The following is a 72,089-nucleotide window of genomic DNA, read 5'->3' on the forward strand; positions in this document are numbered from 1 at the left end:
GGTGCAAGGGGTTAAGCACCACACTATGAAGTAATCTGCAGCCTCTGCAGCATTGAGTTCCGATCCCTGGCCAGCCAGGGAGCAACCCACATGGTGCAGCAGACCTCTCCTGTCTTGCCCGCTGCTCCCCTCACCAGTGTATTACAGTACATCTGCCTGTTCTGCTCCCCACTCTGTCTCTGGTGAATCCTCTCACCCCCCGCATCTCTGTCCTGTACCCCAGCTCTTACATGCATAAATAAAGAAATCTTTTTTTTTTTTTTGAAAAAAGAAATGAACTTGAAGTAGACTCTTCAACCAGTATAGAGGTTTGGGGAATGTTAGGGCGCACCCAGTGGGATGCTCAAAGTCTTTATCCTTTTTCCAAGGAATTGAGATGCTATGCACAGCATCCAGGAAGATTGTCACTGCTGAACTTACAGAGAAACTACAATAGATCACACATTTGTTGAGATCGCCTCTGTCTGGGTCTTCCAGGATCTTTAGGAAGGCCTTGCTTAGTGGACAAAGCTGGATCAGCTTGGATCATATTGGTTTGTATCGAATCCAAGCTAAGGACTTGGTAACTTTTTTCAGTCTTTTGAATCAATGCTGCAAAAAAGAGCCTGCTTCTGAGACTTTGCTAATAAAATATAAATACAAACAACATCCTCTTTTGGATTACAAAGCCTGTATTCCCAACCCCTTCCAGTAGATCCGAAGGGCTGTTCCTTCTGGAAATTCTGCCCTTCTAATGGAACTCTGCCCTCTGTATGTTCTTTTGCAGAGCTTGCTGGGCTGAAATGCGGACCTTCCTTTTCCTTTCCACAGGAGAAAGATACACATCCCTTAGGAAGAACAGTACAACTTTGCCATCTTTATCCTTTGCCCCTCCTGATTATCTCCAGAACATCTGGCTTAATGTAACAGCAATTTTCATCCTCATTGGCTGGCTGCAGAAAATCCTTCATTATTTAGAGTTCAGCAAGTGCCGCAGTGTTATTGAAGCGGTAATTGAATTTGGTGAACTCTGTGGTCAAGACCACATAGCGATGCCAGCATGAACCATGCAGTGTGGTTAAGATGAATTCATTGCCAACAGTAATGAGTCTTCAAACTAAGCTCAATAGCACACAGCCAAAAGGACATACTCTCTGATGATTTGACCTTGACATTGAGCATTTTGAAGTGAACCCTACTGGGAAGCATGGTTATGTGTACCTACAGGGGAGACACTAGTTGAGAAATCTAATACTGATTAGAAATATCCATTGGAAACCTTATTGATCATCTCATCAAGTCCAGAGAGGTATGTGACAAATTATTTCCTCGTGTGGTTAGAGGTGCCCTGGCCATCTGGTTGAATTGCATCTTTCTGTGGCAGAAGAAAAGAAAAACATATCCCCCAGAAATGTTCAATGAAGTGTGCCTTATCACTAAATAGCAATTAAATGCTGTCAGAATTTCACATTCACAGAAATGATATCAACAACCTCACTCTTTTGCAATGCTGTTTCTAAAAGAGAATATTTATGGTTTGGGAAAATAGCACAAAAGTGAAAAACATTGGAATTGTTTTGGTTGCTGAAAATATCCTTGGCCTCATACATGAAGGAAAGCGCTTTGGCTCTGAGCTCAGGCAGACCCGAGTTTGAATCCCAGCCTTTGCACTGACTATGTCCTTAATAGGCCATTAGTTTCTTTGGGTCTCCTTGCTTTCCCTTTAAAATGAGGTCAGTGATAATCTACCTTTGAACTTAACACACATACAATAAAGGGCAGCACTTGGCTCTACTAGATACTTACTAAATAGTGACTGTCACTTGCAGGCCTTCTCTGCCTGGCACAGCCAAGTGCTTATTATCTTACAATAAATATGTTAATACTTAGGGAGACCAAATCATGCCTGTTTGCCTGGCAATGTCCTGATTTTACAACTGAAACTCCTATATCCCAAGGACAAACTGCATTCCAGACACAGGAAAGGGGCTGGTCACTCTCTGGATATTATGGGCGCATCTTACAGTTGTGGAAACTGTAATTCAGAGGGTAGGTGTGAATTACCCAACATCCACAGCTGGGAAAGGGTAGGTATGGATTTCAAGCCCATCTTGAACAGCTTCCAAACCTGCGATCTTTCTATAACCCTCAGCTCTGATCAATAAATACTGCTTTCCTTTCTGTATTACTAGAACATTCTGGATTTAGCAAATATTTTTGCAGATAGGATCACATTTTTCAACTGTCTTTCATTATAATTTCAGGAATGTGTGTGTGTGTGAGAGAGAGAGAGAGAGGGAGAGAGAGAGAGAGAGAGAGAGAGTAGGGGAATTGCTTTCCCAGTGATAATGAAAATGACATTAAAAGTCTGATATTTATTTCAAAGAATGTTCTGTCTTTTGCCAATGTATTATAAGGATTATTCATTCAGTCACTCAACATGTGTACAGTGAGGTCCTACTGTGTGCTAGTACTGGGCAGCCACAAAGAAGGCTAAATGTTTGTGGTCAAGCTAGTCAATGTCATGGGGTTTTAAGAACAGTTCTCAAATACTGTGAGAATTATGACAGGGAGGCAAGCCCTGTGAGGTTGAGCCCAGTCCATTGTTCAACCCCTATCGCTTCCCATGCACTCTTCCTGCCATGTAGACCTTCACTAAAAAAGCTCCACCCTTATTCCAGATCCTGACTTTTTTTTTTTTTGCTAGTTTTTACCTATGCTTAGAAAATTCTTTCTCTTAATCTGAGCCATTCAGGTGGAATAACACCTCTTCAGAAAGAACTTCCCGAACCATCTCTGAGTTAGCCACCCAGAACTCTCATGACAGCACCGTTAGGATGACCTTCATAAGGTTCGTCACTGTCGACATTTCTTTCTTGATTTTTACTGCTGTTTGTCTGTTTTGCCAACAGCTGTAAATTCTAGGGAGAAGTGACTTATTTTATTGTTTGTCTTACCTGAGGCTATATTCTCAGAAGCTAAAACAAAAGTAGTCAGTATTTTTTGAATGAACTAAATGAATGAACGAATTTGAGACGCTGGATGCAAAAGTCCCATTGCCAGAAGGAGTAGAGGCATGAAGGAGCTGTGCTTATGGGAATATCCAAAAGCCCTTATCTTTCCCCCTCTTGGCTATAAAGGAAGTATATTCTAAGTTAAAATAAAGCTAGTAAAGACACCACAAAATGGGGGAAAATAGGGCTTACTTGATAGGTTCCCTAAAAATATTTTGTTGCACAGTCTTTTCTAGTTCTCTTTATCACATGTTCATAGATGCTTTTGGGGTAAATATTTTGACAATTTTATTTTTAAGATTGTTTTGTTCTTCATCATAAAAGAGGCACTAGAATTTTTCTAGCCAAATCTGTGTTTTTGGACTGTGAGGTTTCCATTTTTGTCATGATGAGCAACATTAGGCTGAACAGCCTGGCTGTTCACGTGTGGGTATTGCAACAGGACTTTGGTTTGAGTTCTAGATCTCTATTTCTTTTAACCATTTATTTTTAAATCTTTGAAGTCTTTTCCTCTGTAAAATGGGGAAGACTGTACTTTGTAGGGCTACTGTGAAAATTAAATAAAATAAAGTGCTCAACATAAAGTGTGGGATAATTGTTAGCGATCCTTGATAATTCCCTTTGAATAAAAACTTAGAAGACAAGTTTGTTTTCCAAGCTGTCTCAAAGGATACAGAGAAACTAGCTTAAGAGATGGGTGGCAGGAGGCTGCACATAAGGGAAGTGAAGTTGGGAATACAAGAATAGGAAATTTTTTAAAAAGATTTATTTATTTATGCATACAAGAGCTGGGGTACAGGCCAGAGTTGCGATGCGAGGGTGAGAGGATTCACCAGAGACAGAGTTGGGGAACAGAACAGGAGGATCTACTTGAAATACACTTGCAGGGGCAGGATGGGCACTGAGCAGGTTTTCTAGGATCCAAGCAGACCCGGCGGGTAAAGGAGGAGTCCTAGAGCCCTCAGTGGCTTTCTCAGCTTTACATGCATCGCAGCAACTGACGTACATGGCAGTCAGGAGTGTGTGGGGTGTGTGTGTGTGTGTGTGGGGCCAGTAGGCAGGCAGCCCTCCAAGCCCCCAGCAAGTCTTCACTCTGGGTTTCTCTGGCTTCTTTCCCCCCTTCTGCCCTGCCTCTCTCCTGCTGCTTCTTCTCTTAGTGACTATCCTATATGCCTCCCATGGCTCACAGAAGTAAACAGGTTAGCTTGCAGCAATGTCACAACTGCAGGTGTCCCATCAGGCAGGGCAATCTTAATGGTGGGAGGGCAGAAAAGCCTGAAAAACCATTTACCCTACAACACTGCTGAGGGGAGCAGCGGTGAGTCTGGAGAGGTCTGCTGAGCCATGTGGGCTAGTTCCCTGGCCAGGTGGGGATCAGGATGGAACTTGTGCCCTGCTGCAGTGGCTGCGGACAGCCTCACAGTGCTGCGACTTAACCCTTTGTGCCACCAGGGAGGATCTGTAAAATTTTTATTTAGTGAAAGAACTTATACCCTCACTGCATCCACCAGAAACTAAAACACAAAGCTCCTATTAACTCAGAAACTCACCCTGCCCAGCTGGCAGCCCTGCCCAGGGCCCTGCCCTGCATAGCACTGGGAATAGCCTTTTCTGGCCACACTGCAAGATCAGGCTTATCAAAATAATGCTAGAAATTTAAGCCTGGTAATTGGGAGGATGGTGTGTCCTTTATTAGATAAGGAAGTTAGAGAGGTGAGTTTCATTTAGTTCAACAGCAAGTTCAATTCTGAATAACTAGAGGAGTTTAGCAAGTTGCCCAGAAAAAAAAATATCATGGAGGGTACTATGTTTAGTGAAGTAAGTCAGATAGTAAAAGAAAAACATGGTGTAGTTTCACTCATATGCGATATAAAGAGAAAATAAACAAATGAGCAAGCTAAATAAAGCAAACACAACTGTTTAGATTGCATGACTAAACAAATGGTTACCTGAAGGGGAGGGGATGTAGGGTGGAAAAATCAAATAATAGAGCAATGGTATGGTAAGATAGACATGGCCATGTTGATTTATAATGATGCAGACCAGAAACTTCCCTAATGTTATAATGCAATGATACTTAAAAAAATTATGAAAAAATATCAGGGCTTGAGGTATTTGTTTTAGTTAACAGTGAGGAGAATATTTGAGATCTGGGCAGTAGAGATCACCTAACTTAGTAGTAAGACCTGCCTTTTGCTTCCCTTCTGCTAAGACGTTTTAAGCTCATCTAAAAATAGTCACTGATGACTTTCAATTGATGCTGTCATTGTGTGTCTGATTTAATTCACAATTTTTAAATTTATTTCTATTAATATATTTGATAAACAAGTGACAAGCACATGAATAACAAAGTCACACATTGATAAAGATAATGTTTATTTAGTTATATCTAACAAGTAGAGGAAGTAAAAAGAATATTTTATATAATTTACATTTATATAAATACTTCAAAGGAGAAAAGCTGAACACATATGGTGACATGAGAAAAACGTAAACATTTAAGTTTGCACCTTATCTTGTAGCCTGACAGATACATGTGTACATATATATCTTGTGGATGAGTTTGCATAATTATGGCCCAAGGATGAGTTTTGGACATGTCTACAGTAATTCTAAGCTCCTCTAAAAGTTGTGGTATCTTGTCACCACAGCCACGTCAATTTTGTTCTTTTTCAAAATTCCACTATAAACCCATTTGAAAGTCATCCAAGGTTGTCATCAGGTGCTTTGTGCCTCAGTTTCCTTATAAGAAGAAGAGTGGCTCTCTGCTGACGTGCTCTGCTTCTTCTGATTGAAAAATGAGGGGCCCCTAGTGGACTCAAGCAGGCAATGTAGGAGGCTGGTCAGGCCCCATCATCTCTGTGTTAGGGGGAGTTTTCTGTTAGCTGCTTTCTACTGGAAGAAAGGAGTTCATTTATCTGAAACGGAGCATGTTATGGCAGCGTTCATTTAATTCACAATCATCGTATACTGTAGATACAGCACGTTTCCTACTGTACAATTAAACAGGAAACCAATAGTCTCTGGATTTGAAGATGAAGAGCTCTATGTTTCCTCAAACCCTGGACTTGGAATTTAAGGGTTGAGCTATTTCATAAGAGAGCTCAGCAGAGAGCCCTCCAGTCAAATCTCAAAATACTTGCATGATGGCATGTTTTGAATGATCATGGACTTCACTATGTCATTCCTTCCAGTGACATTTTCTTAAAATTGCACTAATGGATGACAAAATGAGTGCAATGTAATGCAGTCTACAACATACAATTTCTATCTGATTTTTTTAATGCATAGCCATCTTATTTTGTAGCAAATGTCCCAGACAAGTTAGTCATTCCAAAGACAAATCCTGAGCTTACTTTGATTCCAAGTTTACAGTTAATCTTATCTTTCATTTAAAAAAAAAAAAAAGACACATATAACTGACCTCATATGACCACAGAAAATACATAGGGCTTGGGGTGAAAGAATAATTCTTGGCAATTTTTGACTATTCATATGATGGTGGTCATGCCAAGTGACCATTTGCTTCTGTAGCTGTGCTTCTCGGAGGGGGACAGATTACATGCCCCCTCTGCTGGTGTTTGGCTTCAGGTCCTGGAGGAAGGCTTCATTGTTTTGAGGACAATTAGAGTGACAAGTGCAGGTCCGGATGGACATCACTGACTTCCTGACGAGCTCTCCTGGGGCGCACCGGAAGTCCACATCCATGGTTCTGGTGTTGTGGGGGGTGCAGCAGCGGCCGTCACTGCAGACGCCACAGAACCTGGGCTTGTAGGTTTCCAGGCTCGTGCAGTTCTCAAAGTGCAGGTGGATGGCTTTGAGTGACTTCGTGGTGCGGAGGCACTTTTTTCCTTTCTACGAAAGAAGTAAAAGAGTGATGCATGGAATGGCTACCATTCCTTGGAGCAACTTTTATTTACTGGTAGGGAGTAACCTGCTAATTGCCTCCTTATACCTATTGCTCTTTCTTCTTTGCTAAGGGGACATTCATTTCATTTGGGTAAGTGGTCAGCTAAAAGTAGTTGCTGGGCCTTCCTGGTGGTGCAAGAGGTTAAGTCTCAGCCCTATGAAACTATCTGCAGCCACTGCAGCATGAGTTTGATCCCCAGTCAGGGAGGTGGCCCACATGACACAGCAGACCTCTCATGTCTCACCCGCTGCCCCCGCCTCAGCAGTGTATTTCAGTCAGTCTGCCTGTTCTTCTCCCCACTCTGACTCTGGTGAATCCTCTCACCCCTCTGCATCTCTATCCTGCACCCCAGCTTTTGTATGCATAAAGAAATAAATCTTAAAATAAAATAATAAAAGCAGTTGCTTCCCCAGAATATCTAAGAGGTTTAATGGCCTTTTAACAAAGTTCTGACCAGTGATACACAAGCCAAGGGATTCCTGGAAATCCTTTTCCCTTCAGAGAGACAGATGCAGTTTTGTATTGGTTATGCATTCATACTCTTCCCATCTAGAATGTTGATACTGTGCCTCATCAGACACAACTATCTTGTGATAAGCATGAGGATGAAAACAGATGGGTAATAAAGAGACCTATTTTTTAATTCAAGTCAGGGTAACAAGTTTTGTTATTGTTTTTATCTAGATGCTTTCTTAGATGTTATAAAGAGGAAGGGAATACCTCTGGCATCATTGCAAATACTAATATTTCAAATATTTTTCAGACCTTAATTCACTTAACCATACTAACGACATAAACTCATAAAAAGAACAATTATTCACAGGAGTGATTGCCCAAGTTTTGTAGATCAATAAATGGAGTCGCATAGGGCCAAAGTGAGCTGGAAATAATTAGACATGGAATTTATCTTATGCAAAGTCCATTCTTTCTATTGTACTGTGACCTTGGGGAATTTGAATGGAATGTAAGATTATTTTCCATCAAAGCCAAATAAGTGGAGAATTTACTCAATATTCCATTAGTAATGGTTGATGAGGAACACCAATACAGAATTGGCCATATATTTATTTCCCACTTAGATTTCTCCACCTACTAATTTGTCATAATTCACTGCTCTTTACCGTCTTAGATACAGCTTGCAGAATGATGAGATTTGGAATTATCTGAAAGCAATGGCTCTCAAACTTCGTGTGTATCAGAATCACCTAGAGGGTGTGTTGATACATAGAATGCTGGGCCTTATACCCAGAGTTTCAGATTCAGCGAATCTGATCTGGGCCCCAGGAATCTGCCTTTTAACATGTTTATAGCTCATGCTGTTGGTCTTTGGGACCACACTTTGAGAAGCACTGTCTCACAATAAAGAACTTCTTGGTGAGAAGGAAGTAATGTTAATAGTATGCTAATATTTCCCTACTTTCTGGAATACGTGCGCATGCACACACACACATACTATAAATAAATATCATCAAATTATAAGAATAAACACAAATTTTGGTAATAGAACAGAAGAAGCAAAATTTCAGGGGCATGACATGAGCCTTACTTAAATGAAAGTTAGTGTGTCCTTGACAATATTTAAGGATTCCTTGTTTCTTCTTGTTTATTTATGGATCGATCTAGCTTTAGCTCTCCAATAATGGTTATAGGTAACTTTTTTCTTGTTCATTCTGGAAACTGGCTTTACTTAGGAGAGACCCTGAGGTTCGTATCATCACAAGTGTATATCCCAACACATCATGCAGACGTCTGGAGTGACTTAGCTTCACTATGTTGGGGGAATATCTGGAAGAATCAACTCTAACCAGACAATACATTACACAGAAGTGATTTATGGGAAAATTTTATCAATAGGGTAGAAATGAAGCAGTGTGATTGAAGTCTGCCACATTCTGAGGCTAGAATAGTTATTTACACAGGAGGAGGAAAGACCTGTAAAAGAGTGCTTGAAATAACTAAAATCAGAATTAGAATCATTCTAATGCTAGTTTTCAAGGTCTTTGTGGAATCATAATAGTCACTATAAATTGTACTCATTAGAAGTCATGACTTTCTGTCATTGATGATAAAGACCTAATCTGCCTGGAATTCCTCAAGTTCACTATGACTAGGGCTCATATCCTTTTTCATTTGTTTGTAATATTTAATGTATATTGCCAACATCTACAAAATAGTCAGCAATATCTGTGTGTGTGTGCACATGTACAGTGTATGTGAGTATGTGTGTGTGTGTGTGAAAGTGAGAGAAAGATTGCATGATTCTTACAAGAAAACTTGCATGACTGTCTTACACATATGGAAGAATTCCCCAAAGTCAAGAGATGTGGCTTCTAGCATACACTTTTAGGGATAAGGTGTTTCAAGGTGTTCTTTCTAAATTGATGGAAGAAACATAAAGTTAGGATGGATCTCAAAAAGTCATATAGCTAAGTAGCAGTGTTTGTAACTAATGCACTAAACACTAAAGACTTTAATTTTACAAATAAATAGGAACTTTAATGATGTCTGATGTTTACAGAGCACTTTGTAAATTCATTCTGTTTAATCATATGACAACTCTGTGCTAGAGAAAGCCATTGGATCCACTATTTGGAGGCAGGATTGAGGCTTATGAGGCATTGTCCCAGATCACGCAGCTAGTTCACCTGGGGAGCCAGGACTGAAAGTCAAGCTGTCTGGCTCAGGACTTGCATGAAACAGGAGATGATCTTGCCTCATTGAGGGGATATATAAGTCATTCATTGCAAGGGACTGTTCTATTTTGGCCACAGGTTTGTACAAGGGTCCATGTAATAGCTCAACCTGGATATTACTTTGTTAGGTCTATGACTCTGGGAACAAGCCTGTGATGTCATTAGGGACCAATCAGAGCTTCTGATCTGCTTATCTTGTACTCAGTGTTACCACACCAAGTTGATATAATTCTAGCAAAAAAGGAAAGAAATGTGCTATTTTATTTGGCACACACCACCTTATGCTGGCAAGTGTACTGTTCCCACTAGGCTTTTAAAAATATTGAAAATAATTCCCAGATACTGATTCATTGATTCATCAATTGTTTATCCAGCACACGGCATATACTAGGTAGAATGTTGGGAACTGAGGAGTAAGTGAGTAAGGCAGAGTGTTGCTTTCTCCAGACAACCTAAAGAGAGGCGAAAGCTGAGGCCAGAAATGACCTCTCCCAAATCAACTATGCTTTAACAACCATGTAGCTATTCCTAGTTTTCTTCAGGAACAGAATGAGATTTGCTAGATCTTTCTCAGTTGAGGAAATTATTATATTACCCTTCCAGTCTCTTTACTGGTGGAACTATTGAGCTTCTTGGAGGGGGATTTAAAAAAGAAGGTAGGGGTTTCCCTGGTAGCACAAGGATAAGTGTCAGCACTACGAAGCTATCCACAGCCAGTGCAGCACAAGTTCAATCCTCAGCCAGGGAGCTGACCCACATGGCGCAGCAGACCTCTCCTGTCTCCTCTGCTGCTCCCCTCAGCAGTGTATTTCAACTGGCCTGTTCTGCTCCTCACACTGTCTCTGGTGAATCCTCTCCTCTCCCCTCCCCACACCTCTGGCCTATACACTCCAGCTCTTGTATGCAAAAATAAATAAAATAAATCTTAAAAAAAAGAGGTAAACTCACTCCCTGCAGGAATCTCTCTGCCTTTTCCCTGAATGTCCAGGTAGAGCTTACCTCTGGGCCTGGCAGTATCACAGTGACCCTCCACAGCACAGGCCCCAGGAAGCAGGGGCCCTCCTCTGTGAGGGAAGGCACCTCCAGGCTCTCCTACCTTATCTCGTGGTGGTCTGTGCTCTTGCCCGCAGGGCCGCACCATGCACAGCCGGGTCTGCTTGGCCATCTCACACTGCTGGTTCTTGTTGGTCACCCGCGTGGACACCCCCATGCCGCAGCTCCGGGAGCACGCGCTCCACTCTGTGGTCTGTTCAATGCAGTTGACACTCGAATCAGAGACGGCCACTCCTACAGTGGCTTCTGACCTGTAGGCTATGGAGGTTGACATAAAGACAGTATTACTGAATAAAATACGGGGATTACGAAGTGATGCTTTGCAAGCATCATGAAAAAGAGGGGCTCATTCAATTCTGTATCTACTAAACTCAGGTGCTTTCAGGAGAGAGGATTGGATCAGGTAGCACACTGCAGGCTCTTAAGAAATGTTACTGTCGGGCCTCCCTGGTGCGCAGGCAGTTGAGCGCAGTGCTGTGAGCTGTCCGTGGCCTCTGCAGTGTGAGTTCAATCCCGGCGGCTTGGGAGATACCCACATGGTGGGGCAGACCTCTTCTGTCTCGCCCGCTGCTCCCCTCAGCAGAGTATTTCAGTCAGTCTGCTGCCTATTCTGTTCCCTGCTCTGTCTCTGGTGAATCCTCTCACCCTCCCGCACATCTGGCTTATTACCTGGTTCTTGTATGCATGAATAAATAAATGTTTAAAAAAAATGTAACTGTCCAACCTGTCTTTAAGAAGCTTAGTGGATGTCAGAATATAGAACAGTTTAGCATCAACAACCATTCCAGAAACCAAAAGTTTCAGGATGTGATTTTGCACAGAAATGGGATCATGATAAAATTCTAAGGGATGAGTAAGTAGGGCTAACATAAGGATGATGATGAAAGCAATACTGTGCCTCCAGGAGGCGGGACTGGGTGTTTGGGTTAAGGGATATAGGCCCTTTGCTTAGGAAAAATTCTGTATCGACACTTAAAATGCAGGATGTGGAGCTCATCTCTGCCACATGGCAGTTTTTCCTAGCTGTAAGGCATGGCTTATAATATTCTGGCATCTGAAAAATCATGAAGCTTAGCATATTGCTGTTATAAATAATCTGACTGATAATGGCTTCAATATTCTCTACTGGCTGTTAAGTTTTGTTCCCATCTCCCCCCTCAGAAAAAAACTCCAACAATTTTTTTCTTATATAAAATAAAACAAAACCAAAAACAAAGATCCTCCCTATAGTGTCTGGAAAGGTGACAATTTCCCATGGCACTTGCTCACAGGTAAAGTAAGCCTCTTTAGAAAGACTGGGCTCGAGACCACACAGGTAGATAACAGCATCCAGCAAAAAATGGCTTTTTTAACTTTTCATCTTTGTCAAGCTACTAAGGGTCCAGTGAAACACACTAAATATAAAAAGGGCCATGTAACAAGACAAAAGCAGCCCTAGTGCTGAAAAGAGCCTGGCAAGGTCTCGTAAGGAAAAACCGTGCAGACGTCTCTAAGTTGGCTGGGATTCAAACTCGTGATGTGTCTGATCTCAGTGGGGAATGTGGAATCCACCACCGAATGGCCAGAAACTGAGACAAGCGTCTCATGGCAAATCCGAACAGACACACCTGCTTCCTGCCTGGCTTTCTCCTGTTCCACGGTCACCTTCGAGTTTCTCACCTGGAAGAGTCAGGAAGTCCTGTAATGTGTCATTCGTGTCACAGACCCACTTTTCACAGCACTCGCCGGGCACCTTGACTTTTCTGGGGGCCGGGCACTCGGGACCTGGCATCAGCACATCCTCGTCACAGCGGGGCACGCAGGCTACCTGGCCGTCTTGGCAGGTGCACTGGAACTGGCAGTTGGGCTGGAAGGTCTCTCCGCTTCGGTAAATGACCCCAGCGAACACACAGTTGTCTCCTTCTATGGCTAGAATGTTGGGGAAGCGGGGAGAGAGGGACGGGGCGGGGGAGAGAGAAATAAGAACACCATACATGGAGAGGCTCTATAAGATTTGCAGCAGGTGCTCGAAGTCCTGTCATTTTTTTTTTCTAGTCGAGGCAATTGGGTTTCTTCTCCTTCTCAAGAGAGCGGTGTCCTCAGGGAGGACTCCAGCTGGAGAAGAAAACTTTGAGACCACCCAGTCCTGTCACTCAGGGCATAGCTGTCGAGTGACACTTCTGACGCTTCACAGCTGTTGTTCCCAATGATTAAGCCATTTTGCCAGAACCTTAAGTTCTTCTACTCAGCACTTTAGAATTAAAAAGAAAAACAAGGAAACTTCTTATTCTTCAAATAGATTGACTGGTCAAATGGGGAGGGCGTTAGAATTCCCCGGCGTGCCAACAGGAAATCATCGCTAGCTCAGAGAAGAAAGTAAAGCTATTCCAAGCCCTCTTATCCAGCCAAGCAGGGACAGCCTCCAGCAAGTGGTGCGCTAGGTGGGAAATTGACCCCTGATTCATTGCGTTTCACCAGCTTGAACTGGCTGGTTGCCTGCATTTCATTTTACTCACAGCCCAGACAGGGCTTACATAGTCACCCCAGGAGACCAATTGCATTGGCGGTAATTGGACAATTACAGGTGTGCAAACAGACCTGCTGGGTTGCAATTGGGGGTACTGTGAGCTTGCGAGGAGGCAAAACTTCCATCATCCCCACCTGTGCCCCCTAGAAATGTCCAAAAGAAATGACTTCACCAGCCTTAACTCTGCTGTCTCCCTGTCCATCCACATTCTTATCTAGGGAGGCAAGTGATGGAAGTTTCTCACCTGCGGGTGGGAGCACCTTCCCTCTCTGGCTGTTTGGAGCTCCCCAAAACCTCAGGCAACCCTGATGGTGCCTGAGGCACAGTAAGCGCTCCATAAACATCACCTACATCATCATCTCATCACCCTCTGGGAAGAGGGAGGAAAAGGAGAAGCTGGGGATGCTCCAGCTAGCTGCAGGCGAGGTCACGGGGAGAGGGGCAGGATTACCCATGCAGATGCCAGTTTGGTTGCTGGGGTCGGCGCTGTGGTCACAGAAGAGGCCGCTGCTCTCCTGGCACGGACGCATCTCTGAGCAGCTCTCGCCGCGCAGGCGAGCGCACACCAGACAGCAGGAGCAGCGGTCCCTCACCACGCTCACCCCCGGGTCGCAGCGCGGTGCCTCCGGGCAGGAGCTGGGGCACGGAATGGGACAATGCCCGGTCCCAGCGACCTGGAGACCGACGAGACAAGAAAAAGAAACCCTTCACCAGAGACTGTCGAAGGTGGAACAACCCGGGAAACAAAGGAACCGGGGCACCTGGGGGCCTTACCTGTCCCAGGAGGTGGAGGAGCAGGAAGGCCAGGCAAAGGCACTGCTTGGGCAGACAGAGACTCATGGTCTTTGCACTCTGCATGCTCAGGCGTTTTCCTCCCGTTTTTTTTTTTTTTTTTTTTTTTTAAACGGGACTTACTCCTCTGTAAAGATTGGCAACTGTCGCCTGCCTCGCTCCAGGCTTGCTCCGCGCTCCCGCCCAGAGGCACCGGCGCAGGTTTTATAGCGCGCTCCAGGGACGCGCACAAGCCGGTTGGCTGCAGCGCAGGGAGGAGGGGGGATCGCCTGGGTGGGGAACGGAATGAGCCCCGGGGTTGCCATAGCAATTGGCCTGGGGTGCAGCTCTCCTTAGGGCGCGGCGCAGGGGCCTGCGTGTGCCTGTGTGTGGCGACCGGCTTTTCCCAGGGCGCCGGGAGGGGCTGGGTGGAGCGCGGAGGCCAGGACTCGGGGCGTTCTGAGCGCGTGGGAAGGAAACGCCCGTTTCCTCCTGGAAGCTGCTTTGCCTTCCCCCAGGAGGAAGACACCGCCACTCCTCACGGATTCTCCGCCCTGGCCCTTCCAAGTCGGGCTGCGAACACCGGGGCTCTCCTAACGGGATGCCTGCAGTTTGGGGCCATCTGTGGGGGCTTGGCTGGAAGCCCAGGGATGCGGTCATAAGGGAAGCACATGCAAGTTTGTCACCGTTTAGGGCACTCTCTGAATGTGTGTAGAGAGGCGGAGGGGAGCGAGGGAAAAACCTAGAGAGAAAAGGGGGGTCCACTGGGGGAGGCTGTGGAAAAAATCGCCGTGCTGGGATGGAGGATGCGATGTGCCGAATGCAGAGTAAGTTCACTAATCGTTTCAAATTCTACTGATTCTTCAGCTCCAGATGTCACAGGTTTAGTAGAAATAAAAATAATACAATTTTCAGCACAGGAGCCCGAGGTGCGTATAAACCTGCTTCCAGGAAGAGCAAAGTCTTGAAACACCTGTTGTATCTGGCCTGACGTCATGCAAGACCTGCCAGCATCCAAGCACCTTTGGGAGGTTATTAGGTGGGGTCTCAGGGAAGGAAGGAAACAGCAAGGCAGGTATTTGCATTTCTTGGCTCACCCCGCAGCAAATCAAACCCCTCTCCTTCCTGGCATCTGCTTTCAAAAACCGCTTGTCATCTCTCATGAGGACAAGAACTGGACTGTTCCAGAGGTGACACTGCTTGATGGATTTAAAAGCAATTCTCCCTCTCCTGCACTCCAGCACTGTTGCTGCCTCCCTCTGGGATAACTAGACCCAGTTCCTTGGAGGATAGTTATGTTGGAAGGAGACTTTATAAGAAAAATTATATGGGCCTGTGATGTAACTCTAGACCTTAAAAAGAAACAAATTGCCTTGACCTCATCCACTTCCAGTATGAAAAAAATCAAAGGCAACTGGTGGAAGGGACCAGGCCTGCCCTGGCTCCCCCACCCCCACCCTGCCCTCCATGAGGTCATTTCAAAGTCCCTTCAGGACTGTTCTCTGAGCAGCTTGGAATGGCTTGCATGGACTTCCAAGCTTTTAGTAATTCTGATTTCCTTGAGCAAAACCGGACTGAGCAGTATTCAAAGTTGTGTGAGAGACTTGAACAGCTTGTGCCATATCTTGCACATTCACCTAGATATGAGAAAATGGGTTGTCTGGCCTAGTGAGCCTTCCATCAGAATAAACTTAAGCCTATATTTAAAAGTATAGGTTCCTGGGTCCCACCCTTGATGGACTCAGTGGGATTTTCTGGTGAGTGCTCTTGTTAGACAGCATTGATGTACTTTGAAATCAGAGCTGGCTTTGGGAAGCTGAGATGTAGAGCTAGCAGCACAGCTAATGGGGAGGTAAGAATATTGGCCATGGTTTTTCTAGGTGTGAATAGATTAAACAAGGAGAAAATGGCAGCATGGCTGTCAGACAAACTCTTAAATGTAACTTTAAGACAAAGTTGAGACTGAAGAAATCATGGCTGATGTGAGTTGCTACTAAGACTTCTTGATCTCAAGTTATAGAAACCAAGCCGGAACTAGTTTTGGCAAGAGGACTTCAAGGAAAGGATGTTGTGTTTTCTTTTTTATTTAAAGATTTATTTATTTATGCATACTAGAGCTAGGGTGTAAGCCAGAGGTGCAGGGGGTGAGAGGTTTCGCCAGAGACAGAGCAGGGAGCAGAACAGGCAGATTGACTGAAATACACTGGGGAGCAGTGGGCAAGATAGGAGAGGTCTGCTGTGCCATGTGGGTAGCTCCCTGGCCAGCCAGAGATCGAACTTGTGCTTCAGTGGCTGCTGATAGCTTCATAGTGCTGTGCTTAGCCCCTTGCACCACCAGGGAGGCCCTGCTGTGGTTTTTCATGTAGCAACAGAAGGGGAATGTCTCTGTGAGGTCTCAGAGGCAACTAGGAGCAGGACCAGGGAGCCACCAGGTTTCCATTTCTCTATCTTCATAGTTTTCCTGGGTGCCAGGTTTAGCGTGACCCACCAAAGACCAGCTTCTTCCAGGCAAGGGACGTGCCATCCTTAATTTCTCCCTAACTATGTATATACATTCTCTATGACCTTATCACCACAGAGAAAATGCCCCATTCCCTTGTGTTCAATTTGGAAAGTTCTAAGCAAGGAGTTGGATGATGAGCTCATCCTGGGCCAGTTGAAGGAGATAAGAAAGGTGACATATGGGGATTAGCACATCGTGGTAGCGGGGAGGAAGGACCTGCTGTAAGTGTTCCTGTGTAAGAATCTCCATAGTCAGCAATTGAAATTTGAGAGTGAAGCCATCTGATGATGGTTGGATCAGGTTATGTACTTTGCTGATTCCAGGACATCGCTTGAATTCTCATGATGGGGTAGATTTGGTCCTTTGTGTAGGCCCGCTACCCTTTGCTTTTCTATTCTCTTAACTCATTGAATTACTATGATACATGTTTCCAACTCATTGAATTATTATGATATGTGTTTCCATGTCAGTCTTCTTTTTTTTTTTTTAATTAAAGATTTATTTATTTATTTATGCAAGCACTGGGTACAGTCAGAAGCGCGGGAGGGTAAGAGAATTCACCAGAGCCAGAGCGGGGAGCAGAGCAGGCAGAAGGACCGAAGTACACTGCTGAGGGGAGCAGCGGGCGGCAGGAGAGGTCTGCGCGCCATGTGGGACCCTCCTCCGGTGGCCGGGGAGCAGCCGGGGATTGAACCGGCGCTGCAGCGGCTGCGGGCAGCATCGCAACCCAGAGCTCAACCACTGCGTCACCGGGGAGGCCCTCCATGTCAGTCTTCTTGTCAGGATCTTTGAGGACAGGAGCAAGTCATGTTCTCCATGGCACTCCCAGTGCCTACTTCAGAGATGGACAATTGGGGCCTTTTGAGATTTTTTTTAAAGATTTATTTTTTATTTATACAAGTGCTGGGGTACAGGTCAGGGAGGGTGAGAGGATTCACCGGAGACAGAGTGGGGAACAGAACAGCAGACTGATGAAACACACTGCTGAGGGGAGCAGCGGGCGAGACAGGAGAGGTCTGCTAGCCATGTGGGTTGCTCTGAGACCGATGGGGATCGAACTGGCACTGCAGAGGCTGTGGACAGCTTCACAGTGCAACGCTCAACCACCTGTGCCACCAGGGAGAGGCCTTTTGGGATATTGCAAACCTCACTTTCAGTTTGTCATTTGTTCTTGCTCTGCTTAAGATGAGTGAGCAGGAGCTGGAGGCTGTCTGTTCTTCCATATCAGTAGAAGCTTAATTGGTCCTCTCACACATGACCCATCTGTTTCCGACATGTCCCTTCTCGTTGACTTTCCTGGCACTGAATGTTAGAAGGTTAGACTAGAGATGGTGATCTTCTCTTGTTTTAAATAAGCCTCCAGTCAGTAAAGTCTCTGGGGGAAGCCAGGGGATACTGTGTTCGAGAATTTTCATAACTATTGGTCTTGGTTGCCAACCATGATGGTGATTCCATTAATACAGTGGAATGAAGTGCAAGTACTGTTGTTAGTTTCCCCCTTTTTATTTCCTCTCTTCTCTTTCCCTCACTACAGATGTGCACCAGAAACTAATTTTTACTTCTCTGTCTCAGAGATGCTATGAATTGATTTATTTGTATTTTTATTACTTATCAATCAATACTCCTACCAAGAACACATTAAAAGAACAGTCTGCATTTTAGAAGGGTAAATTTTGTAAAGGTCTGTTGTTTAATATTTTTTATTGTTATAAGAGATTAAAAATATATTGGCACTTACTTCTACAGTTGGCAAGAGGAATATAAAACTCAGAGCCCCATATTAAAAATGAAACAGTGACTATGATGTTATCACTTCCAGAACAACTCCATCTCTCTCCGCTCCTCCTTTGTAGACTCATAGACATTCATTGCTTCGTTGTTCAGTCATTGTTTAACCAAGCCACATGTACTTCGCTTTCGTAATGTTCCTCATAAATCAACCTCACAGCTCCTTAATAATGTTTTTGCTCTTGTCTGAATTTCCTTCATCTGTCCCTCTTCTGGGGCATGTGGGAGCTGGTAGAACACAAGGTAATTTCCAGGATATGTTAGGCAGGCCAGCCCTACATGATGTGCTGTTATGTGGCTAATTTCAATCACACCCGCTTGCTTTTCTGACACATCTCTTGACTTCTTGCTTTTCCAGAAACCATGAGGAGCAGAGAAGAAATGGTGTTGGGAGGTGAAACATTAATCTAGAATGTTTTGTGCTATTCCCATTGGACACATCTTCCTATTGCCCACATTTTAAAAAATTATTTTTAATGCTTGATTAAAGAGAATAAAGATTCAGGAGGTTAAATTAAAAGACATTCATTTAGAAATTCAGCAGAAATGTGAGATGTAAATTAATTTCCCCCACTACTAAATGACTTCCTTAGAGGAAAACAAGCTCTTTAGGCATCGAATAATGTTTTGTGAACTGGAGTGGCGTCTATCAAACTAACATACATTCCCTATTGCCACCCCCAATTCCACGCCCCACCCTCAGATCAGGACTCACATCATACCCAGGGGAACAAAGTGGCTGAGAAGTTCTTGTTGTGAGTTCTCTTTGACTTGGAACCACTAGGAAGAGTGAAACCAGTTTTGTTCCACAGACCAGAATTCTTTAGACCAAGATTTGGTGGCAGAGACAAAAGCACATGTATACCGACTGATCCATAGTGGCCAAGGGCCTCTCGGGGGCGCTCCACACCTGCTGATGGTGGTTGAGCCAGAAGTCCTGGTGGTCAAGTGAACAAAGGAGAAGGGAGTTAGATGGCTACAGACATGGTCCCAAGAAACTTCGAATGATTGTTCCCGAAGAAAGAAAAATATTTAGATTATTTTTTGAGAAAGTCTTTTTACAAATGGTACCACAGAGCCTAAATAAACTTGTGTAGCTGCTTCCACTCAATTTCTGAATTCTCAGTAGCAAATAATGAAGACTTTCAGGAGAAGCCTGACCACTGGGATGTATAGGACAGGGTGGGTGATCATAAAATGCAGTTTGTTTATTGATGACTGTTTTACACTGTATAGCAGGAGTCAAAGATGAAAAAGATGTGATTTTATAAGCTAGTAGCAAAATAAAGTAAAAAATAATTACCACATAAGGCAGAACATGATCATTCCTATAAATACAAAACAAAAAAGCATGAATTCAATTTCTTAGTTGTGAGAACATGGGTGGAGTGGAGGCTAGGAAGGGAGTGTAGGAAAAGCTATCATTTCATCTTCATTGTTTGTCTTTTCATTAAGCCACACATTGCCTTGAAGACCAACATTGCCTTGAATTGGATAAAACGGGTAAGATTTTGAAACCTGATGTGGGTTGAACAGAGACAGTGGAGCAACGGCAGAGGATGGGAAAGGCATGGGACTGGTTCAGGAAATGAACAGTGGCTAAATTTCTCTGGAGCAGAGGAAGGTAATGGGAAATAGCTGCAGCAGCCAACTCTTGGAAAATTCTCAATGTCAAACTACAGAGTTAAATTTTTTCTGTCTATATATCCATCTGTCCGTATCTCTGCCTGTCCATCCGTCCTTCTATCCATCCATCCACCTACCTGCCTATCTATGAGGAATTGCATAATCAGGGTTTTATTTAGAAACATTGTTCTTCAGGAATGTTTGCTTGGTCATAGGAGGAGGTGACCTGATGTAAGCATTACAGTTTTGTTGGCAGCCGTTTAAGGAGGGAGAGTTACCTCTCAAATAAGTGGAGAGGAAATGTACATGCAGAGGCGGTTGAAGGTGAGAGGTTTGCCCTCAGTGGCGCTCTAACAGACTGTGGACGGTCAGAGTGCTTTGGATTCGAATGGTTTTTGTTTTTAATTTTTTTAAAGATTTATTTATTTATGCATACAAGAGCTGGGATACAGGCCAGAGATTCAGGGGGTGAGAGGATTCACCAGAGACAGAGTGGGGGACAGAACAGGCAGAAATACACTGCTGAGGGGAGCAGCGGGCAAGACAGGAGAGGCCTCGCCATATGGGTTGCTCCCTGGCTGGCCGGGGATCGAACTCATGCTGCAGAGGCTGTGGATTGCTTTGTAGTGTGTTCTTAACCCCTTGAGCCACCAGGGAGGCCCCTGATACCAGGTTTTAAGCTGAGATAACTGTAGACTGTGACTGTGTTTTGGTGAAAGGCAAATAGCTTCCATGATAAAATGCTCACAGACTCCCAGGGTTCACGTTTTTGGAACTTAGACTATGTGCTTGGCCAGTCTGTGCCTCAGTTTCTTTCTCTGTCTGAAAGATAGAAATGATTAACATTTGTCCTTTCTGTCTAGGATTGTTGTTATGGTTGTTATGTGAAATTAGTTGATACATGGAAAGTCCTGCTGTTCTTCTCAGTGGGATTCTGAGAGAATTTAATCTTAATGCTCTAAGACATCCATTGCAATGAATTAATTTCTCTTTTCTCCATTGTGAATAATACTTGCAACCCAAGCCGTGGAGACAAAGGCACTTCTCATAAAGAAGATAGGAGGAACTTACTGTAATATTTGGGCTTGGAGTAGGTGATTTGAGGACAATTCAAGGAATTTGGGTTCTGTTCTGGATTGGGTGCTGACAGGAAGCAGAAGAAATATTACAATTGGTTATATTAATAATCTTTATTTCAGAGGAAGGAGGGATGTGGAAAGCTCAACCCCTCTTGCGGCTGCACAGTGTGTTTTTCAACTGTCAGGCATGATTAGAGAGTGGGCTTGTCATGGAGAGTCCTTATTGGGTGTTCATAAGCTGTGAAATTCACAGCAGGGGAAACTCACAACCTGGCTGGTAGCAATAGCTCCCTGCGGTCAAGGTGGCTTTTTTCTTTCTTCCTGCTTCTGGCTCATAGCTTTGATTTTTTCTTTGAGATTAATAGGAGTAGAATTATCAAAGCAAAAGTTTAAGTAATTTATAGTTTTAGATGATCAGTTTGCTTTCCAGGAATGTATGATAGTGGGATAAATTTCCAGAAAGCCAGTACTTTGAATTGGCATGTTTTTTTAGGGTGACCCAAAGCTCTTATGCTTTTACTGGTTCTTTCTACTCACATTCTCTTTCATTTGGTTTTACTGCTGAATTTGATGGTCACAGGAGATCATTCATTGCCTTTCCTTCACACATATTCCTTCTGTCCCCCAGGAGCTCACCTCTCTCTTCTAGTTGACTGAAATCAATGATTTCACCCAACATTGGGACCCACTTTCATCCTTGTTGCCAAGTTCTGTCTGTTTTGTTCTCCTCACCTATTATTAATTGTGAATTGGTTAAGTTCCTTCCTTCCAGTCATCTCTCCCGCAGGCTACTTGGACAAGATGCCCAAGCTTCTCTTTCCCTTTGTCTTTCAAAACTCTCAAGTACGGAGCTGAATTTTCAGAAGAATCCCTTCTTGCTGGTCCTAGCCTGTGAACGCGAGGTCATTTGTCAGTCAACTGGGACAGTGGCTTTCAAATATTTTTGACCATGATGCTCAGTAAAAAATGTTGGCATTTTGCACCATGGGAAAATATGTGTGTGTGTATGTGTGTATGTGTGTGTGTATGCATGTTCACATATACATATATCAACCCCCACATTTCTAGAATTCTATACCATACACATGTAACTTCAAAATTGGAACAAGAGTTTCATAAAGCAAACACCTTTACTGCAAACCTCGTATTTAGATAGTTGCTGTTCTAGTCTCTTTCATTTTAAAGATACTTGATGTGATCTGCTAAGTTAATATTTTAACTTCTTGGTGATAGAGGAGTGTCTTCTTGGTTAGGAGTCAGTAGGTGCTAATGTAATAATTCCGTGCCTGCCTGCCTATCCTCACTCTCTTAGAATTTCTTCCTTTCTCTTGTACCGAGAAATTTCAGCTCGTTTGGTGTAGCCCAGCTGAGTACAGGTGTTCATTACTCAATCCCAGTGCCCAAGCTAGAACAGTCCAGAATCTCTGGTAAATTCATTCATAGCCATAAATTCAGCGTGATGTAAAATGATGTTTCCTGTCTCCTTATTTGGATACTGTTAGTCACCATCCTCATAAATGTAGTTCTGCTTCTTTGCCCAAAGCTTGGCAGTTATGTTACTAACTGTAAATCTATACTTCCTTCTTCTGTAGTCTTTCCTCCAAATTTGCTGAGATCTGACTCTGAGGAGTGGGGGTGGAGCAAGGAGGGGATCTGGACACCTGGGCAAGGTTAGACTCTCAGGTGAAAGAGGAGGCCTGCTTTTAAGTAAGGGAGAAAAGCCCTGTACCAGACCAGAAGGAGGAGCGCCTTCAGCTCATAAGGCTTTCTCGGAGGAGATGGTAGTCCCTGAAGATCCTGAGTCTTCCTATTTCCAATTCTAATTGATCAGTATCCTGCACTCTCTTTATCTCTCTGTGAAGCCTCTGATAGGACTTTTCCACTGTGAAAAGTTGAGTTTTATTTTGGTAATCTCAGATATGCATCTAAAAGAGGTGATTCTTTTTGGTCTAACTGTGAAGAGGTAGCCCTACTCATCCTCTGTGATCTCCTCTTACAAAATGCAACTCTCCCCCAAATAGATTGGTTCAGTGGTGAAATAGACAAATAGGTATTGTATATATTCTAATTAATTTTCTAGCTTGTCTTTTGTGTTGCACAGGATTTTTAAAAATTATGTCAACAAATTTATAGATATTCCCTTTCTGTTTTTACATTCAGGTAATCATTGAAATTATTCTTTTTGGTTTAAACCTTCTAACTAAAAATCTTGTGACTTTTTGATGTTAATTTTTATGAAGTAAAATTGTGCTTATTCTAAAATGTCAACAAGTGATACATAAAATATAAGGAAAAAGGTTTCAGCTCTACTTCTCTCCAATATTAATTTTCTTTTTAAAACAGTTTTTAAAATAATTTAAAGGAAATGTAAACTACAATAATATTACAAAATCTAAAGCAACTGAATTTTTTGCTCCAGTGTTTACTGTCTGTTTACTAATGGATACATTTTTCAACACATTATTTTTATTGTGGTAACTTTTGCTTTTTTAAAAAAAAAACATTTATTTTTATTTATTATGCATACAAGAATGGGGGTATAGGCCAGAGGTGTTTGTGTGTGGTGGCGGGGAGGTGGTGAGAGTATTCACCAGAGACTGAGTGGGGAGCAGAACAGGCAAATCTACTGAAATACACTGCTGAGGGGAGCAGACCAGGAGACAGGAGAGGCCTGCTGTACCGTATGGGTCAACTCCCTGGCCTAGGATTGAACTCATGCTGCAGAGGCTGCTGATAGCTTCATACTGCTGTGCTTAACCTCATGCACCACCAGGGAGGCCCTTGGGACGTCTCTTTGGCACATTGGATGTGCCAATTGGATTTCTATTTTGTAAATCCCAGGCATTACTTTTCCTTAGTTTACTCCCTTGCTTTAATTTACTCTCTCTAGTTTTGCCTTTTCCAGAGTATCTCTACTACTACATTTCTTATAAAGAGTGCAAAGAAAATAAACTTTTTCTTGTCGACTATATATTTAAAGGTCCTTTTCATTTTGATTGGTAATTTGGCTAGGTATATGATACTACATCTGCATTTTTGGAGGCATATCTCTGTTGTTATCCAGCTTCCTATGTTGCTCTTCAGAAATTCAGAGACATTTTGTGTCATAATCTTTTGTACCTGGTATGTAGTCTTTTCTCTCTGAGTTTCAGAAACTTAAACTTTACATCATTAAATTTCATGAAGTTATGGTTTGTTTGCTCTATCTATCTATCTATCTATCTATCTAGCTAGCTAGCTAGCTAGCTAGCTAGCTAGCTAGCTATCATCAGTACTATTATATGCCTTGTTCCAGTTGATATACTTTGGGCATTTGGAATTCACTTAGAGATATTTTCTTGTATTATTTGATAATTTCCTTTCTTTCGCCTTCTCTGTTCGCTCTTTCTGGAAATCTTGTAGACTGAATATATGAAATGCCCTAAACCAGTGATCCAATTTTTAAGATACTTTTCAGTCCATTTTCACTTTAGTGTATTTTTGCAAAATCCATGCATTAAACTCATATGCCAAATACTTATTTTATAAAAGTCAGATTTATTGATTATAATTTACATACAATACACACATTTCTGACAAAAGTTTTATAATCATTACTGTCATTTACAGAACAACTCAATTACACTCAGTGTTTCATTCACTTTCAGCCTTAGAAAATGTGGGCGTGGGGGGGGGGCTTCCTGGTGGTGCAAGGGGTTAAGAAGCAACCTATGAAGCAATCCACAGCCACTGCAACATGAGTTTAATCCCTGGCCAGGGAGCTACCCACATGGCGCTGCTCCCTTCAGCAGTGTATTTTAGTCAATCTGCCTGTTCTGCTCCACTCTGTCTCTGGTGAATCCTCTCACCCCCACACCTTTGGCCTGTACCCCAGTTCTTGTATGTGTAAATAATCTTTAAAAAAAGAAAATGTACCTGTGGAGAATAAAATAATAATAATAAATAATAAATAAAAAAACTAGCAGGCAACTATAAATCAGAGACATTCTGCAAGGGAGGGGAGGCAATGATGAATGCAATAAACTGATTTTCAATTGTTGAATCAGCTTTCATTTATCCAATCATGATATATATTATGGTAGATTCAATTTGCCGGTTTTTGTTGAGGATTTCCACAGTAAAATTCAAGAGAGATAAGGCTGGTATCTTTTATCTCTGGTTTAATTATTTTTATGGTTTTGGTGTCATGAAAAATCTGAAATCATAAAATGGACTTTGGAAGTGTTTACTCCATCTCTGTTTTCTGGAAGAGTTTGTATAGTATTGTTATTATTTCTTCCATCTGTGTTCAGTAGGATTTAGCAGGGGCGCCATCTGGACTTGGAATTTTCTTTGTGGAAAGATTTTAAACTATAAATTCAGTCTTTTTTTTTTAATTAGATGTAGAGATGTCTAACTTATTTATTTCTTCTTAGGTGAGTTTTGGAAGCTTGTGTCTTTCAAGGAATTTGGCAATTTTATGTAATAGAATAGTCCCTATTCTATTAATGTCTCTCAGATTTGTGGTCATATCGCTTTTTTTCATTTCTGTTCCCTTCTTTGTTGATCATTCTGGCTACAAGTTTATCAATTTAATTAGTATTTTTAAAAAAACTAACCTTTGGATTCTTTGATTTTCTCCATTCTTTTTGTTTTATTTTGTTTTTGACTTTATTGTTTTTTGTTCCTTATTATTCTCCCCACTAATTTTGGGTTTCATTTGGTCTTCAACTTATAGTTTCCTTTTTTTTTTAAAGAGTTATTTATTTTTTTTTTTTATTTTTTTTTTTAATCTTTTTTTTTTTTAATAGAGGCATGTTTATTTATTTATTTGTTTGTTTGTTTTTGTTTATACATGCACTGGGTACAGTCAGAAGCGCGGGAGGGTGAGAGAATTCACCAGAGCCAGAGCGGGGAGCAGAGCAGGCAGAAGGACCGAAGTACACTGCTGAGGGGAGCAGCGGGTGGCAGGAGAGGTCTGCGCGCCATGTGGGACCCTCCTCCGGTGACTGGGGAGCAGCCGTGGATCGAACCGGCGCCGCAGAGGTCGCCGGCAGCTTCGCAACCCAGCGCTCAACCACTGCGCCACCGGGGAGGCCCGAAGAGTTATTTATTTTTATACAAGAACCGGGGTACAGGCCAGATGTACAGGAGGGTGAGAGGATCCACCAGACACAGAGCGGGGAACAGAACAGGCAGACTGATGAAATACACTGCTGAGGGGAGCAGCAGGCAAAACAGGAGAGGTCTGCGCACCATGTGGGGCCCTCGGCGGCTGGCCAGGATCGAACTCGCGCTGCAGAGGCTGCGGACAGCTTCACAGTGCGGTGCTCAACCGACTGCACCAACAGGGAGGCCCCAACTTATAGTTTTCTAAGGAAGTTTAAGTCTTTTATTTAAAATGTTTCTTGTTTTCTAAAATAACCATTTAATGCTATGTATTTTCCTCTAAGCACTAGTTTAGCTGAATCCCACACATTTTGATTGGTTGTGCTTTCATTTTGATTCAGTTCAAAATATCTTCTAATTTTTCATGTGACTTCTGCTTTGACCTATGAGTTATTTAGAAGTGTGCTGTTTAATTTTGAAATGTTTGGGGATTTTCCAGATAGCGTTCTGTTATTTATTTGTAGCTTAATTCTATTATGGTCACAGAACATACTTTGTATAATTTCAATTCTTCCAAAATTGGCAAGATTTGCTTAAAGGCTCAAAATATGATCTATCTTGATGAATATTTTGTGTGTACTTCAAAAAAGTGTTTACTCATTTCAAAAATGGAAATAATTATTGAATTGCCTCAAGGGATTTTTATGAGGATTAAATGAGGTAATACTTATAACTGTTTAAGAGAGTTTGACTTACGGGAAGCACTCAAAAAATGTTAACTACTTTTATTGTTTTAGTTGCTTTCTTCCCCACCCAAGAACACAGTATTATTTAATTCTTCTTCAAGCTCTTTCGTGAGATTAACACTTTTCTCATAGAAATATTCCTTTTACTTGTTAAAATTGCTCTGCTAAAAGAATTCTACTTGTTGGGATAATTGTGATGTCTTCCTCTTCTCTCTGACTGTCATGATAATTTCTGCAGCATCTTACCAATAAAGGTCTTGTTAACTATTGGTTTGAAGAAAACTTTCAAAATCATTAATGTTTTAGTTTTATTGAATGTTTTTTGACATTCTATTATGTAAATATGCAGAAATTAATATTTTTTCTTTGAACTTCTTGTATCTTATATAATAGATTTCTTAATATTAAGTCATCCTTGTGTTTTTGAAAAGGTCAAGTTTATTATGGTGTATATTGCTAAGTTAATTTATTTGTTTTACTTAGGATATGTGTGTTTATATTCATAAATAAAATGGGTTTATAGTTTTCCTTTTTAATATTTGCAGGATTTGAGGTTAGCTTATAAAAATAAATTGTAGAAGTCTTCTCTTTCACTTGTATTAAAGGTTTATTTTGCCTGGGGATTTCTACAAAGTGTGAAAGAGGTTACTGTGATTCTTATAAATGTTTCATAGCATTTGAAAAAGTTTTCTTTGTATGATTATAATATTGTACATATGTATATGCACTTACTAACAATATTAATTTATATTATTAGACTCTTTTGATCAATAATCCTTCATGTATTTACTTATGTCAAAGGAATATATTGATATGTTTTATAAAAATTCATGTATTTGTATCCTTTCTGTGTTTGCGACTTTTCTAACATATTAAGAATTCATTGTTGGGGCCTCCCTGGTGGCTCAAGGGGTTAAGCACAGCACTATGGAACAATCCGTGGCCTCTGAAGCACAAGTTCAATCCCCAGCCAGGGAGCAGCCCACATGATGCAGCAGACCTTTCCTGTTGATCCTCCTGCTCTCCTCAGCAGTGTGTTTCAGTCAGTCTGCCTGTTTTGTTCCCCATGCTATCTCTGGTGAATCCTCTTACCACTCCCCCCCGCACCTCTGGCCTGTACCCCAGCTCTTATATGCATACATAAATAAATCTTTTAAAAAAATCTTTAAAAAAAAAGAATTCATAGTTTTTTGGGGCTCCCTGGTGGTGCAAGGGGTTAAGACACAGCACTATGAAGCTATTTGCAGCCACTGCAGCACAAGTTTGATCCCCAGCCAGGGAGGTGACTCATATGGCACAACAGACCTCTCCTGACTCTCCCGCTGCTCCCCTCAGCAGTGTATTTCAGTAGATCTGCCTGTTCTGTTCCCCACTCTGTCTCTGGTGAATCCTCTCACTCCCTGCATCTCTGGCCTGTACCCCAGTTCTTGTATGTATAAATAAATAAATCTTAAAAAAAAATCCGTTGTTTTTAAATGGAAATATATTTTATGTTAATTGTTTATGACCAAATGAATATTGCTTTTCCCTAATGAGGTTGGAAATAAATCTTTTTCTACTCCTAAATTTTGTTTATGGAATTATAATAATATATGTATAATAAGAGTAAACCTTGACCTTTGCATTAATATAATCATATTTAAAATATTTAAACGTGTTTAATGATACTTCTATGAAGACTAATTCTTTTATGCCTTTATGCCTATTGTTTTTTGCATTCTTTACTTCTATTCATCTTAGTTTTGCAAGAGGGATAGGTGAGCTGTGTATTTACTGAGGGGCCTTTGCACACTAAGAAATCCTTTGCAGTTGAAGTACAAATTGACTGGACACAGAACTCTTGGGTAACAAAATTTTCATTTTAGATAATAGTATAAGTAGAACTGTTTCAAATTTAACTATATACTAACTCATTTCATTTTTTTGTGAGATAGTACTTACTATTATTCCCATTTTGAAGATGGTATAACTGAAGCAAAAAACTTAGGTAAACCCAAGCAGTTTGTTTCAAAGCCTATATATATAACCACTATACTACATGGTCTATTAGATAGTCAATTGCAGATTGTTGTCTCTTAGAAATTTATAGATGCTAATTCATTGTCATGTATCTTTTAGAGAAGATATTACTGAGACAAGTCATATTTTTCTTCATTGGAAGGCAAAGAGTTTTCTTCTTTTTTCTTCTTAGATGCACTATTAAAATATTGGGCTCTGTGCTTTGAATTGTGTATCAATGTTTCTTTTCCTTCAGACTTCATATCGAAGAAGCATTCTAGTATTTCATTCATCTTATGGTATCTACAATACTGTCTCATTTTGAGATTCCTTTGTAAATAGGTAGCTAATCCAGTACTTCACTCATACCTTCATCTGGCAATTATTTATTAATTTTCTACCATGTGCCAAACTCTGTAAATACAACTATGGTGAAAAAATAGTCACCAAGCTATTAAACTTACAGTCTAATTAAGGGAAGACAGATTTTTGAAAAATGAAAACTATTGTAAGTTTAGGTATCATTTAAGGAAACATCTGAAGGATGAGTGAACTTAACCTGTGGAAAGAGTGGGAGGATACGTCAGGGAGAGAGAACACAACGACAAAAGATCCAAGCAGGGTCTGCTTGGTGAGTTCCAGGGTCTGTTGAAGGGCAATGAGCAATGGGACTATTGTTGTAAAATGAGGCTGTTGTGTAATTAGGAGCTAGATAACATTGCACCTATGTAGTTTATGTTAAATTTTTGCTTATTAGCAAAGGGAAGCCATTAAAACCTTGTTAAGTAGTGGAATTAAATGATCTACAAATGATCCAACAGGAGACTTGACTGGAGCAGGAGGGCATGTAGAAAAACCAGTTAGGAGGTCATCGTGTTTCAACTAAAAGATGATGATGACTTGAACCAGACTTGGCAGTGGAGATGAGGGAAGGAGAAATTTTTTCAGAAACAATTATAAAGTAAATGCTTTATATTTATAATTTTTGGTAGAAGTAACAGAAATCAACCCAAACTAGCAGAACTAATTATAAAATTACAGGGATGCCTCCAAGGAAATGAAGGCATGTAACAGATTTAGAGAGTGCCTGGAACCAAGAAATGGAAAGTCTTAGGAAATTTGTGCAGTAACTTATTTGTATTCTTTCATTTGTGTTTCTAAACTTTCATTGTCTTCTATGCATGCTGGCTTCTATGCATCTATTCCCTGTACATAAGGTGGTAGATAGTAATGGGGACTCTCTTACATTTGTACAACTCTTCCATTAAAAAGAAAGCATGAAAAACTGAGTTTTTAATTTTTTACTTTCTGTTTTAAGCTCTTAATGTATCTTAAGTATATGAACCAGGTTGGTCCAATTTGAGTTTTTTCAAGAAGATTCAGGGGAGAGTTTTATGACAAAATAAGATTCTAAAGACCACCACGTTGCATGGCCTTAGAGTTAACAGTACATATAAGGAGGTTTCTGTCTAATGGTTTTTACTTTCTCATGAAGAAGTACATGGGGTAGCTTGCTGAGAATAGAAAAGGTGGTCGGGTCAAATTTGAGAAGACTGGTATAGTCTTTTTGCAGAAGGAAAGAAACTGATAGAAAGACTTGGCATAATTCTAGGTAGACTGGAGAGCCCAGTTGTGATTAACAACCTTAAATTTATAGTGATAATATCTGCAAATTGACATGATGGTAACAATGGTTCAGGGACATTATGTATTAGCTATTAGATAATGACAATAAAGGATAGGCCATACATATTAAAGATGAGTAGGTTTGTGAAGAGACTGATGGATAGAAAGAAAATATGGAAAGAATGGCATGCAAGGAGACCCTGAGGCAGGAGAGGTTTGGTGGGCTTTGAGGCACCTTGAGAAGTCTAGATGGGGCACTCTATTTACAAACTGGAGTCACCATTGGTTTTTCTTTTTCTTTTTCTTTTTTTTTAAAGATTTATTTATTTATTTACAAGCACCGGGTATGGTCAGAAGCGCGGGAGGGTGAGAGAATTCACCAGAGCCAGATCGGGGAGCAGAGCAGGCAGAAGGACCGAAGGACACTGCTGAGGGGAGCAGCGGGCGGCAGGAAAGGTCTGCGCGCCATGTGGGACCCTCGCCCAGTGGCCGGGGATCGAACCGGTGCTGCAGAGGCTTCAGGCAGCTTCACAGCACAGCACTCAACCGCTGCGCCACCAGGGGAGGCCCATCCATTGGTTTTTCTTTAACTCAGCACTCAGCACAGTGCTTCCAGTGCCCAATCCAAAGCTATGCATAGTAAGTGCTCAATAAATACTTCCCGAATGAATCTAGCCTTGTGCATGTCCTATCTAGCAATTGTCCTTTAAATTTTCTGTCCTCTAGATGGCACCCTTCCATAGTTAACAGAGATAATGCAGGCTTTCATCCTTTTTTTAAATTGGAAAAATTACTTACGTATCTATTTCCTTATCTATTAAATCATAGGTCTAGTAATAACACCCATCTTGTAGGTAGCTGTGAGGTTTCAATTGAGTAAAACATGCAAATTGCTCAGCTTTTGACTTAGAGGCAATTCATACCTATTACCTAATTAATTATTACTGTTATTGTTGTTGTAGGTATTGTTGCAGCCTGTGAGATTACCTACATTCATGTAATTGTTTTGACCGGAAACCTTTTCAGCTTGTACTGGACATTTATTTTTCAGAGGATACCAAAACACCCTTCTTTAACATTTTAATTGCTGCCATTTCTTCTTTGAGAAACTAACCCTTCCAATTCTGAATCCATGTGTTTGGAGTGGAATGCGTAGCAACCCTGGATACTTACACCCATACCTTAATTTTATCCCCTAATCGTAGAAGCAGGGGACAGGGAGTCTAACCAGAACTAACGCAATGAGCAATAATTTATCTCTCTTTTGTGGAATGTAGGACAGGAGACCATCATTTTTCCTCACAGTAACATGAATTGTGGTGGTGAGTTTGTACCTATGGGAAGCATTTCTGCTACAAGGAGAACTGTGAGGGTCCTCAGGAGGAGGTTGGGAATGAAAAAAAGATCAGAACAGACAGGCTTAAGAACAAAGTTCTGGGTAACAGCTTTCGAGTCCCTGGAGCCAATCCTGCCTGAAACTAATTATCTCATTTTTTTTTAATATGAGCTAATATTAAATGTTGCATTTAATATTTAAAAGTTTGTCAGGAATTTGTTACTTGCAATATAAATCTTAACTTATACACAGTTTTTATTGAGAATGCATTTTGCCCATCTTGTATGTTAAATGTGTTCACAAATAGAATTTTTTTTCAGTAACCTTATTTAGAAATTTTACTAGTAGAATAATCATAATGCTATGCCATTAAGGAGTACCTATGTTCATTCCTTCCATTATAAATCAAACTCTAGGATTTTTGGAAAATTAGTGGCTTTTTTAATAACACTGTGAGTCTCATGACTATCACATGTTATTTTTTTTACATAAAATTAGTTTTTATTCCATGACTTGTTTCATTTTTTAGTATAAAACAAGAACATTACAAAAATTTCCTATTATCCACTTATAAAGCCGACTTCAATTTTTTGTTATTTAATATCTATTATTTAATTTCTATTATATCCAAATCTTGAGAGATCATGGTTTTTATTACTCACAGAGGGAACATTTGAAGTGGAAGGAATTTTGGAGTCAGACAAAATGGTTTCCAATCTCAGCTCTGCTACTTGCTAGTTCAGTGAACTTGGACTAGTTCTTTAATTCCAAGCTTGTTTTTAGGTTTTTGCAAATTGAGACATATAAATTCAGGAGATGTAGTGAGGACTACAATGGCAGCCTATGTTAAACTCCTAGTGCACATGAAGATACCAAGAGTCTTTTTCCTTTTTTCCCAAGAGTATGTTTAGATATTTCTCCAAGAAGTTTAGTGTAAAGGGGGGCCAATAGATATATCATTCTCTGAATTAAAAATATTAAATGTTTTTATTTATTTACTAAGCACTCAGTGAAATGGAGTTAATGTATTTTTAGATGAGATCTTGTTCAATGCTAATTTGATGTCAGGTTTATGAATTACTTTAAGTAGAATATTTATTGCTGATTATACCTATATTTCTTAGTTCTCTCTACATTTAGAGTCATGAAGAGTTTAGAAAGTCATTGAATCCTCCTTATCATTATGTCCATACATACATTTATTTGCTTATTTTTCCAGTTCCACTGGAGAATTTTGGCTTCATGTTTTTTCATTTTTTGACTTTATATTATTCTGTACTGCTCTGTGTAGCCATAATAAAGAAATTGAAAAAATATGTGTGTAATCATGCTGTAAACTGTAACCCATCCACTTAATATGAACTGAGAGCAAAGTAGCTCTCCCTTTGTTTTATTTTATTATGGAACCATTCTCAACTCTTGCATCCCAAATCTAAAGGAAGAGTTTTGTTCTTTGCAGTGTTTTTTGTATGAATGTCTTGACTGGGTTTCATGAGAAATAAATTTTGCTTTTCCCCTGGATCTCAGTTCTAACTCTGACAATCAGAAAGCATTTTTAAAATACCCCAAATATATGTCTTGCCCAATGGCCTGATGACCATGACCTTTTCATGCCAGTTGGATCTTTTCTCAGTTCCCAGCCAGAGAGTGAGCCCGAGTAGCTAAGGAACTTCTTAAACAGAAGGATAAACATATCCAAGTCTGAGTTTGTCTGAACGCGTGTATAAGTACACCAATGACTCTATTGTCCTTTTTTTAATGTTCAAGTTGAATGCATAGGGGACAAATAAACTCCTGAAAGTGAAGGCAGAAGTGGAAGAACAAGGCTCTATATATGGTTTGAGATTCCTTTTCTTACATTTCTTCTTACATTTCTTCTTACATTTCCTCTTCTTACTATTATTACATAATAGTACCCACTTAGGACTAAGGGTCAAGAAAGTATGATGGTTAGATATGGGGGATCTGATGCTGCCTGGGTTTGATTCCAAAACTTATTAAGTGAAGGGTGTTGGGGAGCAAGCCTCTCTGTGTGCCCAAGACACAAAGATAAAAACAGGACTTATTTGTGGCTTCTTGTAAGGAGAGGTAAGATAAATAAAATAAAGGAACTTAGAACTGTACTTGGCATATTTTAAATGCCCCAAAATTGTTAGTTTGGTTATTATTATTGTGTTTCTGGATATTTATTTAATAATAATTTGCACAGAAATTTATATAAATTCAAAATATGCTGACTCAATAAAAGTAAATGTAATTTTAGGATTCTAGTAAATGCAGTCATGTGGAAATCAGTGAACAACTCTCATTAATTTACACAAATTAAAATTTTGTGTCAACAGTGGGTATGAGGTAATTAAAAAATTATTGCTGTAACTGATTTACAACTTTTTGTTTTAGAGGTATGGGATCATCCCCTTCAAGTATTGTTACCACAGAAATCTTTTCTTGAGAAATTTCTTCATAAGCCCAGGACAAAGCAGTTCACACACAAGGCCTCAGAGAAAAAAGTGAGAAAACATTTGCCTTCCAAACAAGGCTTCTGTCAGTCCCTTATTGGCTGTAACATATTCTTTGTTCAAATTATTCCAGTTTCTTTCTTAACTCTTTTTTTTAAAGATTTATTTATTTATACATACAAGAACTGGGATACAGGCCAGAGGTGTGGGAGGTGAGAGGATTCACCAGAGACAGAGTGGGGAACAGAAGAGGTGGATCTACTGAAATATAGTGCTGAGGGGAGCAGTAGGGAGACAGGTGAGGTCTGCTGCTCCATGTGGGTAGCTCCCTGGCTGGCCAGGGATGGAACTCGTGTTTCAGAGGCTGCAGATAGCTTCATAGTGCTATGCTTAACCCCTTGCGCCACCAGGAAGACCCACTTAACTCTTTTCTTAACCAAGATTTGTGAATCATTTCTACTTGAGGTTACAAGTTATTACCTGCAGTTTTCTCTTGGATGGAAGGAAGCTCATACATTGCCTCATTCCTCAGCAGCTGTTTTCATGGAGGCCAAAGGACCACAGGAACTGCTAGAAGCCAGCAATCCTGCTGTTCTTTTTGGATGGATGTTTCAAAAGCGCCGGCATGTTTGCTTTTCCTTCCTCCCTGAGAGTCTTTTCCACCCTCGTTTTCCTGGTTCCCATGTAACTCTCAACCTCTCCATCTCTATGCACGGCTAATCTCAAGGATGTATTTTTGCAATAATTTCAACAATGATTGCATCCCTTAGGATTTGAATCTCAGACTCCCACTGTGAGATTCTCCTTGGTTGATTTGATTCAAGCCAATAATTTCAGGTACCACCTCAATTGTCCCAATGTACACATCTCAGCTTATAGCAATTGTTTGTATTTCTGTCTCTTAGATATCATCATTCTCCAGAAATATCTGAAGGTCAATGTCACCTCAACACTTAAACTCAGTATTTTTCTTCCCACTCCCAAGTTGCTTTTATGTTAGTTCTTTTTTTTTTTTTTAAAGATTTATTTATTTATGCATACAAGAGCTGGGGTACAGGCCAGAGATGCAGGGGATGAAAGGAATCACTGGAGACAGAATGGGGGAACAGAACAGACAGATTGACTGAAGTACACTATTGAGAGGAGCAGCAGGCAAGTCAGGAGATCTCTGCTGCGCCATGTGCTTTGCTCCCTGGCGACTGGGGGATCGAACTTGTGCTGCAGTGGCTGCGGACAGCTTTATAGGTTGCGTCTTAACCCCTTTCACCACCAGGGAGGTCCATGTTAGTTGTTATTTAGATGAATGTGTCTACTGTCAACATGCTCACATTAGAAATTAGAAGCCTTTAGAGCATAGCAGACTGTTTCTTCAATATTTTCCATTATTTCCGCGGTTCCAACTTACACCAAAACTTACCACTGGTTTTCATGAGAGGAAAGAGTCATATTTTAGTAAATATCAGGTCTTTTGCACACTACTGGGTATTTACTAATGTTGAATAAATGTCTTGATTTGTGTTTTAAAATTCCAGACATTGTCATGTGTGGTCTGGACTATCCCAATAACCATTTAACTTGACTTTCATCGCTATCATTTCCTTCCTAGTCCAACTTTATCCTTCTTGTTGCCAGATCATCTACCTAAAAACTGAATTATCAAGTCCATTATCCTTTTTTTCTGTTGATTTTTGATAGCCTCAAGCACAAGGCCTCATCATCCCTCATGTGGCATCCTGGGTCTTTTTCATGCTGGTACCAGGCCTCCCTGTCAGTCACATTCTTTGCCACTCTCTTTTCTGCAGCCTCAGGCCCATTTACTTCTTATTCCTCAAATAAGCTAGGTCTTCCTTCCTCTGTTTTTGCAAATGCTGTTCCCTTTGCTAGGAAGTCCCTTTTGCATTTCCTGCCTAGCAAATTTCTCTTGAGTTTGCAAGTCACCTAGGAAGCTCTTTCCTCCATCATTCTCTCTCAGCCCTCTATCATACCTTTGTGTTTTAGTAACCCATTTCTGTCTATTTACCACACTTTGTGAGCATCTGGAAGACCCAAATTTTCATGTAGATATCTCAGGATTCTCAGAACTTCTTATGTTGTGGGTATATAGTTGTCCTTAGGGAAGATTTATTAAACTGAATTATCATTAAATTATTACTAAATTATAATATTAAAAATTATAAATTATAATTAAATTATTATTAAAGTTGAATTCTAAGATAATATATTCTATTTAATTATGGACATATTTTATACACCATGTACAAGAACATTTACAAAGTTTGTGTTTATCGTTGAGCAGAGAGAGACTTTTATATATTTCTCCAGAAAACACAGGAAACAAAATATCAACTGAGGTATTTAGGGCTTTGTTAGCCAGGCACTCTTGGCTTAAGTTAGAAAGGCAGGAAGGGAGGAAGGAGGAAGGGACAGAATAAAGGGTGATTGATAAATATGATAGCCCTGGTTCCAGAAATGAGACCTTTTCCCATGAAGTTCTGAGTTATCTCCCCATTGGTCATTCTAGAGTGGCCTAACCCTCTTTTTCCATTCATATCTTCAACTTTTCCAAACTATTGACATGACTGACTCATTATGAAGCATGCATTTTGAGTTTCCACTCTTGTTTTTTACTCTACCATTTCCTTTGTCAGAATGTCTAACTCTCTGGTCATTCTCACCTATCAAGAGAGTATCTAGCACTCAGTAGACTTTAAGATGCCACCTCCTCCAGGAAGAATTTCCTAACCCTCCTTTTGAATAAAAATGTCATTCCTCTTAACTTTCTAGCATTTTGTATCCCTTTTATGGCACTAAGCACAGCCTGCTCTATACTATGATTATTCATGTGCTTGACTCACATCACCTGTTAGAACTTAAATTCTTAAGGTCAATAAATCTCTCTCCTTTTTATCCTTCTAACCCTTCCCTAGCAATGCTGGGTACAGTTTTGGTACCCAATAAGGATTTTTAACATAAAATTGAAATGGGTTAAAGGCCTACATTTTATCATTCATAAATTTCTTAGGGCCCAAACTTTCGGACATATGTGTCTATATCTTAATCTGTGGTGAATTATATGGTTTCTGTCTTCTTTCTACCATATACTGGAAATATCTATTTTCAGATCTATTAAACAGCAGACTGTTAAAAAAAAAAGCAATAGGAATAGTTGTAAAGTTATTTAATGTAGCAATCACTAAGCTTCTTAGCCCTGACAGAACATCACTCAGAAAGAAAATAAAGCATATTGTCAGGAGCACAGACTGGTTTAGAGCTACTTAGTTTAAATCCTGGCTCTGCCCCTTACAAGCTGGGCAACCTGAGTAAGCTACTTAAACCATTTGCGCTTTCCTTTTAGTATCTATTAAATAAGTATTGTTAACAGGTTTACCTCATGGGGCTGGCATGAGAATGAAATGAGTTTATATATGTAAAGTGCTTAGAACCATATCTGGCCCGTGACTAATGCTTAATTGGTTTTAGCTACTACTGTATTATAGCATTATAGTGATGATTATTAACATTTGCATTTAGTTGTATATGTCAGTTAATCCCTGAAAATATGATCTCAACAAGATTAATATTGTGCCTTTATATTTCAGTGACCAACACAGTGCCCTCAGCAGAACCTGGAAGAAAATTCCTCCTTGCCCTAGAAGTGACCTTGACTTGCATGCTCCCTGTCATGGCTATCCAAAGAACTTTCTTTTCCTGCTCTCAACCTCATCTTTAATCCTGCTGGTTTTCATTTATTTTCTAATTCAATCATAATGAATTTTAAAATCCATTCTAACTTCCAAGAACCTCTGGAGACTTGCTTCATCAGTCTGACATCACGTTCATTTACATTTCTTATTTTTTCATTTCCCTGTATGAGGCCTAAGAATTATTCCAATAAAACACTTTAAAGATTACATTACACATACTGTGTGCTATTTATTCCTGGCTACAGGTCCAAATTAACAAGCAAGAAATTGTTTATGCCCTGATCAACTATTACAAACTGTAATGCTATATCTTTTATAATTGAAATTTGGATCTAGAGTTATTCTTTTGTAACCATCTAAACTAATAGTTTAAATGGAAAATATTTATGCTAAATCATAGCCAATTCAAGTTCAAGGGAATATTAGAAGCCATCCAGTTTGAACACTCTCCCAAGCTGGTAAATTCTTCATATACCTCCCCTCCCCGCCATGCTAAATAATCATCTGTCTTTTGCCTGGATTATCCCAGGAAGAGAGAAGGTATCATTTTTCAAATCATCATCTTTCTTGGTGGGAAATTTTAATTGGTAGGAAATTATATCTCATGTTGTATTAAGCCCATTGCTCTCAAAACCAACATAGGTTAGAGCAGAACTCCTATGAGGGCCTGCAAATATTTGAAACAGATTTTATTCCCTGTTATGTTGTAAATCAATGATGTACGATGGGGCTCAAGAATTTTTATGGAAGACACATAAATGTACTTTAATCCTATTATTTTATAGATGGAGAAATTAAAAAGAAGAAACTTGAATAATTTCCCCAATGTCACATTTTATTAATTCAACTACTATATACTCAGTATCCAACTTCATAAATTTATGAATTTAATGTACTATAATCTAAAATTTTATAATCTACAAATAAATGATGAACACATAAAATTGAAGTCCTTGGTGACCTACAGCCAATCCATTTTCTTCTCTTTATCCCTAGAGACTACCAGGAACCTATAGTTGTTATTTAACATGCAAACATATTGTATCAGTTAGTGTTCTACCAGAGAAGCAAAATCACCAATCCCTAGCAAGGGAATGATAGAGATTAGATTCTACATGCTTGTGGGAACTGTTGAAGAAGTGGAAACCTGTTGCTTCTGCCTCTGGGCCGGAAGCCGTTACAGCTCCTTGATAGGAGCTGTTGAGATCTTTGGCAGGCAGGAAAACCAGCAGCTATGGAAATGGGTAGAATGGGGACAAACTGGAGCACACGTCAGCAGTGCACTCCAGCCTTGATGATGCTAGTGCCACAGAAAACGCCGGTGCGCTTCCCTGAGGAGATGCACCTGCACCTGGCATTGACATCAGAGTAGCTCCAGGCTTGGAGAAGCTTGGAGAATAGCTGTTCCACACCAAGGAGAGCAATGGTCAGACACGACGTGCAGAAGAGAACAGCAGTGGCTCCCAGCACACACGCAGACCTGCAGAGTAAACTGACTGCTTCATCTCTTGCTTTTCTAATCATTTGAACTATTTCTTGTCACCAACCCTGATTTGGAAACATAAAGGAAGAGACATGTTGGGAAATCTAATTTCAGCTCAGCTGAATTGATGCAGTACAAGCCCACAGACTTATTTTATACTTTTATTTAACTGATATGTGACCATAAACAAAATGCGATGCAGTTTTTCATGTTTTCAAGATAAACACCAGTGATATCCTGTATTTCTTTCTCAGCAACTTTACTCCCTCCACACTGATTGTGAGAGTTTCCTATGTTGATAATTATTATGCTGACTCGTTTATGTTTTGTTTTAGTCTGCATGGCATTGCACGGGAAACTATAGCACAACGTATCAACTCATAAAGCCATTTTCTTCTAAAATTTTTTTTAGTATTGCCTGTCATATTTTACTTTTTAAATAAAATTCATGAAATTCACGTTTATGTGTACAATGAGGTGGACATATTTTTGGATGGATTAAATGTCAGTGCGATTTTTAAAATTCTATTTCTTCTTAAATTTCTCACTTCCATTTGTTTCCTTCCTAGTTCTATTTCTTATTTTAAAATATTTCTCCATGGCCCCTTTATTTCTTTGAAAGAACACTTTCTCTGCTTTTTATTTAACTTTTTGTGTTTCCTGTGGTTTGTTCTTGCTGCGTTCTTTCCCTAAGGGTTTATTTTGGCTGAATAATAATGCTACCAAGTACATCTCCAACCAAAGTCTGTCTTTTTAAAGACCATTTCTAACTGTGCCTCTAGACATTTCCACCAATGGTTACACACACCTCACACCTAGCAGTTACAAAACTGTCCATTACCTTCCGTCTACTTCTGTCTTCCCATTATGAGGAGTGTCAATGTTTCACTGATGATCTCATCATTCAACCATGGGTCCATACTTGAACCAGAGATATTCCCCAAACCAGAATCACAGGGCACTTCTTTTATCACATAACTGACTGGTTGTCAAGAAACTAGATCTCAGTCTTAAAATTGTTTACATTTCCTTTCTTTTTAACTAATGAGGCTGATCTTTTCCCTTTGTATAATGGTCAAAACCCCCCAAATAAATAGCCCCAATCATGTGCCACTTAAGCAAGAGGAGACTTCCTGTCTTAACAAAAAGTCTGTTCCAAATGATAGCATATGAGTCAACCAAAGGAAAAGTTCCTAACACATCAATAATAATGGCTCCACCAAGCTCTGCCAATTCTTTGAATGTTGTGTAGTTGTCCAGGGTCCAGCATTTAACCTCTGCAGGTCATCCAAAGCTGTGGCTCATCAGAGGAGATGACTTACAGATCTTTTCCCTCACTCAATTTACTCCAAACAATTTCTCTGTATGCTCACTTTTATGTTTTCTATAAGACTGTTGATTTGAACTAAGCTTTGTATCATGCCCATCAATTTTAGGATCAGCAATATTTTCTCCCTTTATCTCCTAACTGGAGAGTGAGTGGTGAAAAAGGAGAATTAATGCAATGCCTACGTTGTCTTGAAAGTGACATGAGAAGAAGATGAACGATTTAGTTCAGCGAGAGGCACACAAGAAGTATCCAAAAATAGTTGTAAATATTAGTATTATTACTTTTCCTAAAATCTCTTGCTGCTTCTACTTGTGTGTCTTACTAAGAACTATATACTAGTTCTTCTTTTTTAACCTATGCACTTCTTGAAGATAAGCTCTCTGGCAAATTCGGTCTTGTGATCCTTAGAAATCAGGCTTAAAGTCTACTTACACAAGGTGCTCATAACCTGGAGACTGTATTGAATCAATTTATAAGATTTTTTTTCCTGGGAGTGGTTTTAAGTAGAAAAGAGAATGTTTGAGGAAACTAGGCACAGAAGAATGAAGGGGGCACAGCCACTGGGGGAGATACTCAAATGTCAATCTTGTTGTTCGCTTGAACTCTGGATGTTGATCTCAAGATGTTCTTGACTTATTCTGTAAATGCTGTTGGTACAGCTGGCTCACAATCTGGAAAAAAATAGAGTTATATCCCTACCTAACTAACACCATATGGTAAAATGAATGCCAGATGGATTAAACATTTAAATGGAAAAATAAAGCCATCAAATGTGGGAGGAAAATAGGTAGGGATGACTATGTGAACTTGAAGCAACATTTTCTAAGCATGTCATCAAAAAGGACTTGATAAAAGATTCAAACATTAAAAATAGGGGAAAATTCCATTGTAAAATCCTAATGAAAAGAACAAATTTAATGATATTTACAAAATACATATCTAAGTGCTAATATTTTAATACATGAGATATTCCAATAAGCTAGAATAAAAATGACAAACCAATAGGCAAATGGACAAAGAGCATGAACAGCTCCTTCAAAAAAGAAGACAAGTTACCAATAAAAATATGAAAAAAATAATGTTCTACAGTTAAAAAATTGTCAATTAAAGCAAAGACATAGGATTGCTTAATTTTAAGTTGGCAAATGCTCAAAAATAAACACCAGTATTAATGAAGTTTTGGGGAAAATGTATTTCTCTAATTTTTTTGTTTCTCTATATCCCAAATGTAAGTGAAACCACGCAGTGTTTATCTTTCTTGGTTTGGCTCATTCACTTAAGATAACCCCTTCTCAATCCTTCCATACTCCCACAAATGGCATGAGTTTATCTTTTTGATCAATGAGTAGTATTCCATTGTGGTATATGTATACCACATTTCCTTTCTCCACTAATGATGATGATGATGATGCTAATAATAATAATAATAATAATAATGTCACTTCTCTATTCTGCAAGGCAAATCATATACAAGTGTCATCTTTCTGGAAAGCATTTTGGCAACATACATCAAAAGCCTTAAATATGTATTTACACTTTGTCCCAGGAATTTCCACTCAAGGAATTAAAAATTTTGTACCCAAAGCTTTAACTCTAAGAGCACTTATCAAAATGTTGTTTATAAGAGAAATTACAATTTTTGTTTTCTCAAATGACTGGTGTTTTGCTGACATTTGCATTTTAGTTCCCTTGAGGGTTCTGGTATCACTGTGAGTCATTACATGATATTTGGTTTTATATATCAGCATCATGAGTTTGATTAATGTGAGTCTTTTCCTGAGAATCTATCTGGGCAGATGAAGGAAAAACATATTTTTGAGTCTACACATTTGAGAATCCAGATACTTGAATATGGCCAATTCTCTAGGGCAGTAGATTCCACACAGAGAGGTCTTTTGGAAAATAGCCAGACTCTTCCAGATGACAAATTCCCCTGCCTATCCATCTGGATACCAAGGATAATATTTTCTTTTATTGGAACATTTACAATGTATTTAGTTTTCTATTGCTGTAATAACACTCTAGTGGCTTAAAAAAAGCACTCAATTATTAGTCCACAGTTCTGTAGGATGGAAATATGGGGAGCTTAACTTGTTTCTCTCATTGGGATCTCATAGGCAGAAGTCAAAGTTTCAACTCAACTGTTTTCTTACCTGGAGACTATGGGGAAGGATCCATATCCAAGATCATTCAGGTTATTGGGGTCTTGCAATTGTATCACTGAGGTACCTGTCCCTCATTGACTCTTAGCTGTGTCACTCACAACTTCTCAAGGTCACTCTCCAGCCCTTGAATGTATGCCTCCCCATCTCTCGGCCCACTAACAGCATCAAATCATTTCATACTTCAACTTTTTTTACTTTCTTTTCTGCCATCTGTCAGAGAAAAACTCCCTGGAAATTTTTTTTTTTTTTTTTTTAGAATCCTTGAGTTTACATATACATTCCAGAGCACATGAATAATCATTAAAAAACAGATTTAAAGACAAATGAGAAAAGTTACCATTTATGGCTATAAATATTTAACTTACAACTCTGAAATACTTTTTTTTTTTTTTTTTAAAGATTTATTTATTTATTTGTACAAGCACTGGGTACAGTCAGAAGCACGGGAGCGCAAGAGAATTCACCAGAGCCAGAGCGGGGAGCAGAACAGGCAGAAGGACCGAAGTACACTGCTGAGGGGAGCAGCGGGCAGCAGGAGAGTTCTGTGCGCCATGTGGGACCCTCCTCCGGTGGCTGGGGAGGAGCTGGGAATCGAACCGGTGCTGCAGAGGCTGCGGGCAGCTTCGCAACCCAGCGCTCAACTGCTGCGCCACTGGGGAGGCCCTCTGAAATACTTTGATATAAACTATAAGACCCTTCCATTTTTTAAAATTGAATTTAAAATTTTGTGTATTTTCGATTGAGGTACCACTGGTTTACAATATTGCTTGTGATTTAGAGGTAGGGTATCTCCCCCCCTCCCGGTATTAATACCTCACCACACCACCAAAACACCCATAGCACTCCACCATTGTCCATTGTTCCCTCTCCTTACTTTGTTTTCTTCCTCCTTTACCCTAACCGTCTGGTAGTCCCAGTTCTACAGTCAGATTTCTAAGGTTTGTTACTGGTTTGCATATGGGATGTGAGTGTGTGTGTGTGTGTGTGTGTGTGTGTAGTTGCACATTTCTGCATTTTGTCTTCTTCACTGGGGTCCCTGTCCACATCACTCACCCTAACACTCTTATCTCCCCACAGCTTGGATTGTGCTTCCACACTAAGCAGCTATCCCCTTCTAGGGAACACAGGTATGCATCTCAGTTTTCACCCAAGGTGGATCCCTCTCCTCACAACCTTTGTTCACCTGAGTTGTATTTCCTCATCATGTCTTCTGTTCCACGCAGTCAGCATTGGTCTCTGATGTTCAGGAGGTGCTCCAATTTTGCCCCAAATCTTGGGATCCTCCAAGGCCAGCCTCTCTGAACTACCCTAGATTATTGTCCCAAGTGCAAAGCAGGGAACTTCCTCTGATGTCATCTTACTCTCCTCTTACCTTGTCTGCTGTGTTTTTGCCTTGAAGATAAATGATGAGATGACAAAGGTTTGACTTAACTAATATTGCACTTGAACATATTTGAAAGTGATGCTATAATTATTTAAATGCTCAAAACGTCCTGGTTTTAAAGATTTGTGTGATTCGTGACACCGAGGGATTTCCCTTTTTATGAACACAAAATCATGCAATTGACACAATTGATAACCTCTAATTATATATGAAGTCCCACTTGCCACATCACAATGGACATGATATCTCATCATATCCATGGGCCCAGGAACTAGGGTAAAAAAATCTTAGGGGGCCCTTTTGGAATTCTATTTACTAAGACACAACATCTCCATATGAACTGCAGTAACTTCCACTCTCTGACTGATAATACAAAACAATGAGGAAAGTTTAAAATGTAAGAACTAGCCAAATTACCACAATTTGACATTGTAGAGTCAGAGGGGGAAGCAAAATAGGTGAGGACAGCAACAAACTGGAAAAGATACCTCTCATCTAGGAGGCAGATCTATCGCATTTCCAAATGATTTCATTAATATAAATAACTTGATAAATTTTTCAGTCTCTACTGCCTTACACTTTTCAAGAAAATACATCTAGAGGCTAAATCCAAATTATAGACCCCTAGTAGTTTTTGTTATATCACCAACACATGTGATCCCTTCCTCCTTCTTATAAAGACCATTATAGATTGGGTCTATTAAATAACACAGAATATTCTCCCCATCTCAAGATTTTTTTTTATTTTAATTGAGGTGACATTGGTTTACAACACTGTTAATGATTCAGAGGTATAAGATCACTTCAGAGTATGTGATCAGACCCACCCACCACCAAGGCACCTATAGTCCTCCACCATAGTGGAGTGGGTCCTTACTACTTTGCTCTCTTCCCTCCTCTAACTCTGGCAGCCTCAATTCCACAGTCTGATATCTAAGATTTGTTATTGGGTTGGATTTTTCTGATCCTTTGTTTTCTCTCTATATATTCCACATGTAAACAAGAACATCCACTATTTGTCTTTTTCCTTCTGATTTATTTCACTTAGCATGCTCCTCTGCTTTATTTATTATTATTATTCATTATAATTTATCATTTATTTTATTATTATTATTATTTATTATCCTCCTTATTTATTTCACATAGCATGATCCAGTTCTCTCTTGATGTCACAGAATGCTGGCGTTCATCTTTTATTACAACTGAGTTTATTCCATTATGTATGTAAACAACCTCTTCCTAAACTCACCTGTCCTTGGTCACTTAGATTATTTCCATAACTTGGCTATTCTAAATAGTGATGCAGTGAACATGGGAGTGCTTATTTCTCATTGAATTAGAATTTTTGCATTCTTTTGGGTTGATAATTAGGAGTGGAGCTACTGAATCATATAGTAGATTTATTTATAGTATTTATTTATAGTATTTATAGTATTTATTTATAGTATTTATAGTATTTTGAGAAACTGCCATACTATTTTCCACAGTGACTGTACCAGTCAAGAGTCTTGACTTAAATACACCCCCAAAGTTCCTTTGTCATAAAAAGTAACATGTTTGCAGGTTCTGGGGATTATGAGATTGATACCTTGGGGCCAAGATCAAGCTTACCACATTAGGTTAACATCATGAACTATTAACAAATTTCTCATACTCCTCTGCTCTGGGTAGAATGTTAGATGGCAACTTGCTGGCTTAGCTTGCTGAGCACTTAAGTAGCTTGGACATGGCAATACTATCCAAAGCCTTTTCCACTTATTTTCTGTAACTTAAACAGCAGTCAGTCTTTTAAAATTTTGGTTCTGAGCTTTTAAAAAACATCTAGTAACAGTAAATATTAATTTTTTTTTGCTTTCTCTTCTCTCATCCCTCAATTTTATGGTGTGTGGAATATTATTTTATACCCAAAACCATTTTTTGTAAGTATTAAATCTGAGGGTAGAAACAAAGGAAAACACCTCATCAGGGAATAATGAGTTTACCTTGCAGTCAGGGCAAAAAAAAAAATTCTCTGTGATCCAGACTTGCAGTAGTCTCTATCCTTCTTAATCGATTTTGCACTTCTTCACATGCAGACACAAAAATACTTGATCACAAAACAGAAGTGAGGAATCACAATGGCTTGACTGTGTGTTTTTGAGTGAATCAACATAAATTTGTTCCATGAGTATTTCAGTCATTTTTCAGAGATGATAGAAATAAGTGAGAAAATTGTCAGATCACTACTTTATTCTGTTTCACATCTCCCATCTACCATTTGGGAAGAACCTGTGTCCCCTTATTCTAATACCGTTTTAAAAATTTGAAATGTGTAACCTAATGGCCTTTATAACATTAGATTATATTCATGTATTTGTTTTACAAGTGCTGAAGGTTGACAGTTGAATTTTATGTACATATGTCATAATTTTGTGGTTCTATTCTCCTCATTCCCAGGATTTTGTCAATCTTTCACTCAACTCTGGATACCTAGCAAATATTTATTCTTTCAATAAATAGTCAGTGAAAAATCTGCCTTGTGCTCCAAATGGGCAGACTAGAAATTCATAAGCAGCATAATCATAAAATTTAAACAAGTACATGAAAACTTGGGTGTAGAACAAACTGTAAGCGTAAATACTGAAGTATGGGATAGGGATAAGTAGTGTAAATGAATTGGTAAAAACAATGTGGGAAAATGGAAAAGTTGTAAGGAGTCTAAGACCTTCAGTTAATGCTATAGTACTACTCCACTATCTTTGATACAGAGATGTTTGCAAATTAGACAAACATCCCCCCTTGGTTCAGAGAAGATGTTGCAGTCACAAAGGAACTTATCAGCCAATCCAAGGTAGCCATCTCAAGTTATTGATATTGTATTTTAATGGACAACAGTGTCCAATATAAAATTAATTCAGTCTATCTAAGTTAAACTTTCTTTTTTCTTTTTTAAAGATTTATTTATTTATGCATACACGAGCTGGGGTATAGGCCAGAGGTGCAGGGGGCGGGTGAGAGGACACACCAGAGACAGAGTGGGGAGCAGAACTGGTGGACTGACTGAAATACACTGCTGAGGCGAGCGCGGGTGAGACAGGAGAGGTCTCCTTCTCCCATGTGTGTTGCTCCCTGGCCGGGGACTGAACTCATGCCACTGCCAATAGTTTCATAGTACTAATACTTAATTCCTTATGCTACCAGGGAGGTCCATAAGTTAAACTTTCTTAATAACACATGTATTATACACACAATACAGTTTGTTTTGGGTGGGAGTAAAAAACCTCAATGTCTACAGTTCTAGAAGAATGATCCTTATGGTTCATTAACAGTCCTTTAAGTGAGCTGTACCTCGCTTTGGCCTTCAGTGGCGGCCTAGATCCACACTGTGGATAGAATCAAGAGCAAGAGATATAGTGGTTTGGGATCCTGAGTTTCTAGGTAGACACCAAATGTTCAAGTATTAGGAGAGCGTAAGGAGTACTTGGGCCATTGCACTGGGAACAAGATCACAAACTCTTATCTTTTATCAGGGGAAGCAACTTCTATGATCTGTTTTCTGGGGGTTGTTGCAAATCACTTCTTTGTAAAAGAATTTGCATGCAAGCTAGCTAAACTCTCTTGTGTTGATCTAGATAGGATTCATGTTTAACTCTGCTATCCCCACGCATCTAGCTGTGCATATTTATCAATATGCAAATTAAACAAACATCTTGGTTCAGAGAAGGTGTTGCAGCCAGAAAGGAAACTTATCAGTCATAACTCACACAGTCAGACCTGTATGGAGGACATTCTAGGCAGTTAGAAATGTGCAATTAAAGACCTAGAACTGAGATGATGAATTCAATAGAATTGCCTGGAAGAATAGTCAACTTTTGAAACAGAATAAGAAATGAAGTTTGAGATTTTACAGTTGAGTGAGGCATTAAGATTTGACCTATTTCTTCTGTCCTATTGTAAACATTTTCTTCTAAGAACTAAGAGAGGAAATCCATATTTAAAGGAGTGGGCTGCAGGGTCTGAGACAGGAAAAACTCCCAGAGCTGCTGGAAGGCTAGGACATATTGAAATCTCTTATTTCATCCTAAGAATTCATGTGAAATTTTTGTTCTGTTCATTTAAGAAAATTATTTTAACATAATCATAATGTTTCAAATTTTTCACATTCACAGTAATTGATACTTCAGGAAAATTTTAAAAACATTTTTGAGGCAGTCAGCTTAGCAGGGAAACATGCAGACTATGGCCAGATGGACTTTCAGTTAATATCACAGCATGACTGAGGCATCCAGTCATGGATGGGGGCGGGAGGGGGGTGCAGGAGGTGGAGAGCACAAGGGACTATGGTGCAGGACCCTGGGTACTTTGGTGGTGGGAGAACTGCTGTCATCACCCCTGAGGGGAGAAATCCTATACTGTCAAAAAATTAACAAGAATGTAACACAACGGCACCACATTAAAAAATTAATGAGTTAAAAGAATAGATTTGCATTTGATAGGCAAAAGTGAAATAAAATCACAGCACTTGATAGCCACGTGGCCTAGGGAAATTATTTCAACTCCCTTTACACTAGTTTCTTTATTTTTCTAAAGATTTACTTATTTATGCATACAAGAACTGAGGTACAGGCCAGAGGTGCAGGGGGCGGGGTGAGATGATTCACCAGAGACAGAGTGGGGAGCAGAACAGGCAGATCTACTGAAACACACTGCTGAGGGGAACAGTGGGTGAGAGAGGAGATGTCTGCTGCATTATGTGTGTTGCTCCCTGGCTGGGGATCGAACTCATGCTGCAGAGGCTGTGGATTGTTTCATAGTGCTGTACTTAACCTCTTGTGCCACCAGGGAGGCCCTGCACTAATTTCTTTAATTCTAGAGTGAGGATGATTATGTCACTATTTACCCAAAAGCAGCATCAGGAGAATTAAAGGAGAAAAAAAGCACTTAATGAACTAAAAACCAAGTTTTTAGTTTTGTACCAAACAAAAGCCCTGAAAAGCTCATACATTACTATTATTATCATATAGAGGGTAAGTGCAAATTGTGGCTCTGTACTAGAAAGAATGAAGGCAAGAATGAAAGCAGTATAAACTGAAATAGGAACTCTACCATATGGGGGCAAAAAACATCTCCTTTCCAAATGATCCACAGTGACCATGACTTTTCCCATAAACCTCAGTGTGCGTGGCATAGCTGGAGCAGTAGAAAGACCTGATGTGCCTCTACAGCAATCAGCCTCCTGGGGGACCACCATGCTGAGGAACTCCTTGGTATTTGCAGGAAATTTCCACTATGGGAAAGCATGAATCAACTCCAGCAGGACTTCAAGAGGTGGGATGAGAAGAGCAGGTGTTAACTTTTTAGCAAAGCTTTGCTGCTCAGCTCTCATAAAACCTGCGTAGAATTTGTGCCATGGGCCTGAGACTTTAAAAAGAGCCTGTGTGGTCTTGGACTCGATCCAAAGGTAACTGCTTCTTCAAAGACTCCCTGGTAGCATAAGGAAGAAGTCATCACTCCCCCACTTTCCCACCTTGGACCCTTCATGCTAGTCTCATGAAGCATATGGCTGGATTATTAAGTCTTTATAGCTTTAATATAGAAAATCCCATGTTGTCATCCTATTGGCCCTCTGCACATCGTTCAAAATAGTCGTGAGACCAAAGAAAGAAAACTGTGGCAATTATTGCACACAACTTAGTTGCATTTTCACTTGTCCAGCATTGCAGAGTACCAAGTCTTTTGAGGGCACAGATTAGCACTTTATCCATTTCTAGGTCTCTGACACATATCACAATGCCCGGCACATAGGGATTAATGAAAATAATTGTTAAATACGTGAATGAATGAAAGGTTGAGTGACTTCAATTTATGGCAGCTGTTCTTTAGAATGCACCCTCACATAGGTAAGGATGAATCGTGCATAATTCCAATACCATCGGGAAAGGATTAATTTAGGGAAGAGTGTTCATTCTTCTTGAATGTTTGAGTATCTATTTGATTGCTATTAGTAGCAGAAGGACAGACTTGAGGGAGCCTGAAAGGATTATTAGGCATTTTCCAGAAATATTAAGAAATTGCAATTCCTAGGGAGAAAGGTTGGCCTCAATGCTGCCTGGATCCAGCACATGCCAAGGCAGCTTGGGGGTGATCAATTCCCATGACTGTGTCAAGTATTTTCTGGCTTCAGGAATCACCTTGAGGAAGCTAGAGGCAAAAAGTGAAAAGGTACAGAATCTTCTCAGGAGTTATTTAGATTTTGAGAAAAGATTCCTTAAGATCAGAATCTTACCATCTAGAAATCCTAAGATTCTAAAGATTTCAAAGTTTCTTAGAACCCTAAGATTCCTTAGGAGGTCACATTATGAAGGAAGAAAATAAATAAGATAGAAAAGGGAGCGAAGGAGAGCTGATCAAATGGATAAATCTTATGGCACAAGGCTTTGCTTTACATGTCTAAATTTGAACTATAGAAGGTTTGAACAGGCTGGAAGCCTTGGGAAGATTTTATTTTGAATTATTCATTCTACAAATCAGGGGGTCATGCCCAAGGCATTTAAGCAACTTGTCCAGGGAATTAGTGGCAGGGCCCAGATTGTAAAGTAGGGTGCCCGATTTCTAACCCTCTCTGAGCTGGCTGCCTAAATCTGGAGCAGAAGGAGAAACCACTGCTGGGGTTATTAGGAATAGTATTTGTCATCTGGCTCATGGGAAAGCCAGACCGTTTGATGGTGGAAAAGAGGATGGAAATGCAAAATGTGAAGATGGAACTGCCTATTTTATATGGAAAACATGAACCAACTATGGCTTGAAATATTAAAAATAGGTTGGATTCATTTTAAACTATTGGACATAGACGTTAGAGCTATAAACAAAATGTTTGGAAAAATTGATGCAGCTGTCTCCTTTTTTGTTGCATTAGGTAAATTAAAAGGGCTATTCCTCTCCTCTAGGAACTTGTTTAAAGGTTGAAGATATTAACCTTAATAACAGAGAATGAAACATACAACAAAAATTACTCCCATGACCTCTTGGCCTTGCTCTCTTTGATGAAGAATCAAGAACCCAGGGCTGGAAATGGAAGAATTGAATTGTATCCTGTCTAAGCTCTGCTTAATTCAACTTACGAACAAAACTCTGGGATTCAGTTTATTTATCTCTAAAGTGAGAGGATTAGATTAGATGCAGGGTTTCTAACAGCCTTTGTTAAATTTAACATTCTAAGCTTTTAAATATTTTTTTTTTCTTGAAGTCACATTGCATTATAACATTCTGTAAGTTTCAGGTGTTCATCATTATAAGTTAACATTTGTGTATACTGCCTGGGGTTCACCACTAAAAGTCCAACTCTCTCCACCAAACACATGACCCCTTTAACCCAAATTTCCCACCCCCTCTTTCTTTTCCTCTGGTAACCACTAACTTGATCTTAAAATCTTAAAAGTTTATTTTTGCTTTGTTCATTTGTTTGGCTTTTTTTTATATACCCATATGACTGAAATCTTAACGATATTTGTCTCTCATTGACTTATTTCCTTAAGCAGAATATCTTCTAGACCCTCCATGTCATTGCAAATGGCAAGATGTCATCTTTTTATAGAGCCGAGCTGTAGTCCACTGTGTATAGATACCTATATTTTCTTTATCTGTTTACCTGTTGATGGGCACTTAGTTTAAGATATTTGCACATCATATATTCAACAAGGTATTAGCATACAATACATATATATGTATATTTCATAAAACTAGAAAAAAAATGACCTAATTAAAAAATGGGCAGAGGATCTAATTAGACACATCTCCAAGGAAGACATAAAAGGGCCAGTAGATACATGATAAAAGATGTTCAGCATCTCTTCTTATTCAAGAAATGGAAATCAATACAACAACGAGATACTGCCTCATGACAAAGAGAATGGCTGTTATATAAAAGGCAAGAAATCACAAGTACTGGAGAGGAGGTGGGGAAAAGGGCACACTTTTACACTGTTGGTGAGAATGTAAAATTGTGTAAGCACTATGGATAGCAATATGAAGGTTTCCTCAAAAAATTTAAAAATAGAAATTCCATGAGATCAAGTTTTCCCACTTCTGAGTATTTATCCCGCAAATTCAAAAATCTTAATTTGAAGAGATATATGCATGCCCCTATTCATCGCAGCATTATATACAATAGCCTTTTAAAAAAATGAATGCACCTGTTTGTTTACTGACTGTCAGCTAAGAATCAGGCTGTGGAAGGTGTTGTGAATACAGTGATGAATAACATGGATACGATTCCCACAGTCATGGAACTTAGAGAGCAAGCAGTTCACAAGGAGCAAGTGGATAACAACTGTATTTAAAATAAGTAGATAACTAGTAATAGCTGGATTAGAGAGCAAATGTCAGGGATGGAAAGCTCCTTTGGGTTGTGTCCATGGAAGCAGGACTCAAGACTCAATATAAACATTGAAGTCACCATAGGAAGAATGTCCCTGGCAGAGAAAGCAGACTATGCAAAGACCTTGAGTTCAGAAAGAGCTTGCTATAATTGAGGACCTTGAAGAAGGTGACTGTGGCTGGGAGGTAGTGATGAAGGGGGTGTAGCCTTGAAATGGGAGAGAGAGCAGTCTTGTGGGATCTTTCAAGTTTGGATTTTATCCTAAGCATAATCGGAAGTCAAAGGGAACTTTAATACAGATGATTTAATTCATGTATCACAATGATTACTTTACTTTCTTGTGCAAAGAAAATGGAGAGGGACAGAGGTGCAGAGGAGAACTGGGAACAGGTCACTGCAGTAATTTAGTTAAGTGAAGCAGTGGCTTGAATGGAAGTCACATAGTGGACATGAAAATGAGGGTGTAGACTTAAGATATATTTTAGAGATTGTATGGACAGGACTTATTGATCATTATTACCATGTGGCCAGTGAGTGGGAAAAGAGAAATCAGGTCACAGATGATTTGACCATCAGTAGATGGTGGTCCCATTTGCTGGGGAAGCCTGGAGTAATGGCGGATTCAGAATGCAACCAAACAGCAGTTCTCTCTGGTCTACTCAACATTGAAATGTCTCTTAGACTTGGGCAGGAATTTGCCAAATAGATAACTGGTATATGAGTGTGGAACAGAAGAATTGTATAGTTATGGAATTGTCAGAGTATAGATTATAGTTTGTGAGGCTACTTAGGGAGAGAATAAAAATAAGGTAGAATGCCCAAGGATAGTAGAGTCATTGAATTGTCTGCTGCAGAGGCTTAGAAGGAATGACTGGCGAGCTGGGTGGAGTAAAATCACATCAGCAAGAAGAGAATATTTCAAGGATAGAGCAGACAGTTGTGTTAAAACTGCTGAGTAGTTGAATAAAATGTAGACTGATAAGTGTTACTAGGTTTGGAAATGTAGAGATAATTGGTGACATAGACCAGAGAGGATGCTTTTATAGCTCTGAGATGCACATTATGTTACAATGAGTTGGAAAATAATCAAGAGACAAACTTGTGGGATAAATGTGTAGAAAAGTTTTATGATATTTTGATGTGACCATTAACAGCAGAATAATGTCGTTAGACTTGTGGAATCAAGAGATGCTAAAATTTTTTTAAAAAGACGTAGAACAGTAGAACATACAAAAAAAAAAACTGATTATCAATAGTCTTAAGTAACAAGAGATAAGTAATGCAGAGAAGGGATTGCCAAATTATGGTCCAGGGGATCCATCTGGACTATTTTTGTAGACTAATGACAGCTTTTGAGCTTAGAATAGAATTTACATTTGCAAATATTTAGAAAAATAAAATAGAGTAATATTTTGTGACATGTGGAAATGAGACAAAATTCAAATTTTAGTGTCTCCAAAGAAGCTTTCATTAGGAACATAAAAAGCTGTTGGTAATTATGATTGAAGAAATAAACTGTATTGGGAAGAAATTTTTTATATGGAAAAACATTTTTCCTCATTCAAAGAGAATAACTGACAATTTCAAGCTCTCCTTTCTCTCTTCCAACTCTTAAGATTTTTAAATATTTTCAAACCACAAAACTCAAGTGTGTAAAAAGTGTAAGCATTAGAAACACCCATTAGCTTATTTATTGTCTGTAACTGCTGTCATGCACTGAGGTCAAGACTGAGTGTATGGCCAGAAAAGTCTAACAGACCTCTCAGGAGGAAGTGTATTGACCCTTGATGTAGTTCAAAGGATTGATGAGAAGATCTTGAGTAAGGAATGAGGCTGGGTCCCAGAGAATTTACTCAGTTGAACCAGATGTTTACCGTGATTGTATGTCCATGAAATGTCTTGAGTTTGGTGACTGTGAGAGAACATCATCCTTCTCTGCTACCTCTGGTTTTTCAATCAAGGAGTTGGCATTATGTAGGCGTGGAGTTACTCTGAAAGTCCGACCTCAGTCCTTCCTTTTTTCTTAATTAAATTTATGGATTTTTTTTTCTTACATCTTTGTTCATTTTGGGGCAGTGTTTGGTTTCTCCCCTCAGGTGTAGTCCCTGTAGTTGTCCCACCACCACAGCACGTGCGATCCATCACCACAGTCTCTGGTGCTCTTCTCTCCCCTGTTTTGAATTCTCTCCTTCCCCCTCCCTTGCTATATGCCTCAGATCTATTGGGAGATGTCTTCTTTTTCTCAAGAAAGAAATGTCACATTGAATAGTGATCTAGCTATAAAAAACATGACTTTCAAATTAGAAAATGAAATATAATAATGCAATATCTTTAAGCCTAGAGCTATTTTTTGTTCTGGGGAAGGAAAGAGAGACCCAGAGAAAGTAAATAACAGCTTGGAGCAGAAGAGACCTCAGAAAACTGATACCTACTCAGAATTATTAGGGGGTGGCAGGAGGAAGAGCCTTTATTCTATTGAGCTGTTATATTCCAGTCTGTTGAACACTTGCTACCGTATCTCAGCTTATTCAAATAAAATACAAATGAAAAGGGAAAACAGAGCCAAAAGAAAGTAGGAGAGTTAGGGCCTCCGTGGTGGCACAGCAGGTTGAGCGCAGTGCTGTGAAGCTGTCCGCAGCCTCTGCAGCATGGGTTTGATTCCCAGCCAGCCAGGGAGTTTCCCACATGGCGCAGCAGACCTCTCCTGTCGTGCCCGCTGCTCCCCTCAGCAGTGTATTTCGGTTGTCTGCCTATTCTGCTCCCTGCTCTGTCTCTGGTGAATCCTCTAACCCTCCCATGCCTCTGGCCTGTACCCCAACTCTTGTATAAAAATGAACAAATCTTACAAAAAAAAAAAAAGAAATTAGGAGAGTTACATTAACATCAGACAAAAAAACATAATGGATAGATAACAGTGGGCACACTACAACTATTTACATTCTAGAGAGAATTCTGGCTATGATGTGGTTTGAATGGGAACAAACCCAGAACAATATCTAGAGTAGAAAGATCAAATAAGAAACCATAGTAGCAATTCAAGAAATAAATGATGGTGGACTGACCTGGAATGATAGAAGAGGAGTTAACCAATTTAAGCTATTTTAAAATAGAATTTGATGTTATGCAGACTGAGAAAGGGGAAGACACAAACATAATATGTGCTTCTGGCTGGTTGATGGTGATGCATCGATGTTTGAAGCATAGGAAAGAGGGCCGGTTTGTGCATTGAATGGATGGATTTGATGAGCTTGGTTTTTGGTGTGTTGTTAAAAGGAACTTGGAGAAAATTTGGATATCCAGGTCTGGAGCTCAAGGGAGAAAAGCTAATAGGAAGTGTGACTTTAGAATCAATTGACTTTCAGTTGGTAATTAATACTGAGGGACTGGAAAAGATTTTCCCCATAGTATTTTATATCATGAGTGAGATATTATATTGGCCTCTCCCACCTTCAGCACACACACCTTTGAAATGGACTTAATAGAAGACATCTTCTCCATCTTCATTTCTTCTAGGAAAATATAGTATGTATGAACTTTCCTTATTCCCAAGGGCCAGTGACTCCCTGTGGGAGAGTTTGTGTGTGTGTGCATATGCTCATATGGGCATGTGTAGAAAATGAAGCTGTGTCTGCCCAGAGCTTTCAATATGATGAAGCTGCACTATCAGAGATAAAATGGGGTGTAGGCTGTTGTTCTCAGGGTTGATGCAGAGCCTCATCTAAGTCAGTAAGTAGTTTTGCCGGGTTGCAATTGTGGACAAATGTGGAGAATTCCTGCTCAGTATAATTCCATGAAGGTGAAAGATCTTTAATCAGGGGAGGGGCGGGGAGAAAGGGATTGGGCTTGCTCCTGGATTGTGTGGGCACCAAGTTTCAGCCTTTGGGACCCCTTTGCTGATGACTTTCCTGCCTCAAGGTATACAGAGTGCACAGTCTTGCCAGCCAGGTGTTTGAGTGCACAGGAGTATTAGGGAAGAAGCCATCTTAGGGGTCACATGACGACTACAGACCTTGATCACGTTCTCCCTGAACCATGGAAGTCTTAGTTCTGTTACCAACAAAAAATGGGGTAGAGAACTTCAGAAAATGATACTCATGCTTTTGCTATTCTTAGTGAGTGGATACACAAACTGGATTTCATGTGACTTCAGGGAGAAAAGACCATATTTCTGCCACCTATATTTTCAATGGAACATGTGCTATCCACAGATAAGGAGTCTAGGCACAAGGAAGTATCTCTTTCCATATCACACATACACCACCCTTCTGCTTTTAAACCCAGATTATTTTCACTAAGTAGGTGAAATAGAATTTAGAGCTTCTAGCCCATGGGACTTTTCTCTTGCCTCTGCCCTCCACTGCCCTCCACTGAGTTACTGTTGAGTTTAAGAGCGTTGTGTCGCTGGAGGGTTTAGAAAAGTTATTCAGGGGGAGGACATTTCCATTATCAGAAGAAATTCTCAAGAGGACTCACATGAAGTGAAATCAGCTTCCTTTATATAGGGTTTAATTTCGGATCCATGAGACTGATATTTGTGAAAATTAGCTTTCTCTGGCCTACCTCTTACTACCTGTCATACCTAGTTGATTTCAGCTCCACACCCAATTTTGTAGAAACCTGAGTGATTCATGAAGCTTAAAACTGAGCTGTATTCAGGGGTGTCCTGCGTGACCCGCGTTTCATGGGCTGCAACATCAAACGGGAGCTCAGTTGCCTGGTTTCTGTGATGCTCTCATCTGCCTGAGACTGATTGGAATGTGCATTTGCTCGTGGTGGAAGGGAAACATGTTTCTCATTCAGCAAGAATGTGGTTCCATCCACAGAGTTAACAGCATGGTTACATTTGAAGTTCAGTCCTAGAACTTTGCAGCAGTAAAAATGGTCGTGATTTATAGGAAAATGTCACTCGGCTGTCTCCTCTATAAAAGCATTTTACAACTCTCATTGAATATAAATCAGAATGTATGCAGCCAACAAAATGATGGTTTTGGCATAATGTTTTCAAGACAAAAAGAAAAGAACTAGAATTGTCTTGGCTTTTTTACTGAGGACAGATATTACAGGAATTTATTGCTGGTCCAAAATCAATATTCTTGTCTTTAAAAATAGGTATGAGTAAATTTATGTATTGGTGAAATTCCAAATTAATTAAAGCTGTCATTATAGAGTTTACCCACAGAGCTGAGGGTGCCATGCTAGTATGAAATTTAGCTAAAAGAGGTTTTGATTTAGCTTTTGTCTTGCTAAACTGTATTTTAAATATATAACTCCAACTTTAAACTGTATTTCATTTTAAGGGGGAGAAAATGGGTGGGCCTCCAAAGGACTGATTTGTTAAATTCATCTTGGAGATACATAAGAAGTCTCACATTACACTATTTTCCAAGTCTCCAAAATATGCTAAAAATGAATAATCCAACAATTAAGTTCTATTTGAAATGGCTATTCCCATTCTCTCATATATTTTTGCATTTAGAATATTCAAAGTAGAGATCAAGATAAAGAAGGGAGGTGTTGAAGGAAACTATGATCCTGGGGAAATCTTGGAAGACAAATCCAACTTTGTAGAAGGGTGGGGGGAGACATCTTTGGGGTGGAATGCATCTGGAAGAATGAGCCCATAAAATACTACTAGAGGTTTCTGAGAAAGCAAGTCAGACAAAGGGTGGAAAAACTGACTTTTCTTCCTGGAACCACCCTCTCTACCACCCCAATTCCAACACCTGTCGTGACCAGACCTCACCTGCCTTTTGGGTGTCATGTACTGGGGAGAGAGAGGCAGGTCAATAAAAAGCATCAATCAAATGTACTTTTTAGGAAATGCTGAAGGAATCAGAAAGGCTCATCCTAGACAAGGGGAGTCTTCAGGGAGCAGGGCACCCGCCGTGTGTTGGTGAAGCTTCTGGTCTGTTCTAATGTGAATGCGAAGGTCTCACCTTCATTCATGCATTTCCCAAGGTGTTTATGGAGTATTATATGCTGGGCAGAGTCTTAGGTAATGGAAATGCTAGGAGATAGAATTTGGGTTTAATGTAACAAAAACCATTGTTCTTCTTTGCTAATCAATAGTATTGATTCTAAGTAGAATTCTATGAAAACTTTTTCAACATGGTTCCACTGGTTGGATTGGTCCATGTCCCTTCTTAGTTTCTGTTCATGTGGACATGTAATTTCTATGGTGCAGACATGACATATTTTACATTTAAATATAAGAGTAAACCTATAGTTTTCTTTTTTAAGATTTATGTATGTATGTACGTATGTGTAGAAGAACTGGGGTGTAGGCCAGAGGTGCAAGAGTGAGAGGATTCACCAGAGACAGAGCAGGGAGCAGATCTACTGAGATATACTGCTGATGGGAGCAGCGGGCAAGACAGGAGAGGTCTGCTATGCCATGTGGATCAGCTCCCAGACCTGGGATCGAACTCAGGCCATAGAGGAGATAGCATTGAGACTTAACCCCTAGGCCACCAGGGAAGCCACCTAAACCTATAGTTTTCTAAGAGTAAAGATGACAAATTTTTTGGTAACAGGCTGGGCTGACTTAAAATTGATGTTTCCTACTATGGAGTCCTTTTTTTAAAACTCACTAGATCACTGACTGACTGCACAGAATACAATTCAGGAACAGCCACACGGAAAAGATACACCGGGTGAGTGTGGGGAAGGGGTCAGAAGTGCTCAAGGTCTCGCCAGGTGAAACTGCTCCCCAAATCTCTGTATGTTCATCAACCTGGAAGGTCATGTATCATGGAGTATTTTTTTTTAAAGATTTATTTATTTATACAAGAACTGGGGTACAGGCCAGAACCGTGGGAGGGTGAGAGGATTCACCAGACAGAGTGGGGAACAGAACAGGCAGACTGATGAAATACGCTGCTGAGGGGAGCAGAGGGCAAGACAGGAGAGGTCTGCCACGCCATGTGGGACCCTCACCGGCTAGCCGGGATCGAACCAGCGCTACAGAGGCTGCGGGCAGCTTCACAGCACGGTGCTCAACTGCCTGCGCCATCAGGGAAGGCCCTGCAACATGGAGTATTTTAAGGAGAATTTAGATGATTCCTTGGAAGAGATACTGTGGAAGTTATTCTAATGTTTATGACAGAGGTGGGGCTTGTTTTGAGATAATATGAAAAGAAGTGTTGTGTTACGAAAAGAGGCCTAGTGACTCAGAGGTCTGGTATGAGAGTTTATAAAAATGGCTGATATTAAAGCAAAATCAGAAGCAAATTCAAAAGTAAGTCCCTACCTCTGTCTTCTCCACTGTCTTGTGCTGTCTCCTAAGTCACAGCTCAATGATTTTGAAAAGTTTGTTCTATTTTTCCTAGTTACTTTCTTGACAATAACATGGATTTTTCATCCTAATATTCTTTTAATAATGACTAATTCTTCTCACATGGAAAATTTAGTTAATTTAGAACCTTTCAAATATGCTACATCCAGATTAGACTAAAATTCTCCCCAAATGAGAAAAAAACCCTGGATAAGATAGTGCAGGATTCCTATTTCTCTTCCTTTTTGGAAAGTGAAAAATCATGGTAAAAAAGAGAACAAAATTGAACATTGGAAAAAAACAATATATTTTATCATCAATAAAAAATCTTTGTAAAGTTTTCTCTTTGAGTCAAGTTTATGTCCTGTGACCTCTATCATGTGATCGAAGCTACAATTCTAAAAAATAATATTGCATAAAATTTGCAGGGTCATACTAGCTACATTATCATAGACTCTTTGTACATTGCTGAGGCAATGTACAATATTAGCCACAGCAATATTAAATGAATGTATTATCCAATTAATTGTTAGGCATTATAATGGGGAAAATGCATATAAGGAAACAGAGCTAAAGACAGTAGAAAAAGCCCATTGGAACAACAAGGCAATAGAAAATATCATTCTTTGTTTGCTCTAATATCATGAAAAGTTAGTTATCTTAGTTTGCTTTATTGAAGGACCCATTTACCGATGAGGGACATATAGTTACCGTTGAATTCTGCCCAGTTACGAACACATTAGTCATCGGGTTCTGCACACCACACGTTTACAAGGAATACTGGCAAATGCAGCATACCCAGAAGTGGTTCTTGGGGTGGTAAGACATCTGGAAATGATTGAAAGAACTGAGTACTTTAACATAACTTAAAGTAGTGACATGAAAGTTGTCATCAGATAATTGAAGAATAGACAGATTCTACCCATGCTATCGCAGATTCTTCAACTAATCTAGGACCGAACAGATAACTTAGGCCTAGTATATTTTCTAATGGCGCATGTTATGCAAAGATGGAAGGAATTTCCTTTTGAAATGTCCTTGTCACTGGATGTGTTCAAGAGGATGAATAACAATCCCACTGGGACTATTGGAGAAAGGAGTCTTAAAATATTGGAAAGCAAAATTAGACATTGCTGCTTCCTTTAAATCTATTATTATTGTGTAACAGGAGTTCTATAAGTAAATTTGGTGGCCAGAAATTCTTAGCATTTAGAGGTCTGTAGGAGGAGAATACAATGTAGAGAAAACTGGAAGGCTGTGGGAGGAAGGAGAGAATTGGATGCCCCTTGCAAAGGGGCTGAAATTTAGACAGTGGTTGTGCCTTTGATGGTGGAGCGAACACAACTCTAGCCTGGAGTCCAAATTTCTTAGATAGTGTGTGCCTCCATTTTTATTTAAGGAGGTTTTCTTAATTTCCTTATGGTTCTTTGGGAGTAAAGCATACAGGAGGGCAAATGATGACATCAACAGAAATAGCAGGTGTGTGCAAGGGAATTTTCCTATCATTTTCCTATCACAGCCTGGCGTCAGAAGCTATTGAAAGTGGATATTTCAATAGCTTTCTAGACATTTCCTTCTCTAACAAAATGCTGGCTGGCTGAGACAACAGGATCTAGCTGATCAGATTTAATGCAGGTGATGACTTCCTTGGCATTGATGTAAATTAGCTCCTCCCTCTAGCATCTCCCTGGGTGCACAATGGCCTCCCCACAATCACATGGGCACCTCTATTTCTACTTTCTCCTGCTTTCCCAGTTCTACCTCTTGTCTTTCACATCCTTTACTGATCCAAATGTGGACTTGTATCTCCTTTTCCTTTCAGATAATTGTCATTCAAGAGTTGTTAGTGGGGTGGATTTTATAAAAAATTGTGAAGATAAAGGATTATTTCATAGAGGTACATACCTAATAAATGCTGAATTTAGGCAAACCCTGTTCTGAAAAATCTCTGGACAATTTTCCCCGGAAGAGTTCTCATAGATGGCATTTCTCAGAGGCTACAGACTCCTGCAAAGTCTCTCGCACCTGCCTTTTCTTCTCCTGTCAGTCTCATTGTTCACTCCAAATCCAAATTAATTCCTATTTTCTTCTTAAGCACACCGGTTAAAACCATGACCCTGCCTTCCCCAGTTCAAACAACCAGTCATAGTAGCTATCTAACAAAGTAAATTGTTTTTTTCCTGAGTGGATTCAGTGGCTTTTTTTTTTTTTTTTTTTGGTTGAAGTAATATTGCATTATAACATCATGTAAGTCCCAGGTACATCATGGAAAATCAACATGTGTGTTGCTTGTTATTTTAAAAATCAGTTTCTTTCCATGGTTGTCTGAATGGGGACCTCTGATCATCGTGTCACTGACTGTGATTGCTGGTCACTGAAGGTGACCATCGAGGTGGGGGATGTGAACTTTGAAAGCCACTTAAATGCTAATGACCTTGGATAGTTGACACATCCTTCCTGAACTCCTTTTATTACCATAAAATAGAGATGACTTCCATCTCAGAAGATAAGTATGAGGATTATTTGAACATATGTAGACAAGTCATCCAATTAATACCTGGCATATGTCAACCTCTCAATTAAAGTTCATTTTTATCACCTTGGAGTTCATTTCTGTTTTTTTTCCAGCTTTTTCTCAATGTTTTATAGCCATGTCCTGATTTATAGCTTAGAATATTGGACAGTAGCTGTGATATTGAAAGTACAAACAGGTAAGAAATAAATGTGGTCTATAGGTAAATTGTAATCTTTTCTTTATATATCTTCAAACCAGACTCGGGAGCAATTGAGTGGTAGACCCAGATTCTAACAAAGCTGAAAGAAGCAGAATAACCACTGATCAAGAATTTACTGAGAAGGACCCTGGGTGCTCTTAAATTCTAGGATCATGTGGAAATATTCCACATACTGTTATTAATATGTTTCCTGCATTTGTGGCAGCTGATGCAATACATATATATTTGATGATCTGGCAGGGTGGGAGGGGCAGAACATATGTTCAGAGAATGATGTCAAGCAGGGGAAAAGACTGGAATCTAAGCCAGCAGCAGCATTTTGGAATTCTATTAACAATCTGATAATGAGAAGAATGTGCTGTTTACAGTTAAATTTCAAAAATTATGTCTGTCACTCCATTGGCAATATTTTTGTGTTGTGCAGTATTATTTATTTTCAATGAACAGACATAGCATTTAACTTAGGAAGATACATGTGAATGTAGTTCTATTGCCATTTAGGTGCATATGATTTAAAGGCAACTGCTGGGCTAGGGGAGGTGTATTGAGCATTTCCCTTTAAACATAAAAGGAAATTGATAAGTTAGTGCTATATTTTTGCCAGACAGAGGCTTATATATCAAAGCCAGTAAGATCTCAGAGAGTCATCTTTAAATGTGAAGGACACTACAATTTTGATGACATCTAGTTCTCTAGAGAAGACACAGTATATGGAAAAGCACCTGCACCAATTTCCAAAAAGTTATGATATCTGTGTGTGTGTGTGTGTGCTTATACAACAGATCATAGAGAAGGAAACTGGCATAATTCACATTCAAAAATAAACAATGAGATTTAAAATGATTAGATGTTTCAGTTTGTATTTCTGAGAGATTAAGGAATCAAAGAGCCACAAGAGTGAAACCTTTGTAATTTTAGTAATATTGGCATGAATATTTAAAACTTTTTACTGTATTATGTTTGCTGTATTGTTAGAGGTGCTCTGATAAGTGTGGACAGCAATAAAGGGACTATAGCACTCCATTTAGAAGCTGGAGTCCAATGGAAAATGTGTGTGTGTGTGTGTGTGTGTTTCTGCAAACTGTTAAACATTATTTTAAAAACCTTTTACTGTTTGAACAATTTTTCTATCTCATTTACAAGCATCTCTCTAGTTATGCGAACTAGGGATCGAACTAGGGATATTGAAACACAACTTATAACAAATGCTGCTTCATTGAAACTTTCTGTTTATATGTTTACTGTCCAAATCCTCCCACCAGGAGAATGCTAGTGTGCAGAGGGATTTACTGCTCACACCATGGAATTCTTTGGCAGTTTTCATTTTTAATAGAGCTTTTCTGTCTCTTTCTCACAGAGTGACAATATGCAACATCAGATCAATTTGGATTTTCATGCAAATAAAATACACTAAATAGGATATGAAAGATCTGGCTAAAAAATAAATTTTTGTTGAAAGGCACTGTGTTGCTTTCAAGAGTGAAACGAAGTTCAATTTTATGACAGTGGTTTCCAAAGCCCTGCCCTGCATGTTTACAGATTGACGGAAATAAGGTGGAGAAGACCAGCATCACCAAGCCCACCACACACATTTCAGGTATCTGATAATATAGGTCGATCCTTCTTTTTAATATATGCTTTTTCATTTTTATTTTTTGGTTTTTTTTTCCCAACATGAATTAGCATTTAAATATAGAACTCTACATTTAAATAGAGAACTGTGTTGGAATAGATACAATAGAAAATATCCTAATCATTACTATCCTCTTTCACTTAATTTGTTGAGTTCCTTGGCAGTTTTCAAAACTGTTCTCTAAAATCTTATTCACCCCAATTGTCAATTCAGTATTGTTAAGGTATGATTCCAAACTGCTGTTGAAGATACTTTAATTCAGAGAAGGGGAGTCATCTAATTTATATAAAATTTATTCAAAAACAAACTAGCTGCTTTCCTCTGGATCTTATTTCCTGGACATCTGGCTTGGGTGATAGTAAATAAACAGGGATGGTTTTGGTGAGTGAGGGTAGGTTTGGATCTGTTGTGAACTCTGTTCCCTCCTGATGACTCCAAGCCTCCCTGTAACCTCCATGCTGGTGTCAGAGGTTGTACAAGTGAGTGTCATCTCCACTTCCCTCTTAAAACAGGCCCCACGTCTTCATGTTTTCATGTTGAGGACTGTTGCTGACCTCAAAGGCATTTTATCTCATTTTATATAGACTAGACTTTGCAAAGAAACTCCTTTATGAATGAGCAATTGTGCTTTCTCTCCACTAGTGGAGAAAGGCGGAAAATTAATGTCTATAGGGATCCAATGCCGATAACTGTACAATACCATCAAGAAATAAGTGTCCTAGAAAAGGACACACTGCCAGAGATGAAGAGGCTGATTTAACTCTTCATTAAACAGCTGGGTTTTCCTCTATTTTTCCTTCACCCTCAGGGGATTTGGGCAGGAAGGGCTCAAATCAAGTAACGCTGCATTGTAGCATTCTGTATGGTTAAGGTGTTTATTGTTGATAACCAATGTGTAAATAGTACACTAAGGTCATCGCCACAAGTCCATCCTCCTGCATGTCCATTCTACCATGTCCTCATTTCCCTGATTTCCCTACTGCCCAGCCCTCTTCCCTTCTGGTAACTGCCGATTGGTCGTACAGTCTAGTGTAAGGAGATGTTGGAGGGTCAAATAAAAGTTTCTTTGTCATCAAAGATAACTGGTCTGGTGTGTGTTTAGGGGCACTGACTTGCAGAGACCTCAGGACTCAGTTCTCAAAGAGATGTCCTGATTGGGGAGGTTTTGAATATGTAGAGGTGACAGACGAGGGATGAATTGTCTTTCGCTATGTAAGAAACAATTTGAAACTCACTATTTTTTGTACTCACGGGTTTGCACGTTGACTATGGTTGGTTTGATGATTCAGAGAAGCATTCAAGGAACTCAGAGGAGACAGGCAGGAGTCCTAGAAGGCTCCTTGGTGTTTACTTTCGAGCTCGAGGAGTATGGAGTTGGCAAGTTGAGGATCCTGCACATCCAGAGGGAGATCTGAGTCTTTTTCAAAGCAGATGCTTTCATCTAATGGGGACAGCCTGCCCCCCCCCCCGCCTTCCTTCTGTCTCTGGAAATCAGAATAATAATTGTACATATCCTAGTTGAATTTGGGATTGCATACATAGCAGTTCCTCAAAAGCTTTCTAGTTACGGATTTTATGAAAATGACATAAATGTTTGTTTGACATGCTCACCCATCACTCACTGAAGAGAGCAGTTTACACAGGTGTACAGATTATAAATGACACACGATCAGGACTTTGTTCAGACTCATGTTTGTCTTCACTTAGAAGCTATGACACAAAGAAGCAAGTAGGAGTCCACCTGCGGAGATAACCAGTGGCACTGATATCTACCTCTGAAGGTTATGAATCTGCCAAGGGAGCATTTTCTGCTCTGGTATGTATTCTTTGACTTTCATATCCTGCAATTTCTCTCCTGGTTGCAGTACCACCAACCTGGAATGAGGTCTGTACAGGTGAATTGTGTCATTTCATTCAACATCCTCTGAAAAGCATTTTCCTGCCTAATTAGCTCACCTCCATCAGTCTGATGCTGTGCATTTTTCATTGCATCTCACCAGGGAGAACATAATGTCAGTAATAATCACCATTGTTGATGTTTAATTCATTCATGATGGTGGTGTCTGCCAGACTCCCCATTGTAAAGGTACTGTTTTTCCTGTTGTAATTAATGAATAATCTGTGGGAGATTTTTGAGAGAAGACTTTTTCTTCGCTGCTTAATACAGCACATCCAGGGTTATAAACAAATGTTGACTTGATATTGAATATCTCTCCATGCTGAAATGCCACACCTAACATACCCTGCTTGATATAACACGTGTTTTTTAATAAGGGGCAGGAGGTTTCTTAAGGTGAAAACTAACTCTCCTTCTTTTCAAAACAAACCACCAGCCTTCAAAAATCAAGGTGACTTTATCGACACAAACACATAACATACACGTCATGGAACATGACATCTTTATGTTAGAAGGGATTCAAAAGAGTGTTGGGCCAGAAAGCCCTATCCAGTGATCAACACCTTTCATGTTATCCCTACCCCTTCGTGACATCTGATTCTATCAGAAAGGTGCACAGAGGCAGGAACTAAGTAGATCTGGTGGCTGTCAATTTCATTTTTTGCCCATTTGAATTGTTAAGAATATTTTGTTTTCATCATATTGACTTCATCTCCCCACAAACACCTTCTTGGGGTACCAACTAAATGTTATTGGATTAAAATCAGCTATAAAAACTCAGTTTTTGTAGTTGTGATACACCATACTGTGAATCCACAGAATAGAATATTCATGCTTTTAAATTACTTGTCTACCTTTTAGTTCTCTCTTTAACTAAACTGGAAACACCACTAGGCCTCCAGGGTAGAATATGGAGCCCTAAACAATTAACAGATGCTGAGGGTTATAAGAACACTGAGAATTGCTGTGATTGGTGTTTGGGGAGTCATAGCCAGGGCGTGCAGCCCGAGACAGATGATTTTGATTTCCTACCTCTCTTTGATGTCCTTGCTGACAGATGATGTGAAACTAGCTCCCCTGAGCCTAGTTTGTCTGAATTTACTGGATTTGCAGGTGTTTGGCTTCATCCCATTAATGGAAAATGATACAAATGGCCTCTCAAGGCTTACTCAGTATGGAAGGAGCTCATGTATCATAGAAGACCAGAATGCTAGAGTGAAAAGTAATTTAAAGGGACTCCAGTCTTCCCTCTAATTTTATCTTATATTTTTATTAAATTTTCCCCTTTCTTCTAGACCTCAAGTATACTCATTGAACTAATCATATCTCTTGGTGGTTCACTGTTCTTATTAGCCCCATGTAAAGCTCACTCTTATTTTATTTCCTTTTATGATTTTCTCTTTTAACACTGATCTCTCTCCATTCTCCTCTTCCCTGGACACTCACTCTAATGTCCTTCAAAATGTCTTAGGAAATGATTGTTTTCCTTTTGTGTATGTATGTGTTTTAAATTTGCATAACTACAAGGTATATGAATTTAGTTCTTTTCCCATCAACATTTGGTTTGTCTATTTGAATTCTCTGTGGCTTCTGACAGCTGCTTAGTAAACCATTGAACATATTCACCACTTTCAACTTGGGTGTCCATCCATCCATGCCTGCCTAGGTCATCATCACACATTGCTGAGATGATAGTTCTTCCATCATGTCTCTTTATGGGCATGTGGATAATTCCCCTGGGACATAGAAGTGTGTGTATGTGTGTGTGTGTGTGTGTGTGTACATACATATATATATATATATATATATATATATATATATATATATATATAGTTACTGCAGTTCATTACTATTTAAATTTCATTAAATACCTCAAATTGCCCTCTGGGGGACTTCTGGTGAGTTTCCCTCCCCACACATTCACTCATGGGTGTGACTTTAGCCACACCCTGTCCACAGTGATTCCATCAGCCAGGAATGCCAGGGGCACTCAAATGAGAGCTTTCTATTTGTGGTCCCCACAGACATTTCTCCAACCAGAACTGATAATGTGCCTGGATACACCTCAGCAACAATCATCAGGGAACTTTAAAAAAACAAGGTTTGTTACTCTTAAGTCCTGGAGCTGACACAGCATGTCCAGGGCCACACAGCGGTGTCTCGGGTAGAGAGAGCAGGCTCAGACCTGAGGTTCTGCCCTTACTGGGGTTGAGAGTGGGTGACTAGGACTTATGAGTTCCTTCTTTTTTTTTTTTTTCCTAACAACTTTTTATTGAGGTAAAATTGGTTTGTAACATTATGTAAGTGTCAGGTGTATGGCACTGCAGTTTAATGTCTGAACATCAAACTAAAACCTGGTTTCCATTCCTCGTTGTACAGGTGACTCCCTTTACAGATGAATTTAAAGCATATGAGCAGAAAGGGGAAGGTAGGGTCCCTTAGTAGGTCAGTTATCTAGGTTACTTAAGGCTTTCATTCATCGGTGGAATGACCTGGTTCTTTATCTAGCTGTGTAGCTTCTAGTATGTTTATTCAAGATAGATGTCCTTGAAGTGGATGCCTGCCAGCTTAATGCCAGGCATTTGTATTGCAATTTAAAAATCTAGTTGTCAGAAACCTACACTAAAGCCTTCTTCCTAATTTTTGTCAAATTAATGTTCATAAAGTAGTTTAATATTCTAACATTTCTCTTAATACTTGTGTTTTATTTATTTATTTTTTTAAGATTTATTTATTTATTTATACAAGCACTGGGTACAGTCAGAAGCGCGGAAGGGTGGAGAATTCACCAGAGCCAGAGCGGGGACCAGAACAGGCAGACTGACGAAATACACTGCTGAGGGGAGCAGCGGGCAAGACAGGAGAGGTCTGCCAGCCATGTGGGACTCTCCCTGGCCGGCCTGGGATGGAACCGGTGCTGCAGAGGCTGCAGGCAGCTTCGCAGCCCAGCGCTCAACTGCTTTGCCACCAGGGAGGCCCAATACTTGTGTTTTATACATCTCATATGCTTGTTCTCTTTGAAGGTTTCATTGTCTGTGAATTACCTGTTTATAATCTTTGCCTGATTTTCAATTTAGCTCACCACTTTTTAAAATAAAATTATGTTTATTGGAGAAAAGTTGTTCTACATCATTGTATCTTTGGTAAGTATGGGTTCAAACCTTCACATTCATGATTTTCATGCCATACTTGCCACCAATACACCATTATTCACTTGTTTTTGTGTTCCCCCTACATGGAACACCTATTATTCTGAAAATTACCGGTAGTTTTTCTGAGAGTCTTTCCAGGATCACTTACATCTGCACGGACTAAGAACCAGTGCTTTCTTAAATTATGCATCTCACATGTTACTCTCCAGCCCAGACTCTGGTTTACAGTTAATTTTATGTTTGCTTGGAAAACTCTTACCTCAATGTCTGCCTGGTTTGCTCCCTTAATTTTTTCAAGTCTTTGCTTAGAAAGCCCCTTCTCTTTCTAACTGTGGATGCATTTCTATCCATATTCACATTTCTTGCTTTATTTCCTGCTAGAATGTAATATCTGCAAGAGTAGATGTTTTGTCTATTACTGCTATGTATTCAATGTATAGGTCTCTGGCATGTAGATGTTGTCTTACAACTCATTGTTGAAAAGTAAACAAATAAATAAATGAATGACTATTATTAATACTCTTGTTTTGTTGTAGATAAAAAGAATACATTTAACATTTGCCCCATTAAAGGAGATTCATGATACGTTTTTGACATTTTACCTCCTAAATTAAAGAAGAGCTGGTATATCCAATATTATTTCTTACAGTAAATAATAGCAAATAAATTCAGTTTTAAAAGTCCACTTCTATAGCACACAAAAAGGATATTAATATCTGTGGGAAAATGTGTCAAAATATTAAGATGAAATGCAAAAGCGACAGAGAGGTTATCTCTGGATTGTGGTATTATAATTTTAATCATATACAAAATCTTACTATATTAAAAATAGTAAAATCATTCAAATAAAAAGAACATAATCTCAATAAATAACCTCATTGCTAGGCAATTAAACTATTCATCAGTTTCCAAGAACATTAAGTTCCATTTTATTCTACTTATTTCCAGCTACCATTCCTTTTTTTGAGCAAAACTTTGTGCCAAACACTAGGAAAGATACAAAGATGAATAAAACACAAGCCATGTCCTTAAAAGAGTTTATAATCTGATGTGCAAAGGAGCAAAGTGCTGAGTGTGCACCAGCCATGGAACTCCTGACTCTCTGGGTTCTAAATTGGAATGCTGGCATCATATTTGAGACTTTAAAATTTCCATCCAAGGAGTATGCTTGATGTTTTGCCTCCCTGGACCAAACCAGAGCTCCTGTCTAGGATAAGACTGGAGAAAGCACTTCAAAAGCCAGAAGAGGCATGGAATTTTCTTTGCAATGGAAGAAAGATTAGAGACTGGGGAGGTTGGTTAGCGGTGACTTGACCAAGATGGACTGACTGGTGGTGGAGGACAGAGTGATGACAGAGGGGTAAAGCAGGGTTCATGAGGTTGTCCAGACACATCTGAGAGTACTCTGTCCTTGGAGGGACAGAGAGGATACGGATGAATTGAAATAAGCTGGGAAAAATGTGAGGGCTGGGTAATTTTGGCAAATGTTAAATTACAAAATCTTTGAAACTCTGTACTACGCGATTATGAGAGGTCATTTGGTGATTTTCCTCCCTCCAAGCACAACTGCAGACTATCCTGGAGGTAGGAATAATCACAGCCAAACTACAGCATGTTCCCTGTATGGTAGGCAACAAGCTAGGTGTTTAAACATACTTGGACATGTTTATTATCACAATGACCTTTTGAAATAGGTAGCATTATAATCTTCATTTTATAGAGAAGAATGGGATACAAAAATGTTGAGTAACTGTCCCAGTATCACAAGCTAGTAAGGAAAACAGGTAAGATTCAGATTCAAAGAATCTGGCTTCTGATTTCACGCTTTTAACCACTTTGCTCTCCTGCCTCTCATAACTATGTACAATTAATTTAAATATCACAGAGAGAGACCATCTATAACTCTCTCACCCATAGACATATTCTTTCTTTGAATAGGGTCAAATTCTTCTTTTTCCCCTCATTGATATTCATGCCATACTTGAAGTTTCTTATAAAGTCAGCCATCAGACTTCACATTTTTACAAATTGTTATTGTTTTAAATTAGAAGTTTTAAATAGAAGTTGTTATTGTTTTAAATTAATTTAAATTAGAAGTTTTAAATTAGATAATAGGGGTATGTATAAATACCACATTGACAGGAATGGGCCATGTTGAGTGTCTAGCGATGACTAAATGCCACCTCAAAGATAAATCAGTTTCCCATATTTGCATAAATGTGCTTTTGGTTTTTATGTTTTGTTGATTTAGTCACTTCTTTCATGCTCCATGACTCCATTGCCACCTCCAGTATAGTCCCCAGAGTTCTCCTGTCACCATATCACCTATGAACATTCACCATATTCCCTTGTGCTCTTCCCTCTTCTGTATTGAATCCCCTTCCCTGCCCATCCTTTGCTGAATGCCTCAGCTCTACGATCTGCTTGCCTGTTTTATCTTTTTCTTGACCTTTTGTTTTGTTTTCCTATATTCCACCTAGAAGTGAAACCATCTGATATTTTTCTTTTTCCTTCTGGCTTATTTCAGTTAGCATAATCCTTTCCAGCTCTATCCATGTTGCCACAAATGGCAGCCATTATACTCATGAGGAAGTTGCAGCCAGATGCATGAGCAGACATGAGACACACAATAATCCAATATAGTTGTCTTGCCAACACCTCACTGGTCAGTATCCTCAAAGAAGGGTGCCATAAAGGGGCACAATTTCAGGCTCTTGCTAAGAGTTAGGAATTTAAAGGTACTAGGAAGGGGGAGTCTCTATATTGTCTTCATCTTTGCTGCTGTAGTCACTCTCTTTGTGA

General features: G+C 39.6%; 1 protein-coding gene across 1 annotated transcript; it reads right to left on the reverse strand.

Moving 5' to 3' along the window:
- Positions 1 to 6,361: 6,361 nt before the first annotated feature.
- On the reverse strand, positions 6,362 to 14,177 carry CCN3 (cellular communication network factor 3). The gene is made up of 5 exons (XM_084230316.1): positions 13,930 to 14,177; positions 13,607 to 13,829; positions 12,309 to 12,557; positions 10,693 to 10,907; positions 6,362 to 6,848 (listed from the first exon to the last, which is right to left on the reverse strand). Exons 1-5 carry the CDS (start codon positions 14,011 to 14,013, stop codon positions 6,552 to 6,554), a joined length of 1,068 nt encoding a protein of 355 aa, XP_084086442.1. The 5' UTR covers positions 14,014 to 14,177; the 3' UTR covers positions 6,362 to 6,551.
- Between the last annotated feature and the right edge of the window lie 57,912 nt (positions 14,178 to 72,089).

The sequence above is a fragment of the Talpa europaea genome, assembly GCF_964194135.1.
Source record: "Talpa europaea genome assembly, chromosome: 3".
Classification (NCBI taxonomy): Eukaryota; Metazoa; Chordata; class Mammalia; order Eulipotyphla; family Talpidae; genus Talpa; species Talpa europaea.

Bases quoted from the DNA above. Each gene is read 5' to 3' on its own strand.
- CCN3 (XM_084230316.1), bottom strand. From the start codon at position 14,013: ATGCAGAGTGCAAAGACCATGAGTCTCTGTCTGCCCAAGCAGTGCCTT. The intron at 13,830-13,929 runs GTAAGGCCCCCA...GTCGGTCTCCAG, and splicing joins TCCTCCACCTCCTGGGACAG to GTCGCTGGGACCGGGCATTG. The intron at 6,849-10,692 runs GTAGGAGAGCCT...CTTCTTTCGTAG, and splicing joins ACAGACCACCACGAGATAAG to AAAGGAAAAAAGTGCCTCCG.